Below are 72,089 nucleotides of genomic sequence, written 5' to 3' on the forward strand. Positions count from 1 at the left end.
GTGCTATGTGGAGAGGTGACATACCATGATGTTGATGATGCAGGAAAGTGTTACTGTAAACGTATGAAAGGAAAAGAAAAGAATGTAAGGGGTGAAGTATAACTATTGCTGTAGTTGCAGCGATAAAGGGGGCTGCTGGAGTTAGTGTGTGGAGAATCAATTCCTGTAACTGATGATATATTAACCTGCATTAAGTCAGAGGCATCAACATGAGATATTCTAAAATCAAGGAAACCCAACAGGATGGATTGATGGAGCAACAGCCGTGGTATTTGAGCCTTTTGTTTGTCTGGTTTTTGCCGCAGGAGCCGAGCAACATCCTCATATACTTGTCGTCATTCAACAGGCAAATTTATCTTCTATTCCAATATTGCCAAAGGGGACCAGTATGACAGAGTGACGATCCCACCGAGGGGCATGCCAAGTCCACCCAAACATGACGACCAATCATTGTGAAACTCCTCAAATAAGACTAAATCCATGATAAATTTATACAAAGTGACGACAAAGAATCATAACCACCACACTCTTAACCATACTGGAAACTCAAAAACTGCACACCAAGCCGTATTTTGCATCAGAAAAATCAATTGGGGTCATGATGGTCATTTATTTCCAAGCCAAACAATATATGAAAAGGATGGGTAGCCAACCATAACCATCCCAAACCCATATATATAACAACTGATTACTGCGTCTAAACAATTTAACAAAGTGTTCAATGCTTAAGTTAAAACATCAAGAGAATCATAACAAGAGACAAACACAACAACAACATTCTTACATGTGTTGATCAAGAAAATATCGAACATAATCAGAAACAACCTGTGAATCAGCAACCGATCCAGAGCGGCACAGATAGACGTTATCAATCAACTGCGTGATCTTGTTAGATGCCCCGTTTGCAATATACATACCTGTTATGGATCAGTCACGTAGCAGGCATTGCTATAGATCCGGATCCACATAGCAGACATGTAAAACACATGACAGAACAAAGGTCAAACTGTTATGAATAACACATGATAGATCAGAGTATATTTTGAAAAAAGAAACCATTGCAGAATTTACAAAGACCCTTTAGCTGAACTTTTGAACCCCCGTGGGTTGCATTATTGAGCTGGAAACAAATTAGAGATAATAAGTTGCGCTTATTGAAAAGGAATTACCTATGCTGAGGACGAAGGTGATATTATGGGGATATATGCAGGAAATGGAGCGATACTTATGTAAATGGGTCAATCTCAAATGGATTGATTGCCATAGCCAACTTCCACCAATTGGAGTTCCTGCAAAACAATTAGCTGTAACTTACCTTCGACTTGCAAGATTCCAGAATCATCATTTTGGAGATTGAGATGGATTGTTAGCAGTGTATTGCCATGAAGGATATCATGAGCCAAAATCTTATTGGCAGCTTTTACAGAGGCTTTCAATGATGAACCAAGAGACCTTTCAGAAGGTTTTGCAACCTACTTGTGCTTTCTCGTTTTGCTCGAAGGCTCCTCTTTACTGCTCGCAGTGGGTGACTTGCGGCCCAATATGAATTTCAGACCTCCTGCTTCTTCTAGAGGCTCTTTGTAAGCATATTCATTTCTTCCTGTTTCAATTAGACGATAATTTCAATGGTTGTCATACAATGCAAGTTCAATTTGAAATTCGCTCATCCTCCTTCAGCAAGCTATGAAAGGTTAATGCCTTCACGCTATTGATGGGAATTACCGTGTATCAGAAAATGAGTTGAGAACATGTATAGAAACACAGGATTAGCAGATTATCCCCACTTGTCAAATTTCTTTGAAACTCAAATAATGAACTGATTGGTCGATAAGTTTCAAACTGGAAGCTTTTAAGCAACATATTGAATGGTAAATCAAATTCTGACTTTAAACTCAAACATAGGACAGTGAGTGCATTTCGGTACTTTCCATGGTTATATATTTCCAAGCAAGTTTTGTTCCATTGATTGACCTCGGAGATCGATCTCTTTGTAGGATTCTTTAGCAGGTCAAGTTTGCTAAATCTTCCGACCTTATTCTTCAAAAAAGATGAATCTCATGTTCCTTAGAATTTGCCGCTGCTACTGAGTGTATAACCAGTAAAATAGCCACACAGCGAATGCTCTTCTATTCCCCTTTTTTTTATTCCCTTTTGAGCAATCTTCTGATAGAATAATCCTTGTATGCCCTTATCATAACATTTCTTGAAATACTAATCGATCATGATCGTGTGAATAGTGATTCAAAAGAAAAACCAAGAAGAACCAAGAGATATCGAAGGGACGATATGCTATGGATGCTACAATGAAAAATAACAGCAGGTTGACCAAAAGAATGCCTTAATCCGGAATGTAATCCAAATAATTCTTATGATAATAATTTATCTTCCAGGCAGAAGAAATACAACACTGATCATCATCAGGCGAGCAGATGTTAGTTTGATAAAGTGAATCAAGTGTTATGCTACTGATGAAATCAAATGAACACAAACTGAAAATGATGAAAATCTGTGAATCTGATGCAAATGGATCATAAATGATAACATGATGAAAGGGATGTAATCCCCAATCGGATCAATGACACAAAATGAAACATACGAACGAAATAGTCAGAAATCCTAATAAAACAAACAAAAAAACAAACAAACAAATGATAAAATGGAATGAACTACCAGTAATCCGATGCCATTAAAACAGGAGATCAAATACAAGAGAATCGATGGATTTCGTTAATGTTGCGATGGATGGATCGATTCAGCATTTATTGTCGGTCGATTCCATCATTTTGCTTTGTAATAACAGAAAGGATATGAAGAGGAATAAAATCAGAACAGGGAAATGCTAAAAACCAACGGAAAGAAAGGCTTAAAAAAGGACTAATGGAAGGGGGTCACTTATCTGTACCTCTGCTGCCGAAATGATCGGCTTTTAACTACTGCCGCTGGGGCCGAGCCTCTTTTGATCTTGATTACGTTATCGGTCTGAGGCCAAGAAGATGAGGGAGAAGGAGGCGACGTTCTGAAGGAGAGAGCAAGGATGAAGGGGTGGAAACGGATCGCTGAAGGTGAAGGAGAGGCGGAAGAAGCATGAGAGATGAAGAACGGGTCCTCGTGAGGGAGAAAAAGTATGAGGTAGTGAAGGGGTGAAGATGGATAGCTGGAAGGGTTTTCGTTTGCCTCTTTTAAAGGGGAAGAAGGAGGATGCGGTTGGGGGATGGACAGCTGGAGAGGAAAGGTGCCACGGTTTCTGCGATGAAGGGTTTCCCATGGAGAGAATCGGGAGAGAGTAGATTGCGGCTGATGGGAAGAAGCTTCTGGAAGAGGGGAGAAAGTGTTCGGCCCCCGACCCCTTGCGAGAAAACCCTAACAAAGTGTTCGGTCTTTCAGACTTTTCGTGTAATTTCCAAAAAGAAGGCCCCTTTACCGGATTTTTTTAAAAAAGTTTTTTTCCTTGAAAAGGGATATTTTCAAAAAGAGTTTTTCTCAAAAACCAATTTTTGTTAGATATATATATTTTTTTCTTTTCCTTTACATTTTTTCATTTTTTGGTATTTTCGGAATAAAACCTTGAAGTTTACGAGAAAACAAGGATTTAAACTATTTTTTTTTGTATTTTTGGGAAATATTTACAAAAGAAGGTTTTCAAGGCTATTTTGGGAAATTTTCTTCAGAAAATGGGTTTGGACCCAAGTTTTGAGAAATTATTGGGGTTTTAAACCTTGAATTGAGAAATACCATTTGACGGATCCAAACGGATACTGGACGAACCGTCTGAGCTTTTCAAACGGTTATTTTGAAAATTTCGAGAATTTGATTTTAAACATTGGACAATGAAGCTCAGATTTAGATCTTTTATCTGGATCCGGATCCGAAATTGAGTCAGATATATAAAATGAATTCAATTTCAACAAAACTTGAGAAATAAAATGGAATTTAGATTTAAGACTGACTCAATTACCCAGAAAATGGGGACGAAGGGTAAAAGGGAAATATTTACAATATTTTGAAAATTTTGGGGTGTTCACACTTGCGCTGGAACATAGTGGTGAGCCTGCATACCTGTAAAATGACAACAGATGAATCACCTAATCTCTTTGGCACTCCATTTCCCCATTATGAGTTAATTTGAAAAGAATCCACGATCCAGAAAGTTTATAATATGACTTCCCCTCTTTCAGACATCAGAGGTGATCATGGTACTGTACAACCCCTCATCTAAATGCATCTTTCCCTTTACAATTGTAATGACAGTCACTCATCGTTCCCATTGCAAGTAAGGGGCCTTTAGATGGAAAAGCCATATCACCCATGTTATTAAAGGCTTTCTTATCAGTCATCAATAAAACAAATTTTGTGCTGGACTTTAATTGACAGGATCATTATTTGAGATGGAAAAGAGTGAATTATTGACACCGATATGGAATTAGGGAATCTGCAGGTCTAGTGTTCAATCAACGATCCAGTAATGGGTGCAGGAGCTGGTGAATAACATCAGCTGGGAATACCAATCAACGTGCTAAAAGATGCCAGATACTGATTTATACACATCATGTAGAAGCCATTACAAAATATTAACTGAGATGAAGCGCACAGTAAGATCAAAGGGAGACAAAATCTGATAAAATAAGAGATAAAAATATAAACTCAAAGCTACAGATCGCAAATACAAGTCGGTCATCAACAGAGGAATGAAAATCAGATACAAACCAGAAAAGTAAATGAAAAAAGAAAAAAAAAAGCAAGATGAACAATAGGCTAAATCATGAGGTTAAACCAAATATAGAGATCACATGGAAAATGACATGAGGTCTTAATAAAGTGCAAGCTGATCCTCAACAAGGGAGCGGAAATCAGATAGTTAATGGTGGATCAACTCCTTACCTTTTACAAGAAGCCTAGATCACTCCGGTGAGCCTGCAACTCTGCTGGTGAGGGATCGACTTTCAGCTACTTGCTTTCTTCTGATTTTTTTTAGAAGGACCTCAGGTAAGCCAGAAGGATTTCAGCATATAGGATGTTCGTATGTCAGGTTGAATGCCTTAATGGAGAACTATTGCAAACCCTAAGGTGGAATTTGATGTTTGCATATTTCAAACAGTGATTGATGATTCTATGCTAGACCATCAAACAGATATATCTAATGACATAATACTAATGACTAAATTCATTAATCCACAAGAAATAAATGAGTGGAAATAAGGCAACACCCAAACCGATGATCCTATAGAGGAGAGGATCAACTGATATCCCTAAGGATGGGGATGTTGCAGAATTGCTGGACAAGTGAAAACTTGATATACAAAACCGGGCGTGAAAGCATTATGAGGAGGCGTAAAACTCCCCATGTAGGATTGTTTTCTATCTTTTTAATTACTGTTTAGCATAATTCAACTTCAGCCATCGGGGATACGATCAGACCTGATTTTCTCTATAGCTCGAACCAGGGGAACCAACCTTCCCTTTTTGGTTCAAGACAAAGCTGGGAAAGATCTAACATCCCAACATATCATCAACTGGTTAGGAGTCTTTGCATCCCCACTCAATCTTAGTTCCATGGCTTGCAGAATTAAGTCATTTGGCATTCTATCTTTTTGGGTTGTTCATCAGACGATAAATATGCTTTAGGGCCTTAAAACATAGTGCAACCACTAGCAGCACGTCTGTAACCAGTCGACAGCCCTGGATAGTTAACACATGATGCTAATAAACAAGTGGAGAAAAGCTTGCAGAGGCGACGCCCAAAACCAATGTGGCGGCTCGTGATGAAGAAGGGATTACTTCAAAACTGCTAACGGGTTTTTAGAAAAGAAAAAAAAAGGGTTAAGACTAGGTGGATATGAATAATATACTGGATACCATGAAACATAAATTCAAACAAAGACAAAATGAGCATGGTGAATCAATAATACAGGTAAAAGAAAATTACAGATGATGTTTATAAACAGAAACACAGTAGGAAATGATAGCAATGAACCTGATATTGGCAAAACAAGAGGTTAAACATGAACAAATAATTATGAATAATAATAAATAAAAAAAAAGAACAAAAGAAGAAGAAGAAAAGAACGGAATGCAGAAAGAAGACAACGAAGAAAATTATGTTATGATGAAACATCCCAATTGTTATAGCAGCAAGTAGATCAACACTACTATATGTAGATCGATCTCACTATCTATGCCTTACGATAAAATAAATGAAGAATAATGAGATTAAAAACAAGAAAAACATTGTAAATAAAGGAATATTTCACAGAAAGTCAAAAAATGAAGGAAGAAAAACTCACCTCGGTGGTTCTTCCTCTGAAATGTTGAAGGTTACAGGTACCTTTGGCCTTTTATCTGCTTAAAAGGAGAGGCTCCGAGAAGCAAGAAAATAGAAAGCGAAAGATTGATCCCCGCCATTGGTGCTGCAACTCATTGATGCTGCCGCTCTCTTGTTGCTTGAGGGGAATCCCTCTACTGTTGAAGAAATGGAGAAGGAAAATCGTCGAGAAGAAGGAGAGAATCGGTGGAGTGAAAGCGGTCGATGCGTGAAGAAAAGAGGGGTGCGGGGGTGAAGAGGCGTTGTCAACCCCTCTTCCCCTGTGTGTTTTTATAAAAGGGGAAAGGAGGGTTCGAGAGGGGAAGGTGGTTGAAGATGGGAGGTGGAGAATGAAAGTGGAGATGATCGACAATGGAGGAGAGAGAGAGAGAAAAAGAGGCGCCGGCCATCCACCTTCTTCCGAAGGGTTCTCAAAGAGAAACCCTAAAAAGGTTTGTAACGGTGTCCCTCCGGTTTTTTTTATGATTTTTTCAAAAAAGAAGGCCCTTTTAAGAAAATTTGCTAAAAAGGGGTTTTTATAAGAAATGATTTTTATAAAAAGGCTTACTCTATCAATTTTTTTTTTGTATTTTTCTCTTCCTTTTGATTTCTTTGCTCTTTTTCTTCATTTTCCTATTTTTTTGATATTTTTGCAAAATATTTACAAAGGAGGGTTTTCTTGAGAATTCAAAGTTATTTCTCTGAAAAATTCTTCAAAAAGCAATTTTGGACCTGGAATTTGAAGTGATATTCGAGGTTTGGACCTCGAATTGAGAAAATATAAAATAGTGGATCCAAATGGATGTCAGATGAGCTGTTTGAGCCATTCAGAAAATGTTTTTGACATTTTATAATTTCAATTTGTAAATTGAGTAACGAGGCTCAGATTTGGACTTTAAACACTGGGTTCGGATCCGAAATCCAGTTTGAATATATCAACATGGAATTCAATTCAGAAAATCTGAAGGATAACTGAAATTTGGTTTTGAAATTGCTTTGATTTTCTCAGAAGATGGAGCCAGGGGCAAAAGGGATATTTTTACAAAACTTTGAAAAATCTGGGGTGTTCACAAACTTCTTACCAGATTTAGTTGGAACCGATTGCAGGGGATCAAGTTATCAACCTTTGCAGCTAAATGGCGATTGGGTTCAGGAGATTGGATGGCAGAGAAGATCAGATGCAGGGTGGAGATGTGCAATGCCCCCCCCCCCCTCTATTTTTTACCAGAATTGGGTTCAAACCTCGTTGCAGAACTAGGTCAATGCAGGGGTAATGAATTCATTCGAAGCTCTGCAAGGGAAGCGTTGTAGTTTAGCTGGAGAGCCATTTTGGATCTTCTTACTTGCAGGGATTTCGATGAAAAGATCGATCGACTGATATGCGAATGTCCACACAGAGGGACCTTACAGCTCGCATTGGGTTTTCCTTCTTTCAGAAGATGGTTTCTGCAGGTATGGGAAGAAGGAATGTAGCAGGTAGATGTAAGTGACCCCATGGGTATACATACAGGCCCCATCCCTCTTTCGGTGCTTGCAAGCCAGCCCAGGCACTAAAACATTAGACAACCTTGTATCATCGGAACATATCCCTTGAAGCTACACTTTTCCAAAAAGAGTTTCAGAACTTCAGCAAATCTGTCATACTGGGAGGGTCCGGGGATCATTGAGGTCTGTGAGGCAACATCTCGCTCAAGAAGATGATCAAGGATCACTTACCGCAAGCTCTGATTCCAAATTCTAAAATGTGATTCAAAAGACACATCATAATATAAAATAGTCTGGGGTTGGGGTTTTGTCAAGTCTGCCATGATGTACCCATACAAAAAAGATTCTCCAACATTCTTCCCCCAATTTGTTGTTATATACATCATTCTTCGACCTATGGTTTCCCCCCTTTAATGAAGATTCGTGGCATATGGCATATTGAAAAACATGTAGATGGATTGACGATATGCATTAAAATCAAATATGAAAGGCGCCAAGACATATGAACAGATGCACACTGCGATGAATCCTCACCACCACTCAATGAAACTAGAGAATCAGGATCACAATCAGAAATATGAAACAAGGAATAATAGTGCAAGTTGGGAATCCATATACGAATAAATCAAAATCAAACGCTAAACACACAAAAACAAGAAATAAAAAATCAAAAGGAAATCAAAATGGAAAACAAAAATTGGCATAATACAGGGAGTAAATTGCAATGTAAATGGAACAACAAAGTGTAAGGGAAAGCAGAAGATATAAAATGTCAAAACGGGATCGTTCCTTTTGCTATTACACGAGAGAGATTGATATTTGCACCGACAACTCAGCACGCTCGATAGTGCGTCAATGGGGAACAATAAAAAATCAAGAAGAAGACCAAAAGATCAAAGGGGAAAAGGTAAAATAAATGCAGGGCTAAAGCTATAATTCAAAACACAAATGAATCGATGATGCCATTGCGAGGTATCGTCGATCATCAGAATATAAGGAGAGGTAACAAAAGAAAGAAGAAAAAAATCAAACCAAAAAGAAAATGCACATCAAAACAAATAAATAAGCAAAGTAAAATGAACAGAAAAAGAGAACATAATTTAGGAAATCATCCGTAAACAGATGACAGGAAAATAAGTATGAACAAGTATTCAATCGGAGAAACTCAATAAACACGAGAGATTGTTGGAATAAATATCCCGTTATTATTGCAAGGGGTGAGTCGATCCTGCTATATGTAGGTTGACCCTACCACTGATGCTTCAAGATTAAAGAAAAGGAGAAAAAAACTGAAATAAAGCACCGACACAATGAGGAGTGCAATAAAATGGGAAAGAGATTTTATAGAAAATCCAAGGAAAACAAAGGTGATCGCTTACCTCTAGTTGCAGGGGGAGATCAACTTCCTTTGAATCGCTTGAAGTTTTTGCAGAGTGGGGTTTCCCTTCAGGAAAAGTGAAGAAGAAGAAGGCTGGGGGTAAGGGGAGATCGATAGGGGGAAATGAGAGCCAGGAGAGGTGAAGACCGATCAAGCGTGATGGGGAGGTGAGAAAAACGAACCTGAGAGAGTGAAGAAGAGTGCGGGGGTGAAAAACGATCAAAGAAGAAGGAGAAGAAGCGAGAATATGCGAGGGTGAAGATGATGAAGATCGGGGACCCCTGCGCCTTCTGTTTTATAACAGGAAGCCGTTAGGCCCTTTTCAAACGAAGTCCACTATTTTTAAGCAAATTAAAAGATGGGATTTTCTAAAAAAATAATTCTTTTTCAAAACAGTGGTTTTCTTTATAAAGTTTTTCAGAAAAAAAGGGGCTAAGCTAATATTTTTGTATTTTCTTCTCCCATTTTGAATTTTTGTTCTTTTTGTTTATATTTTCTATTTTTTGGTGTTTTTGAAATAAAAACTCTGAAAACTAAAGAATTTTAAACTAATTTTGCATAAATTAAAAAATATTTACAAAAGAGGAGTTTTTTGAGAATTTGGGTTGTTCTTTGGAATTTTTTTAGAAAACGAGTTTGGATCCAGATTTTGTGGAAATATTTGAGTTTTGGATCTCGAATCGAAGAATATAGAACAATGGATCCAAACGGATACCAGATAGACTGTCCGAGCCATTCAAAAACCATTTTTGGTATTTTTGTAATTTTGATTTAAAAATTAGATAACGGGGCTCTGATTGGATTTTGATACTAGATCCGGATTCAAAATTGAGTCAGATATAGAAAATGGATTTGATTCCAGAAAAATCTGAGAAATAACTGAAATTTAGATTAAAACTGACTCGATTATTCAAAAAATGGTGGCTAGGGGCAAAAAGGGATTTATTTACAAAATTTTGAAAAATTTTGAGGGTTCATAATAAGTCAGAAAATGCAGTCAGGGTTAGAGTCCTAAATTAATTGAAACTCTAAAATAGAGTTCTGAATCGATTGAGACTCTGCAAATGGACTAGTTTTTGAAGAACAAATAAAAAGGTTTTGAAAACAAGTAGAATTGAAAGTGGAAATAAGTTTTAGAATAGAGTTCTAACCCGATTAGGACTCCGGGATAGTGTCCTGAAATTTTGAAACTCTTAAATTTGGGTTTGTTTTTGAAAAATAAGTAAGATAAAAGTAAAAGGAGGAAATCCGAGTAGAGTTCTAGGTCGATTGAGACTCTGGGGTAGAGTCCTAAAATTTTGAAACTCTATAATAAAGTCCTAAAATTTAGAAATTTGATTTTTTGAAGATAAATGAAGAAGTATTTGAAAGATTCTCTCAAAATTGAAGTTTAGGGTTAGAGTCCTAATCCAACTAGGACTCTGGGACAAAGTCCTGATTCGACTAAAACTCTAAAATTTTAAGTTCTTTCGAAAGATTTTGGAAGATTTTCTCAAAAATAGTTAAAAATAGAGGTCAAAGATAGATCCCTGATCTGACTAAAATTCTGAGACACAGTCCTAGTCTGACTGAAACTCTACGATTTTTGTCTTTTTAAAAGCCAGATGAGAAGGTTTTTGAAAACAAGTGAAAAACAAGGATAAAGAATGAAATCAGGGTAGAGTCCTAGTCCGACTAAAACTCTGAGACAGAATCCTAGTTCAACTAAAACTCTAAATATTTGGCCATAATGAAAGGTTTTGAAAGGTTTTCTCAAAAAAAGATAAAAATAGAAGTGAAAATTAGAGCCCTGAACCGACTGAAATTCTGAAAAAGAGTCCTAGTCTAATTGAGACTCTAAGATTTTGGCAAAAATAAAAGGAATGGACAAGGGGTAGGACTACTTTTAGCTTAAAACCAAATTTGAATTTTGAAAAGAATTTAAAAAGAATTTTAAAAGTAAAAAGATAGAGTCCTGATCCAACTAGGACTCTGAAATTTTGAGCAATCCAGATGAAAGAAGTAATCCAGAAGCGACACCACCCAGATGGGTCTCATTCGAGAATTAAGATCAGTTAAAATTGAGTTTAAAATGAATCCAGATCGCTTTCTAAAGAAAATGTTTTGAAATAAAGAAATATAAGATCCTAAGGATTGACAAATGACAAAATGTCAATTTAAAAACCCAGTTTTTTTTGGAATTTGATTTCGAAATAGGGTTTTAAAACTCAAATCTGGATTGAAAGATTTTGAAAAATAGGTGTGCTGGATCTCAAAAATGAGATGCAATGACATGCAATGCGATAAAATGTCATGCAATGATAGAAATGATACAAAATGATATGAAATGAGATGCATAATACAAAACTTGGGATAAGGGATTTGAAATCCTGGACCCCTGGCAGACAGAAAGGATTGGAAATTCTCATCTGAGAATGAGAACTGATAATTGAGATTGAGCCAAAATGAGGATTGAATTTTGATTGTGAGACAAAGTATTGAAATTTATTGTAAATTTTGGGCCATGAACAACTCTGGCTCAAATGTCGACCAGTTGGTTCCCTAAACGCTGCAGAGAGTGGGGCTCAGTGGCAAAAAAAAGGTCTTATGAATGAAGGTGAAAATTCTGGGGTGTTTATAGTCACCATTAAAGGATGAACCAATACTAGTGAATCTTGCCAACACTGAGAACACTAATAGCGGCGAGGTAGTTTATAACGATGAGGTTGTTTTAACGATGAGATACTCAACAACAATGAGATTCCTAACTCACTGTTATGGGCTACCTATTGGTTATAACATTCCTTCTCGCCGTTATAGACTATAATGGCTAGCATTAACTCACTGTTATAGGCTATAACAGGGAAAATTACTCACTATTATAGGTTGACCATAATGGCAAGATATAGATTTCCCTTATAACGGTGAGGTAGAAATGTCATCATTATAGGCTATAAACCTATAAATTTAAAGCCCAAAATTAGTTTTACATTAAAAAACTTGCAACTAAAACATACATTGAACAAAAACTTCATATACACTTCAAACATACATCCTCAAACATTCACTTCAAATATGCATTCAACAAAAGCTTCAAATACACTTCAAAAAATATACATACACTTTAAACATGCATCCTCAAATAATCACTTCAAGCATATATTCAACAAAAACTTCAAATGCACTTCAAAAATCTACATACAATTCAAAATTACAAACCCACTACATCCTCTCCAAGCGTGCAACAAACACATTTCAAATACAACCCCCCCGTATCTTCAAGTCTGCAACAAACACATTTCTAGTACAAATCCACTACATAATTTTCATGCCAGCAACAAACACACTTAAAATACAAATTCACTACATCCTCAGACATTCACTTCAAATATATATTCAACAAAAACTTTAAATACACTTCAAAAAATATACATACACTTCAAAAATACAAATATCCTCTGTATCCTCTCTAAGCCTTCAACAAACACACTTCAAATTCAAACTCCTTACACTCCCTATGTCCTTGCCAAGCTTGCAACAAACATATACACTTCTAATATTTACACAAATCGACCTACAAACAACAAATTAAAAATCTATTAGAACAAACATATTTAGCACTATACTAAATGAAAAACAAACAAACTTATAAAACAAGAAACTTACTCTCGTATAATACTTTTGAAGGTACGAAGATGATCCACTAGTTTATATAACACACTCATCGTCTATTTCTGTCGATCTATTTCAGTATGCAAGAAGCAAATTAAAAATATATTTGTTCAAACATATTTAACATTATACTATATAAAAATAAATAAACTTAGGGAATAAGAAACTTACTCTCGTATGATACCTCTTGACGTATGAAGATGTAACATGCTTAATAGTTATTGAAACCTTTCATTGCTTTATTTTCTTCTGATGCACGAAAGCCAGTTTGGTTATGGTGATGATATTTGGATTTCATTTCAACCTTTATCTTCCATGAAATTATGCATCAAAATATTTATCAATCATCATCTGAATCATTTCGGTGTAACGGCATGAGATCTTTGTCGATGGTGTGGGGAGGTAATGAATCAACCCCTCCCCAATCGTCCTTATAATATGCATCGATGTCATGTTCTTCATTCTGTTAAGATGAAGATGGTAGAATCTTGTACATATCTCTTGGTATTATCTTGTGCGCTATAAGCATTTCGCTCTTTATGAGATCTCTAATATAAAATACTTGCATAGCTTGAGAGGCTAAAATAAAGGGATCATTCGGGTATTGTTATCATCGCAAAATTTTACTTTTGCAAGTCAAACTGACCTTTGAAAAAGATTTTGAAAATAACTCGCCTCTGTTTTAAAATGCGGGATAATTCCGAAGAATGGGACTCGCCTGTCGGTACGAGGTTCAACCGTTCCTGGCGCCTTTACCAGGGATAATTGAACCAAGGATCAATTGTGTGCTTAGCTTTGCTCAACTTGTCTAAATCATATTCTATTTCCTAAATGCACAAAGAATCAGGCATGTGCTATAAATTTCTGAAAATGCATATTTGAAAATATGATGTTTGATTTGAATATTGGAAAAGATTTGGAGAATTTTTGGAAAATATGTCATTTGGAAAATCGTGGGCTTTGTGAGAGAATATTTCTGAGGAAAGTGAAAATCAATTTCTGAAGAATTCAAGTGTTTTAGGAAAATCGATTTCTGAGAAATTTCTAAATTTTAAAAAAAACTTGATTTCTTTGAATTCAAACTTTGACATTAAAGCTATAACTTGGAAAATCGAATTTTGAACTTTGAAAAATACTTGAAATATCATTTGAAAACTTAGAGTTTTGAGAAAATTGATTTCTGAATAAGACTTAGAAAAATTTGAGAAAACTGATTTTCTGATTTGGAATTTGAACTTACAAATGAATGAAATGAATGAATATGGACTTGAAAGACTTGATTTTGAGGAATTGAGGAAATCCTTTTTGTATTTTTGAGAAATGCAATGCATTTTTGAAGTTAGCCTAATAGTGTAGGCTGAATGTGGCTAATACGAAGATTACAAATCTAGGTATCATTCGTATTCTGACTATGACCATAAATACAAATTCCACCGAGTTTGTCAACTCCATAAGAGCTAGTGCATGTGCCATTCGTGTAGACCATACTGGATTTGTAAAGAATGTGCATGAATTGACATACACACCAGTTATATACCAAAGTTTAAAACTATATGCAATGCAAATCTTAATCTAAGCAGAAATTGAAATTCTTATTTCAAATTTAATTAAAATTTACATCACTAATTGAATTTAAAAACAGAAAAATAAAGTCTCCAATATCCCTGCAAAACTAGAAAACTTGTTAGTAAAGATATGTTGACTTTTCTAGGTTTATCTAACAATATCTGGAAATTGCTGGATTTTGCTAGATATAAGCCTTTTTCCATGATTTCCTGATATAAACTTAATGAAATATAAAATAAAACTAAATAAATAATAAAGATGAGATTTGAAAATTCAAAATTGGGGTCAAAATGACCAAAATACTCCTGATAGCAAGACTATGGCCTTGAAATCAAGGTTTTTAGGAAGATTTTGTAAAAATGCTTGTTTTAAAGTTCAAATGAGGATAAATTAAGCCAAATATGATATGACATGATTAAAAACATGAAAATTAGGGTTTAGAATTTCGAAATTTAGGTCAAATGACCAAATTGTCTCTGATAACAAGACTATGGCCTTGAAATCAGGGTTTTCTGAAATAGATTTTGGTAAAAACTTAGGATTTATGATGGAAATAAACATAAAATCAAACATGAAACATCCTAATATGATTATAAACATGAACAAACCCTAAAAACATGAACTTATACACAAAAATCAAGAAATATCATAAATATCATGATTTTGGCAGTGTTTTTGGATCTTTCAGGTACCATGTTTTGTAATTTGATCTATTCAAACATCCAATGAATTCCAAATTTCATAAAAATTGGCACATACACTTATTATAACCCTAAAATCAGATTAAAATAAAAAAAATAAATTTGTAACATTATTTTAATCCGAAAATTGCATTAAAACCTTAAAATTTGCTATTTTTAACCTAAGTCACAAACCGGTTTTAGAATTAGACCCGAATCAGGGGTCAATCCTCCATAAAAATTTCTGAATTTTTACAGAGGAAAACTAAATATCAAAACAAAGGTTTTCCTTTTTACAGATCGGAAAAAGCATCTCTGGTTAGGGAGAAACCCTTCCGGCAATCTGAACTAAAATATAACAAATCTAACAGGGGTTAAAACAACTACTTTGAATTGAAAATACAAAAATAAATACAAACTTAATAAAAAATTCCTGAATTTTTAGCAGTGAATAGTAGACAAAAAAATAATGAAACTCTTTTTTTATAGATTATGAATCGGATCTGTGGCTTGAGATCTATGGTCATTACAAGTCTGATTAGGGTTTTGGTAAACCCTAACAAGTTTTAAATTTAAAATCAGACTTTCTGTTAGAGGAAAAATACTAAATAGAGATAAAAAATTACCAAAATTTCACAGTAAATAGATCTTCTCAACATGAATCCACAACATTTTACAGATCTCAAATTGGATATCGGATGAGAAAAATAACATAACATCAAGTTACCTCTTGAATTTAAATAATGATTTTAAAGATTTAAAATCACGGTTTGATGTCTGATTTTTCTGACAGGGTTCTCGAATCCCAAAACACCTGAATTTTTTTACAGTAATTCACTGACATATCCATGTTTCACATATTAAAAAATCAGAGATTTACAGTGAGTTCTTCAATACGAAATAACATATTCTTTGCTGATCCATGCTTAAAAACACACAGAAATTTAATGAAATCTAATAAACCACGCATTAATTAATGAAAACAATAAGAAAAATAGTAAACAGCAAAACGAAATTGATTTCTATGTTAAAACACATGTAATAAACATAACTAAGTAAAAAAATAAATAAAAAACAGGGAATCCATGGCTGGAATTTGATTTTACCTTAAAAAGCATGGATTTGACCCATTTAACGGGTAAATCACATGTTTTAATGGTTAAGAACATGAAAAACCATGCTATAATCGATTCTAATGGATTAGAATCCCTGAAAAAATGTCAAAACAGAGTTAGATCATCTTCTTGATCCTCTTTTGAGGTTCTTGGACTTGAATCCATGGTTTAATCCATGGAATAGATGGAGCCAATGGTTAAAATTGATTTAAACCATTAAAAAACATTAAATAAAAAGCTAAAAATTAAAAAAAATAATTACCTTGAGGTTGCTGCAATGGAGGAAGGGTTGGAAAGGAGAGAGAAGCTCCAAGAATTGCTAAAGAGATGAATGGAAAAATCGTCCCCCCTATGGCATCTATTTATAGAATTTTTTTAGGTTTAAAAATTGAGAATTTTGAAAATTTTGGACTCTAAAGGGGGGGCGATTTTTGGGTGGAGTTACTATTATACCCCTAACCTAATTAATCTAATTAACACCTAATTGAAGTCCTAACTAAACCTAAAGACCCCCAAATGTGGCGCCACTTGGCATTTTCCACATTTGTTTTTTTTAAGTTTTAACTAAAACCTTTAAAAACAATGATTTAAAACTAGATTTTAAAATGCATTTTTGAAAGGGATTTGGACTCTTCTAATTTTCTAAAATCAACCAAGATACTGACTAACCCTAGTCTAACCCTCACTTTCTCAAATGTGGCGCCACCTCGAGTGGACCCCCACTTGAATTTTCAAAAATGATTTTAAAACTTGAAATTGAGAGAATTTTCAAAAGATTTCCAAAAGTAAGCTTGAAATTAAAAGTTTTGAAATGGCATAGGGTTCTAACTGGGTTAGAACTCCTCTGGATGTGGCGCCAACTAAGTGGGCCTACATCAGGTTTTTGAGAAGTCTGAAATAAATACTGAAAATAACTTTGAAAAGAGGTTAAAATCAATAATTGAAATTCAAAATCTTTGAAAATAGAGTCTCAGGCGAACTGGAACTCCGGGTTAGACTTTTGGATTTTCAGGACTCTGAGATTTTGGGTTTTAAAAGCCAAATGAAGGAGTTTCTCAAAAGATTTTATAAAAAATGGCGAAATAAATCAGAAAATACAGTCAGAGTTAGACTCCTAACTCAATCAGAACTCTGAAATAGAGTCCTAGATTAACTGGATTAACTAGACTAACTCTCAAAACTCATCCAACCAACTAACATTGCTGAGTGAGTATAATCTTTTTTATTTTTATGTATTACTATGAAATTATTCTTGAAATGTTTAATTTTTTTTTTGATTTGTGCAAATTCTGAACTTAGATGCCAAATAGGGACATCAGTAGAAAAACTTATTTATGCAAACTTAGAAAATTTCATATAGAATTAAATTTATTCTAGATGGCCTCACGACAGCCCACAATATGGACTGTACAGAGGAATTTCCTCTTGGAAGCCCTTGCTACATTGATTGCTAAGTGTCAGAACCTCATGAATAACGAGGCTAATAGGAATGAGAACGGCCATCACCCTGATGACAATGGGGCACCAAATTCTGTTAAGTATTGAGTGTCGTATAAGCGCTTCATGGAACTGAGTCCCCCAACCTTTACTGAGAAGGAGGACCCTGACACAGTTGAGGAGTAGATCCACGACATTGGCGAGATCTTCGACATCCTTGAGGTTCTCGTAGAAGGCAGGTTGCCTTCGCCACCTACCAACTTCAGAGCGACACCAAGAGTTGGTGGGAGATAGTTCGAGAGGTGCGCTACACACCAACGCATCGATAGGTGCTTACTTGGGTGCAATTTTTTGAGGTGTTCCTTGACACCTACTCTCCCAGTTTACGAATCTTATTTTGTTCTGACTGGTTCAGTTTTTGAGGCTGAAACATCCATTGCAATAGAGCACAGGTTTTCTACCCTGTCAACAAGATTGTTCTAAAACTCCAATCAAAACTAATCAAAATAAATTGTGAAAATCTGGTTAAAAGGTAACATGTATAAAAAGATTCTATAAAAAAGTTTTTGTCAAAAAAGATTTCTCTATAAGTCTTGAAAAAATTCCCAATCTGAGATAAATTTTTGCAGTGCATAGGATCAATCGTATATTTTTCCTGAACAGGGTTCAATCTTGAAATGTTCCTTATTTTATTACGACTGATTTTATAGTTCTATTTCTTGCACAGTGTTCCTAAGATGTTGGGGCAATCCAAGTAAAATTTTGAGAGTAAAATTTGGTTCTTGTGATTTTTGGTGGGTTTTCCAAAATCGGGTTAACAAGGATCCAAATTGCACAGTATGGCATGTGTTGATGCCTAGTTGTGTTTTACTTTGTGCAACATGTTTTTTGCTGCTTCAATGAGATATTGGACTGATATGCATGTTAACTGAATGCATTTCATTCTTGATTGAATTGTGCATGCATAAATATGAATGATTAGCCTACTATGATTATGTAAATGCATAATGAATGCATTATTATATCGATTTTATGGTAGAGACAAATCAAAAACATGCATAGAGTGCCATAAATATTATTGCATATGAACCCTAAATGTGGTTGTATGTTTGCATTGGCATAATTAACAAGAGCATTAATTCAGAAATCAAAATCAAGTTAATTCTTTTGTGGCTTAGTGAGAGAATAAGCATGGTACTGATGGTTCTGTGAGGATATTGTTTTAGCATGAAAGATTGCTTTGACCCTCATTTATAGAGCCTACAATCGGGGGAACTACCATGATTTGTCTGCGGTATGGTAGGTAAGACTCATGAGAAAAATATGATATATCAGGTTAAAGGAGGTTGTGAACTCTCTCTAAAAATGATATTTTCTTCTCCAAAGTAGTCATAGTTGGGGCATCACGTAGGTTAATAAGAGATGATTACTTGATAATACAAACTTGGGTCATACCTTCATACAGGGAGTGTCTGTATTATACCCACAGCTGGATATTGACAAGTGAAACAAGAATATGAATTGCATATAGATATAACATTGCATGCATCATTTAAGAGAAAATGATAATTGAAGATAAGAACTTACTTATGCATGAATGACTCACATTACGAAAATGGTAAGTTCATGCATCTTGTATATGTTCATGCATTCTATACATGTTTATGCATGTACAAAATTTATTGTGGTGACGCAAATTTTAGCATAAATGAATGTACATTAAATTGACCTACTATTTTGTTGTTAGCACAATTTTATGTTATTGTCTGCTAAGATGTGTATTACATGATTAATATATGAGATTGTGTTTGATTGTATTATGATATCGTGTATTATACAAGTATGTTATTGCCTAGTCATATTCGGGTCGTCTGATTCTATTACTTATAAAAGTTGTAGGTTCTGAGGTCGAGTGATGCTACATTGTTCAACTGTTCTTTGACTTTGCATACTGCCTATTGATGTGGCACTTTTGGTTTCTCATGTTTAGAGGGTTTGGGTGGCTTCGACATTGGGATTGAAAATGGTTCCTGTAACATCCCTAAAAAGTCCAATCTTTTTTAAACTTTTCCAAATCCAAATTTTTGAGAAAAATTTTAAATTTTTTTATTTATTATATAAAAATTCACATGATTCTCAAAAGTAATATGCCCACAAGTTTGTCTATGGCTACATTCCAACCATTTCAAATACTAGACGACCCACCTGAGCACAAGCGTAAGTATATATTAGCCTCTCGGTATCAGATTCTGTATGAAATCATCCATAAACACAACTCGATTGGGAAATTCATATGAGTCCTGAAAGTAATATGCTAACAAGTTTGCCTATGGTCACATTCCAACTGTTCCAAATACTAGACGACCCACTTAAGCACAAGCACGAGTGTATATTAGCCTTCCAGTATCAGATCCGGTGAAGAATCATCTATAAACACTACTCGATTGAGTTTATTACTCTAAGGATTCTCACATGTGAAAAAGAAAATAAAATGCGAAAGACAAAATTTATCTAAGGTTTAAGGCAATTGATGAGTTACATAAAAATTCAAAATTTTCAAAGCACAAGCATAATCAATGCAGAAATGAAAAGACAAAATTTAGAATTTTTCTTATTTCAAAATATTACAATTCTTAAAACTTAAAGATCCAGACATAAAAAAGTTAAATCTTGACAAGTTTATAACCATCCCAAATTGTCTAGGTCCTCTACAGATCGTAATAGGTAAAAGTGGAGCCTTCAGTGATGCAACAACCCGTGCTTCTCTTCAATCCTCTATGAGGTTATTTGTAATATTATATGGCATCAACCACTTACCCGTAGAAAACCAAAACTAAACTTGAAGAATACAAATCAAGTTATAATAGTATAATCAAGGTGTAATTCCCATCATTTTAAAATCAGAGTTAAGAGAATTCACATCAAAACATGCACACGATATTTAATCACATTTATCATCATTCATTTCATAGCATTCATATTTGCGTAAGTTGTATGCATGAAACTGAAACTCATGTTTTTTTTCACTCATGGCATTCAACATTACAATCATTTATAACTATGACAAGTGTTTGCATAAATGAATAAAAATTCACAATTCTTAGCATGCTTCAAAGTAGAGTAAAATACAATGGTTCATGATAACGTAAACATTTACTTTCTTTATCGTCAAAAGAAACATGCTCATGTCCAATTCATGACTAAGACATGCATTATCTAAATTATAAATTCACATGTCATTTCTCAAAACATTTATGCACTTTGCATTCAAATATATAAATGAAACAAGCCCTAATTCGACCTTTCCTGTGTGTCTCACACACACAAGAACCTCATGTGTAACAACCAAGCCCTTGGCTTTTATCAATATGTCAAATCACATGACCAACATAAACATATCTTTTTCATTAACATATAACAAATTATATGCAACAATCATGCAAACCTTAGTAGTCTCTATATGTTCACATCTATATGTTTATGCATATGATATAAGTGATTCTAAAAAAATTAATTAATTATTTCTCTTGTTTATTTAGACCCATCAAGTACAAAAGAGGGTATAGACATCCAGAAACAACCATAAGAATATTTATTATTCTATGTAGTTTAATTATCCTCCTATGACTTAGTTGGTTCTTTCTCGAGCGATTCAACCCTTCAATGCAACAGTTGAGAGAACAAACCTATGGTCCCAGGGCCTACGCCAAATAAAAATTACTAGCAAAAAATTGGTCATGCAACTCTAACTTTGCAGAGCTATGGTACTACCACCTAGAACTCATTGGTAGACATGTCTCCTAACCTCCGTGGGATGGGGATAAGAGATGCCTTCAGCCCTAAAAACCTCAATATATCCCACAAGGCTTATATCACTCTTTCCTCTCCCAGAAGGACAAGAGATTGGGATAAACCCAACCATCTCAGAGAGCCCAGCTTCACTAGCAGCTCAAATGGACCCATAGTCCAGTGTTAGTTTTATTATTAAGTCATAGGTCAAATCCAAGTATTATCATCTCACAGGATAATCCTCTCATGCCCTCGTGCATGATATCAACATTTTATACTCTCTTTCATGATTAAAATAGTCTATGTCACATGCGTGACTTAATCTTACATGTGTTTATGCATATACATAACATAATAATGTTCACTTTCATGCATGATCCTATCATGTCATGATTTAAACTATACATGTTCTCATGCATGATTTATTTCTAACATGCTTTCATGTATGATTCGAATTCAATACGCTTTATGCATGATTCTTTCACGTGAGTTACTATGCATGTACATGTCATAAATAATTTTATTTTCATGCATCATACATATCACAACATAATTCACATATAAACATGACAAACACTAACATTCATTTGCATTCTTGTGCATGATACATTCATTCTATGATATGCACTTATGGTACAAGCTTCATATACATTATATGCTTTATTTAGTTATTAATTAACACAAGCATTCAATACAATCATGTCAAACCACATAAGTTATGCACTCATATAATTTACACAATGCATGCTCAAACATGTACCTGCAACAAATGCATTCTATATCCCGTTAATTAAAATCATGATAAGCATGATCTCCAACTACAAAAATAAGATCACTTCTATTCCTATACATTCAAATCATGCTTTGCATGAACTCTGAACTATAGTCATAACAATCCTAGATATCCACAACTAAGTTAGTGTGTGAGTAGGAAGGTGTTACATACAATGAAATAAATATAGTGTATAATGCAATTGCACCACATACTTACCACGAGTATTTACCCAATTTGCATTCTTATGCATTGCATTCAATGCATATGACATTTCTACCCACAAGCGATACTTAGTAACAAGTATCACTTATTCTTCTTTTTCTTTGTTTTGTACTTGCAAAATCTCTAAGCAATTTCTACTATTACAACTAAACTACTAATTTAATCTAAGTACATTCCACATTCTAACATGAATTTAGTTACACAATAATTGATACTCGACATATTCCTGGAATACTTTAGATTGCTATAAAAAAAAAAACAAATTACATTCTACAAATTTAGTTTAGGAATCCTACCTTTGCGATGCAATATAATAGGTCACAAAACTCGAAAACCAAAAAGTCCTATGAAGAACAACAGCCAGTTTACCTCGTAGGCAAAACACTGAACACTTGGTGCGTGACACGTAACATGCAACACCCAATGAAAAAGCTCCAACACGAATTAGCTAGTCGTTCTCTCACAATGAAAGAGTGCTACAACACTGCACAAACAACAATAACTTTTATTTAAATACACTTTTGCACACGAGTGACAAAAATCAAAATGTACACTAGTAACCCGATTGGCAAAAACTACGAATCAACAAACTAACAAGAAAGCATTTGGTATCAAGACTAAAGGGTCCACATTCCTTTCAACTAGACCCTACCCATCAAATGCAAGAGCGTCAATCCAAATCACATTTCTTGATTTGTCGCTCTTAGCTTTTTATGAGTTACCAACTATGGTGGAAGTAACATTAGCAAGGCCATCCTGTCACACACAGAAAACACAACATGGACACAATTTTGGTGTCTCTAGATACTACACTAACAAGATCAGGACTCTTGCTTATTTAACAACAACAAAATTATCCCTCACATATGTTTTTTTCTCACTTGAATATCATCTTAAATGCAAACCCTTAGACAACTATTCAAAATCATCATGATGTAAACATCAATGGTAACTGCAAACTAAAAATTGATGTGTAATGTAATCAATAACAACTTCGATGGTTGCCTAGGACACCAAAATGTGTAACATCATAAGATTTATAACCAAGAGACATGGAATATGCCCACAACTATAGACCAGATTTAGCTAATGAATGTATGATGCTGAAACCAACAAACAACCCCACAAAAACCCATCAAATCTCCTTCGTTCTTAAAATGAAAATTAGAGTCTCCCAAAATGCAAAAACAAAACAAAAGTATGCAGTAACGATCTAACATGCCAACGATTAAGTTCATGGGATTAGGGATTGTAGAGATAAAATTATGGAAAGTTTTGGGTTTATTTGAGAACTCAATTTTGTTCAGTTTCTAACAGACCTTGGGAGAGTGAATAATTTCTCTCAGAATAAAAATTAAAAAATTCAGAGAAAATAGGGTTAGGATAGAGATAGTTAGAGAAGGTCTGGATAAAATTTGGTAGTCTGGGTAGGTTTGATTTGTGAATTAAAAATAGACAAAGTCGGGACATAGGTTTAGATCAAGTCTATTTTGGATTGGGTTTTAGGCAAAATGGGTTTTGGTGTCAGATTTATTTATCCTAAACAAAAAAGAATCAGGATTCAAGACTTGGTGGGTTGGTTAAGGTCACTTAGGGGTATCTGAGGTTACTAGATGGGGTTTGGGAGAAACATTAAGGAAAAGTTTGAATATTTTCTAGATATCACAGTAACACGATGTTGTATCTAGATTTTGGTTTATGAGAGGTTTAAACTTAGAGGCGGTTTAGGGAATTGGTTTGAAGGATTTACACGGCTTGGAAAAGGTGTCCTAATATTGAGAAGATGTCTGGTCAGTCCTGACAAGCTCAAAAATATGTTTGGTGTAGGGTTGGTCCACGTCTAATGAAGGGTTGATGCAGTCCACACGAACACTACGTAGAATTTGTTATATATAATACTTCGACAATTCCAAATCTTTAGAAGATTGAAAACACCTTAGTAATCAAGAGAAGAGCCTTAAGATAGGGTGAATGAGTCAATAGGGTAGGAGTTCAAAGAGATAAGAAAGAAGATAAGAGGGCTAGGGGCAAAGGGATAAAAGAGGAAGAAAGATAGAGAAATGTCCTAAAAAAGGGGTGGTTTCTTAAGAGAGAGAGAGAGACAACTTGATTCTATTTTTCATATCCAACTAAATCAAATTGAGCTTCTTTTATAAGCTAAAGTAGCTCCTATATATTTACAAGAATTAAAGCAAATAAAAGCAAAACAACCCACTACTTTAAGTACTAAACAAATTTACTAATGAGACCCATAGTTCTAAGAGGCTGAGGTCTAAGGCCAAAAATGAGTGAAACCCAAGGGTTACACATTTTTAGAGGGCATTGAAGGCCTCTTCAAGATGGAAGGTCAACCTCCCTAGTAGCCCCCACAAGGCCCGCCAGCCTTTGCGTGGATTCGGGCTTGGATAAATCTACATCATTGAATTTAGATCTGATTCGTTGAACACTTTCATTGGATCCGAGTCTCAATTGCAGAATGAAGTGACATCCCATACCAAATGATGTGCTTGGCTGAGGATGCTGCAAATGCTTATATGACACCTTAGGGGTGTGTCCCACTGCAAGATGAAACTTGGGTATGGATTTATAGAGAATGGGTCATCATCAATTGTTTGGATCAAGAAACTTGGATTTAGGTCTTCCACAAAAAAAAAACTGGGTCTCCAACAAGTTGCTCTGTAGTAATGCTTGGATCCACCCAAATCCCTTGGCAGGGCCTTCAACAATAGGATATATTTTGCTTGTCTGCTGAGGCAATTGATCTGGAGCAAGATCCTCTAAAATTTGGACTGCATCAGAAATAAACTTGGGTTGTAAAATAGAGATTTTTGATATGACAAATACCTTGGTACGAAACTAAATCTAGTTTTGAAGATTATAAATTAAACCAAATCCAATTGAAGATCTGATCAAGATCCAAATTTTTTACAAACATAATATTTTAAAAAGTAGAGATCTTGTCATTTGCTATCCAAACATGGACCTATATGGACTCATGTCGCCTATCCGACCTTCTCACCACCCATAAAGAGTATGGTTTGCAGGGTTTTTAAACCATATATGAGAACGACCCGATATTGGATCAAGGTTCAGAAATTTTATGTAAATCAGGGTGCATCTGACAACCTCAGATCTCAGATCGGTTCATCTCACCACAATATGTATATGAGATCCTAGGATTTTAGATTCCTGGGTCTCTGGCCCGACTCCCCCCTTTCCACGGCCAAACTAGAAATCTGTGTATTTTCATGGTTTTAAGGATCTCAGATATGAGGTTCTAAGGCCTTCCATTTGTTGGAAGCTGGAATGAACCTCATGCAAGATCCGACCTTGATAAGGATGTCAACCAGTCAGATATTATCTGACATGTAACCCAAATCTTCATCCGATTAGTTGGATCCGGTAGCCAGAGTAGGATCCCATTAATAATTGGATCTGAAATCGATATTGGAATTTGTATCTGAATCCGAGTCTGAGTCTAAGTAAGATCGGAATCTGAATTATGTAAATGTTGGATTTTAGGTTTTTCGGATTTGGATTTAGTTTTAACTGATTCCATGCAACTCCAAATCTGAATAGATCAGATCCGATTAGGTTGAACTCAGTATTACCTCGATCCGAGCAGAGTCCGAGACCTTGGTCACCGCGTCCATGGATCTCTGAGTGAGATCCGTGGCATTGAAATACACCCTTAAAGAAAACGAAGATTATTATTACTGGTTTTGATTCTTGTGATCTGAACCTGAACCTGGATCTGGTTCTCTCTGAGCCAGTTGGGTCGGACCCGTGCCTGGCTAGCTACCACCTCTTCAAAATCGAATCTGGGACCGGAGCCACCTGGATCTGGCCCAGGACTGAACCGTTGACAGAGTAGTCGCAGTCGCAGCACCAAAAGTTCGGATGCGTTTTCGCGTTCACCGGATCCGACACAGATCCGAACAGTTAGCAGCCATTATATAATGGAGAACCCCTCGTGGCCCAACCGGTGGGAAGACTTTCCGGGTTGTTGCTGTGCTCTCGCGGTTCGTTCGTTCGACCCAATCCGTCTCGTTGTCTTCCGCGAGCGCTCTGGTATGGCGTTCCTTCTCTGCCTCCGAAAAACTCTAACCCTAGAAACATCAGAATCCCCATTGCATCTGCTCTCCCCCCTCCTCGCTAAACCCTAACCCTAGAAATCAAAGAATCTGTGTCACTCCCTTCGTAAGCCCTAGAAGCCGTTAGTGGCTGCTGAACTCTTCTGTTAAACCCACAAATCGCCGTTGAATCTGCTGAGGGAGAATAATTGTGCCACGCGTTCGAAATTTTCTTTTCTTTTTTTATTGTTATTCGTAAGCCGTTTTTTCTGGAGTTTGAGTTGGATATCGGGGGTGGCATCCGATCGATCGTCAATCTTTGGTTCGTGATTTTCTTTGCTCCTCTTATCGTTCTAACTGAAGTTTCTCGGATTTGTTCGTGTGTGTGTGCGTGCGCGTGCGTTGTTTTCGTGTTTGTTTCTGCTTGTTGCCTAATTTGCAGCTGGTTTCATCTCTTTCGCTTTAAAAATTAGGGATCTTTCCTTTCTTGCTTCCTCCTACTATTGTATTCAGAATTGGGGGTTTCAGCTCTTCTCTCTCTCTCTCTGCTTCTCTATTGTTTCCCCCCAGATCTTCAATCTGTTTCATTTGAAACCCTCTGTGTGATTATTTTTTTCATGTAGAAATTTTGGGTTTTCCCTGCTTTATTTCTCCTTTGTTTGATACCAGAAATGGAAAACTAAATATTAATTTGGGGTTTTCCCTGCTTTAACGAAGGAAATGTCATATTCTTGCCTGTTTCTGTTTGTTCTGAGTTTTCTTTTTTCCTCAAAATTTTCGGCCAATAAAGGGGGTTGTTTATGTGGATCTTCTGATTCACAATGCAATATCTACTCCACAGTAGGTTGTTGCATCTGAAATCACATCACTGGTATGCTTGAAAGTCATATTTTCTGCTATTTTTCTTAACCAAATGCCAAAATCAGGGTTTCCTATGCGTGTTTTCTTTAGGCCTCTAAATTGTGTCTTTTTTAAAGCTTATTTTGCTCTCCTTTTTTGCTGATTCTTGCTTGAATGTTACTACAGAAAAGCGAATCCTGATTTATGGTAGCAAAGCTTACAGAGAAATAGTAAAAGGAAACCAAAAATGTTGGGTGGTTTATATGGGGATCTCCCCCCTCCTTCAGTACTTCCCTCTTCGACGGGGGATGAAGAGAGAAACAATGGTTCATCCACACATTCCCAATCGTCTACCACACCATGGTCAAGCAGTGCGAAGATGGCACCACCGGCCTTGCGTAAGCCATCTTACCTTTTCACACCTCCTCAATCAGTCTTGAAGAATCAGCAGTCTCAAGGAAGACCCAAACCAACACAGGGCTCATCAGTAACCAAAACAGTATCCTCTGTTGGCTCTGGATCCACATTGGTCAATGATGGAATGAAATCAGCTAATATTCAACCGGAGCTTGTTGGTGTTACTGCTACTATAGTTGAAGAGTATGACCCTACTAGGCCTAATGATTATGAAGAGTACAGGAGGGAGAGAAGGAGGCGGTTAATGGAGGCAGAGATGAAGCGGGAACTTGAAAGAAGGCGGCAAGAGGAGGAAGAGAGGGAGAGGGAGAGGGAGAGGGAGAGGGAGAGGGAGAGGGAGAGGGAGAGGGAGAAAGAACTGGAAAGGGAAAGAGAGGCAGCAGAAAGAGAGAAGGAAAGAGATTATGAATCAAGGTCAGCAGCACTAAATATTTCTGGAGAAGAAGCATGGAAACGGCGGGCAGCAATGGGTGGAGGCTTGTCAGCAGCACCAAGGTCGCCTTCTCCTCCTTCTAATGGAGATGGGTTTACTATTGGGAAGTCAGGCACAGCTGGGCTTGGTGTTGGGGCTGGTGGACAGATGACAGCAGCTCAGAAAATGATGGCAAAGATGGGTTGGAAGGAAGGCCAAGGGCTTGGGAAGCAGGAACAAGGAATCACTACTCCCTTGATGGCAAAGAAGACAGACAGGAGAGCGGGGGTTATTGTGAATGCCAGTGAATCTAGGGCAGAGAAAAAGCTCAAGAGTGTAAATCTGAATGGTCCTCCAACTCGTGTTCTTTTACTCCGAAACATGGTACGGTTCATCTTTTCTCATACATATAGCTGTAACCTTGTTAGAGACCGTCAATTATTTCGGTCGCTAGCTGCAACCAGTGCTGGACTCTCTCTCTTTCTCTTTATTTTTCAGTGTTGCTGTTTAACAGCTTTGTATAGTTTTTTTTTCTTTGGAGGTATAGGGCTAGGATTAGGTTTGATTCAAAACATTAATGGATTTGTCCTGATTTTCACAATGGGTTTGGCTCTAGGAGTCTAACCTGGGTACACTCTGACTTCGATCCAGAGTAGGTTGAGTTAAACCTGATTGGATTCATGTGATATCTAATTAGGTTAGATGTTGTGCATAGACATACATAAATACATGCATAATATACACATATCTTTTTTTTTATGTGTGTGAGTGTGTGTGGTCTTATGCAAATGCATGCATCTTCATGGGCCAGCGCACCAAATGAACAACAACAACAACAACAACAACAACAACAACAACAACAACAACAACAACAACTACGCCTTCATCCCAAAACAATTGGGGTCGGCGATATGAACCAACAAAGAAAATCATTATGGGTCTTCCACATGAATCCTTCTCCTCCATTCATTTCTATCCAATGCCATGTCCTCGGTGAGGTTCAAAGCATTCATATCCTTTCTTATCACCTCCATCCATGTCTTCCTAGGCCTACCCCGACCTCTTTTAACTAATATATTTTCCCATTTCTCCATCCTTCTAACTGGAGCATCATTAGGCCTTCGTCGAATATGTCCAAACCACCGTAAACGATTCTCTCTCATCTTATTTTCAATGGGTGCAACGCCTACCTTCTTACGTATCTCCTCGTTCCGAATCTTATCTTTTATTGTACACAAACAAGCAAATTTGATATCTGCAATATTCTTTCTCTAAATGTAAATTCCAAGTGGTTGTAACTACTACTGTGGAATGAACATTCTTATGAAAATATAAGTGAAATTCTAAAATGCAGGATAACATGATTGAATCCACTTACATAGCATCACATGGAAAAGAGGATTTACTCAAAATGGAAGAGATATTCTGCATTGTTTTAAGATTATCTTTTGCACATGGCCAATGATAATATAAAGATGCTCTAAATGTCAAAAGAGTAAATGTAATATCTAAATTAAACAAAACTCTGTAGTTGATTTATCCATGTTAAAAGAATCTGGTAATTATCAACAAGACAATTATTTTATTGAAGCTTTTTTAGAGATGCCAACAGAAATTGTCACAGTGATCTTTCCCTTAATTATGGCCACAGACACATAGAACCACTAAATAGCAACACAAGGAGAAGGGCACCAATATGCTGAAATGAAGTAAATACAATCAAGTTAATATATTTAAAGTGAACAAAATGTTGAATTGTTTGGAAAAGCTTGATCCTCACTTGGTCAATGTCAATATTATATCAACAACAGTTGAATCACGAATAATTCATAATTTTCATGGGGCACAATGACCAATTTCACCTTGGGGTTCGATTGCAACTACTTCTAGCAAACAAAGGATGTTAAACACATGAAACACCGTACATTGCCAACTAATATTAGCCATTTTTAACGTGTAAAGAAACAAATAATCAGATCATGTGATGCGGACCAAGTACTTGGTGAGCTTGATCAAACTCCAAAGGTCCAAATTATGCAAACGGGTCCAACCCAAGCCGACTGGATCCCACCTGGTTGGCGCCATCCAAGAGGCCTTCAAGGCCCCTCAAAAAACATGTAGACCCTTGGGCTTCCCACCTTTATGGCCTTAGAGCCCAAGAGCCTCATGTATTAGTGGGCTTCATTAGTGATTTGTGTAGTTTCTTATCTTAGTGGGTTATTTGCTTTGAATTTTGTAATTAAGAGAGAGTTCTCTTGGCCTATAAAAGGGACTCCATTTATGAAAATGAGGAATATAGAAATTGAAGGTTTTCTCTCTCAAATTCACCTCACACTCTCCTTCTTCTCTCACTAGTTAACGTCTCTCTCTCTCTCTCTCTCTTTCCCTTACCCATGCGAGTCCCTACCCTCGACTCGTTCACCCTTTCTGTAAGGGATGTTCTCTTGGTCAGTATAAGGTGGTACCAACCCTTCATAGGATTGAAATTGCCTAAGTACTAAGTAGACTCAATTCTACCTAGTGTTCGTGGACAACATCAACAAACATGGAAAACTCGACTCAACCAAGCCGTTTACGGACCAAACCTCTCTCTACCGTAGGACACTCTCCCTAAACCGTGTAAGTCATCAGAAACCTTTTCCTAAAGCTTCTCACAAGCCTAGCCTCTCATAAACCCGTTGAACCTAAACCTGAAAACAACATTCTGTTGTTGTGATTTCTAGATTTTAGCCCAACTTTAACTCAACGTTTCTTCCGTACCTAGTTCAATTATGCAAATTTAACCTTAGTTTAGCCCATCTATCCTTAACCTACCCACCAAAAATCGAATCCAAACTCATTCCCACTGAGGAATAATAAATCTGACACTGTAACATGTTTTTACCAAATCTCAGTCCAGACTCAAACCTGTTTTCTGTGTTTCCTTATTTTTATCTCCCTGACCATAAAGACTTTGAACCTCAAATTTTAACCGAACGTTCCCTAGCCTATCCCAAGTCTTCCCTAATTTTTTATATTTTTTGATTGGTATTCTGAGAGAAATAAATTAATCTCTCAATATCTGTCAGAATCCAAACCATAACCCTGCCACCAAAAACTCTCAGAACTTCCTGGAATTTTATCTCCTAAACGACAGATTCCAAAATCCTGAAAATTTTACCCAAGCTTGCCTCACGTGTCCCAAAGTCCCTCCTAAATTTTCATCATTTTATCTGCTGTAAATCGGGAGAACCAAATTTTCTATCGAACCCTGTTAGTACCACCTCCCTGTTACCGATTTGTCTTTTTGGACTTGACCCAAAACTTGACCTAGCCTACCTAAACCTCAAAACTTAACACAGGCCCACCAGAACGCATCATCATGTATCCTATGTCACATGGATATGGATGCGGGGAGTAGGACAAGATGCAGATATGGTTGGTACAATACTATAATTTTCAGAAATTAGTATATAGGGACACAACCATGCACATACATAGATGTATGTATGTGTGTGTGTAAAACAGCAATTGTAAATCACTATAATTAAGAACATCAAATAATGAAACTAAGTTGAAATTGAAATGTAATGTGATTGATAACAATTTTTAAAAAGAAATAAAAAGCCTAAAGTGAATACAAAATAAAAAAAGATAAAGTTAATGACACAATGTTGACTGTGTATGAAACTGGTTTGACTATGTTCATGGAGTGTCATGTACGTTCTGGTGTTGTGTTGTATTCACATGGGATACATATGCTAAGTGAAGTGTCCGTGTGACATTGATGTTGCTAGGAGCACAAAACGAACCATCAACTAGGATTCTTGGAAACAGGGAGGACATGGGAATATGTTCCATATTTTTCACTTACTCGAGATCCTAACATCTCATAGTACTGTCTCATATCCTTGCAAAACAAGTAAAAAGACTGGCTTTTCTATGAATGATATATGTTCCTAAAAAGAAGCATCTAATGAAGCATCAGCTAGAATTCTAGGAAACAAGCAGATTCAGGAAAATGTGCTCAATAGTTTTCACTTGCTCAAAGGTCCTTGACAGCTCATGCTGTTCTTATGCTCAATATAGAATTCACAGAACAAGTGAAGACTGACATTTCTGCTACATCAACAAAGCTAGGTTAGTTTGATGCAGCTCAAACTGCTTTTGACTGGCTGAAACTGAAATTAGCTTCAGCTTGTTAAAGAGATGAAGAAAAACGAAGACAACTCCATATTTACTATTTCAAACTTGAGTAAAAAGGTCAGGTGAAACTCTCCTAAGGTCATAAATGATGGTCACATTGGTTCAAAATTGTGGTTTGCCAAGTGCTAAAGAACTTGGTACATTGGGGTAAGATTATTTGAAGTTTTCAACTAAAAAAGATTCTTAGGCTGGGGATGCTGGATTATGCCTCATCGGTCGCAGACCCAAGATAGAGAACCTGGTATGTATGCTGTCAACAACTGGATAAAGGACAAACTAAGGTTGCCAAACTAGGAAGCGGAAGCGGGAAACGGGAAGCAGAAGTGAGAACCGATGCATTTTAAAATGTATAGGAAGCAGGAAGTGAGTGATAAAAAAAAGCAATATAAGAATTGAATTGGAATCGAAATGAAACCCAAATAAAAACTAAAATAAAAGTGACTTGTTAAATTTCATGATTTTTTAGTGTAAGACTTAAATTTTTAACAAAATCTAAAAATGATAACTGCTAATTTAGAGAAAGCACATGGAAGTGAGAAGCGTGAGAAGAAACACATAAAAAACATGAAAAGTAAAGTGAGAGAACATATAAGAAGAATAGATGAAGTGTGTGGAATGCATAGGAGAAGCATGGGAGAATCGAGATTCTCATCAAGTTTCAGAAGTGAGTTTCTGGGAAGCGGGCTTTCCACCTATCTAAGAAGCTTTCGGTAACTCTTCGACAAACCTGATTTCTACCAAAATGATGGTTTGAGTCAATGCCAAACAGATAGGATACACCCATTTTCCTGGGTTCATAGTTCAATAAGTCAGTGCACAGCCCTTTCAAGGTGAAAGCTGCGGGTTCAGACACCATCAGTCGACCTAGGATCCTATGACTAGATTGATTCATCTCTATGCTAAGAAGGGGAGACAGAGAGCATGATCTGGTTCCTGGCAGATGGATTCTTATCGTATGTATCCAGATCCAAATCAAGCTATTGATAGCCTCATTGTTTCCTTATCCATTTTGGGGTTGTTTCATGAGGAATACATAAAGGATCTATGATAGTTATCTTACGTTTATTATGTTTATGGTAGCTGATGACACTTCCTCTTTATCATGTCTCATATCGTGGCTTCCAACACCATTCATCTCTCTCTCTCTCTCATTGTTCATTTATAGTATGTTAATGCCCAAGTATGATTAGTTTGTCATCATTAACAATGAACCTGCACTATGGAATTGAGCCTTGTTCCATTCATTGTTTTGTTAGCTTGGAACCTGTGATATTTTGGAGATTGGGCAGTTTTAAGTGGAGAGGTGGTGATCTCAGATTGGAACCTTGTTGAGATGGCTTGTTCTCACATTTTCAGACAATCTTTTGTCTTTTGATATGCTCGTATTCCTTTTCTATTTCTATATGATTTTCTCGTTCCACCCTTCCTACTCTATTAAAAGTTTTTTCTTGCTCTCAAGAAAAGTGTAAAAAGGTACACATTTTTGTTAGCATGCTGATCATTATGTATTCAATTACGTACTTTGCATTTAACATGAAATTGTTTGTCAATGGTCAATCAGCATTCCTTCCTCCCAAAATGTATGTTCAAGTTCCATTGTCTGTCACCTACCATTTTCAATGTACTGCCTATCCATCACCGTGTTGCACCAAGCAGAATTTATGTCTTTCTAATAAAGTTTGATCTTGGAAACAGTTACCGCCTAGAGCCTTCTCTTCTTCATGTGATCTTGTACAGATGGAGGGCATTTTTTCTGATAAGCTGTGCTAAAATGGAATGATAGCTTCATCGTAGCACTTTACAGTGATTTGTCCATCTGGTTTCAAGGCAATTGGTTGAACTATTCAGTGCAGTTTTCTAATCTTTTCACATTGATGCATGTTCCACTAGTTTTTCTATATAGCATTCACTGCATAATGGGTTTAATGTAGTAAGATGTTTTCCTGAGCTTCTTGTGCTTTTGTAAGTTTCATTTCTGTTTCTAACATTGGTTCTCTTGCATTTGATGTCAACAGATTGCAGGATGCCTTTTTAACTTAATCCTTTTCAAATCAACAATGAATCCAATAAATGCATAACAGGGTGACCAAGCACATTTCTAATTTTGAGTCAGATCTTGTCCAGTCATGGAAAAAATCTTTTTGTTCCCAACATCAGGTTTTTATAGCATTTGATCTTAACGGGGTTCAGTATGACCCTTTAAACTTAATCCAATGAAAATGAAAGATGAACCCCTGAATAAAATTAAGAAAATCAATGTATTAGCAATTAAATTTAGTGTTTTGTAAACATTTTCTTTCCAACCCCTGCTTGTTCTTGAACTGGAGTTGTGGCTTCAGGTCATCGAGAAAAAACTAAATTTGTAGAAAAATGTCCAACATAATTTTATAAACACAATCCTTTTTTAACTTCTAGTTATCATTATAGATTTTTGGTGGAACTTAAATACCTAAACTTAAAACATAGTTTTAACAAGTAAGCCAGCGTTTCTTTTTGAAGTTTTAGTGTGAAATTCCTACCAAGTTCTACCTTAAATGCTTGAGGTGAATCTGAGGCTTAAAATGGTGCATAAATGGAAAATTAGTAGTATAAATGATGAAAAGTTCAAAAAACTATAGAGAAGCTGAAAATTAAAATACATTACCCCCACAATGGTAAAACATGAAGATTTCTCATTTAGGCACATTGATTTTTATCTGTCCATCATGTCCTTTTGATGCGTCATGGTTTCCTTCTGTAGGAAGTCATAAGTTCGTCCCCAATTCGATAGTCCTCTAATTGACCTGGGTTGGTTATTAACTGCATGACCACTTGTCTTTGACGCATGCAAATTAAGAGGTTCATTCTCCAAGCACCAAGGGAAAAGTGCTTTGAAGTACTCCTATTGCTTCCATAATGATGACCTTATTCAGGGATCCAATCAGGCATGCTTGGCTTCAGTATATGAGAATTTATTGATTATCAATACTCTAATAATATTGAGAAATGTGGGTTTAGGTTTCATAGCTGGAATTCTACAGTAGCAGTATCTGACAGAGCCCTGTGGTTCAAGTACACTGGGGGGTTAGTCCCCAGCTTTCCTAGCAAATAGCCTGTGCAAAGATGGATTTGTGACCTGGGCTACCTAATGCTAAAATACCGTGTATATATTTATACGTAATTGATATACATATATTTATGCAATATACATATATCAGGGGTATTTTGGTCATTTAATAATACGTATTTTAGTACAGTCCATTAGGGACTGTAAGGTCTTTTTTATTTTCTTTCTTTTTCTGTTTTTTATTGTAAATTCAAAAGAGCTGTTGGGGTGACAGTCCAACTAGTTGTTGGACTGCCTCCCTTAAAGGCATGCACCTCACTATCTATTTTATGCTTTTCTAAAGCATTTCATGTGCTAATACAAAATCTATTTTTTCTGTTGTGCTCTTGTGGGTTTTGTGCTTTTGTGCCTATCTTTTATGAGATCGTCATCCGCCCATTAGAGACAATAGTATATTTGTGCACTTGTGTAGCCCATCGTTAGCGTTGTAATTATGTACTCTTGCTTCATTATATAATTTCATAGCTAAGCTCTTGAAGTAGTGAAAGCTATTTTGAGATTGCTCTCTTTGTGGTGGTGCTCTTCAACCTTTTTGTCCTCAAACACAAGTCTTCTTCATTATGGGAGAAAGAGATTTTGCCTCCGTTATCTCCTACAAACTCAAAGAAAACAACTGTTTGATGTGGGTGACCAACAACAACAACGCCTTCATCTCAAACAATTGGGGTCGGCGATATGAACCAAAAAGAAAATCATTCTGGGTCCTCCACATGAATCCTTCTCCTCCAATCATTTCTATCCAATGTCATGTCCTCGGTGAGGTTCAAAGCATTCATATCCTTTCTTATCATCTCCATCCAAGTCTTCTTAGGCCTACCCCGACCTCTTTTAGCTAATGTATTTTCCCATTTCTCCATCCTTCTAACCGGAGCATCATTAGGCCTTCGCCGAATATGCCCAAACCATCGTAAACGATTCTCACTCATCTTATTTTCAATGGATGCAACGCCTACCTTCTTACGTATTTCCTCGTTCTGAATCTTATCTTTTAGTGTATTTCCACACATCCATCGAAGCATACACATCTCAGTTACACTCATTTTTTTAAAATGATGTCTCTTGGCAGCCCAACATTCCGTACCATATAGTAAAGCGGGTCTAATTGTCGCCCTATAAAACTTTCCCTTCAACCGCAATGGCATTCTATGATCGCACAACACTCCAGTTGCACTTTTCCATTTCATCCACCCAACCTTAATCCTATGATTTACATCTCCATCAATTTCTCCATTCTTTTGAATGATAGATCCCAAATATTTGAAACAATCATCCACCGCTATTTCTTGCTCACCAAGCTTCACTACACTCTCATCACTAATTTGTTGCTTACTAAACTGACATTCCATATATTCTGTCTTACTCTTACTCAACGTAAAACCTCTTGCTTCCAAAGTCTGTCTCCATAATTCTAACTTAGCATTAACCCCAACTCTAGACTCATCAATCAAAACAATATCATCAGCAAACAACATACACCACGACACATTCTCTTGAATTGATCTCGTAAGTTCGTCTATCACTATAGCAAAAAGGAAAGGGCTTAATGCAGATCCTTGATGTAACCCAACCGTTATAGGAAAATTGTTTGTCACCCCTCCACAAGTGCGGACATTGGTTACTACTCCTTCGTACATATCTTTAATTATACTAATGTACTTGGGAGAAATACCTTTCTTCATCATTGTCCACCAGAGAACATCCCTAGGTACTCTCTCGTATGCCTTCTCTAAATCAATAAAAATCATATGCAAATCTTTGTTCGCCTCTCTATATCTCTCAATAAGTTGTCTAAGAAGATGTATAGCTTCCATAGTTGATCTTTCAGGCATAAAACCAAATTGATTCTCCGATATCATGGCAACCTTCCTCAACCTATATTCAATCACCCTCTCCTAAAGTTTCATATTATGACTCATGAGTTTTATACTACGATAGTTTGTGCAATCTTGTATATCACCCTTATTCTTATAGAGAGGCATCAAAGTACTCTTCCTCCACTCATTAGGCATCTTATTTGTCCGCCAAATCTTGTTAAAAAGATTTGCCAACCATACTAAACCTTTCTCACCCAAGTATTTTCAAGCCTCAATAGGTATACCATCCGGGCCAACTGCCTTTCTGGATTTCATATTCTTTAAAGCCTCTGCAATTTCTTTCTTTTGAATCTTGCGCATGAAGTCACGATTCATCTCATGAAAAGGAAAAGGAATGGAGAAGTCTCCAAGATCTTGGGCATGATTTCCATTAAATAGCTTATCAAAATAATCTTTCCATCTCTCCTTAATCTCCTCATCTTTAACTAAAACCCTTTGCGCTTCATTTTTGATACATCTAACCATACCCAGATCCCTCGATTTCATATCTCTCATCTTTGCAAGCCTATAAATATCCTTTTCGCCCTCCTTGGTATCCAACTTGTCGTAGACTTCCTTATATACCTTATCCCTCGCGTGTCGAACTACTTTTTTAGCTTCCTTCTTTGCTACCATATACTTCTCCAAATTCTCATTATCCCGACTCTTACTTAGATTTCTATAACACTCTCTTTTAACCTTAATAGCTAATTTGACATCTTCGTTCCACCATGATGTATCCTTACCTAGCGGTGCACCGCCTTTAGACTCACCCAAAACCTCCTTCGCCACCTTTCGCATGCAACCCGCTATCTTATTCCACATTGATTCTGCATCCTCCTCGAGACACCAATTATCTTCCTTAGCTACCTGTTCTACAAACATTCCTTGTTTGGCTCCTTTCAGTGCCCACCACTTAATTCTAGGATCTATCCTATGTCTATCCCTTTTGTGGCATTTTCTAATTTTAAGATCTAAAATTAAGACTTTATGCTGTGTAGCTACACTTTCTCCCGGTATAACCTTACAATCGATGCAACAAACCCTATCTTTCTTTCTGAGTAGGAAAAAATCTATCTGACTCTTATTAACCCCACTTTTAAATGTTACTAGGTGAGACTCCCTTTTCCTAAACCACGTGTTGGCTAAGATCAAATCATAGGACAAACCAAAATCTAAAATCCTTTCTCCACTTTCGTTTCTTTCTCCCGTACCATAGCCTCCATGGATACTCTCAAATTCATCCCTACTAATGCCTTCATGTCCATTAAGGTCTCCGCCGATGAAAATCTTTTCTCCATGAGATATCCCTTGTACTACTCCGCCTAAATCTTCCCAAAATTGCCGCTTAATGGAATCGTCTAAACCGACTTGGGGTGCATAAACACTAATAAAATTAATAATATCTGTACCTACTACTAATCTAATAAGTATAATCCTATCCCCCTTTCTACGGACCTCAACTACATTATCTATAAACTCACGCCTAATAACAATCCCAACTCCATTCCTATTCCTATGTATTCCTGTATACCAAATCTTATATCCCCAAGGTTGTATCACTTTTGCTTTCTCACCTACCCATTTGGTCTCTTGTAAACATAAAATATCAATCTTTCTCCTATGCATAACATCTACTAACTCTACCAACTTACCAGTTAAAGACCCTATGTTCCAAGTGGCTAACCTAATTGTATGGTCTTGAACTACCTTTTTACCCTCACCCGTCCAACAAAGTGCGGGAACCCTTGCCTATTTGACCCCACCCCCGGGCGCCGGTTTGACGAGTCGCTTCTGGGCAATGTCCTAGCTACCCTTGCCCACTTATCACTGCCTCCGGGCCTATAGAGTACAGAGCATCGCTTAGTAGGGAACACCCCAACGAAATTCGCATATTGGTTCATATTCCAACGCCCCAATGGTCTTGAACTATTTGATGTGGGCGACCGCTATGAAAAATCACATTAAAGGTAAAAAGTTTTGGACTTTTGTTAGTGGAACCGCTCATGAACCTAAATTAACAAAAGGAGATCAAGTCAAAGTCCTATCTAAAGAAAAAAAGAGAAAGCTTTGCAAGAATATCAAAACAAGTTGGAGGATTGGGAAGCTAGCAATGCTCTAATTCTCTCATGGTTCATGAAGTCCAAAATCGCCACTAACATATGTCACATGGGTGCGGATGCAGAGCAATTTCAAAATTTTTGGACACGGGGACACGACTATATATATATATATAACAATAATAAGACTCGGTCAAAGTTGTGCCCATTAGAGGACACAACTATATATATAACAATAATAAGACTCGGCTATATATATATATTTAAAAAAATATATAAAAAGATCATTTTTTTAGTTTTTATAAGTCTTTTGCCCGAAAAAATAGACAAAAATAGACTCGATCAAAGTTGACCAAATCCAAAATGTGGACGGACTCGGCCCCGGTGCATTGACCGAGTTCGACACTTGGTTGACCGTGTCCAAAGCCGCACCCGTGTCCGCACCTATGTTGGGTACGAGCGATGCGGGTGCGTTAACCTTTTAGCCGAGTCCGTGTGACTTAGCCAACAACATCATCAAATTAAAAAGGGCATGTGATGCATGAATTTTCCTAAAGAGCACCTTCATTTAAAAGGATATGGCTATGCTATATTATCTCCAAGACAAGGTACGTAATACCAAACAAGGAGATAAAAGTGTAAAAGATTTTTATGGTATTTTATCTCCTATTTGGGATGAACTAGCTATGTTCGAACCAAAATGGGAAGGTTCGACTATTGAAACGAGGAAATTACAAGTTGAAAGAGAAAACCTTTTCTCTTTTCTTTATGGTCTTCGACCAGAATTTGAGCAAATTAGGTCCTCCTTGCTTAATAGAACTTCGACTCTTTCTATAAGTGAGGATCTTGCTCAAATTTGCCAAGAATATACAAGACTTGGAATGCACAAGTCTAACGATGAGATCTTTGCCGTATCAAAACCCAAATTTTTTGTAAAAACTTATAAACCACCTCACTTTGGAAGAAAATTCAATGGAGAAGGACATAATGGGGGAGGATACAAGGGTAAAATTATTTATCATCATTATAAGGAACCGGGGCATATAAGACCGAATTGCCCCAAGTTGAAAAAAGTGGTCGCCGTAAGTGAAGAACTTCAAAAATCAAAGAAACAGGGCAATTGTAATGATTTGACAATTGCCCAAATAGCAGAGGCCATTTCACAAATTCTTAAAGCCACTCCTTCTACATTCGGCGCCACCATCTCTTCTTCTCCTCCGGGTAAGTCTTTTTTGGATTCTGGATTCGGGAGCCTCTTTTCATATGACCGATAATGAGTTTCTATTATCCGATTGCACTAATTCATATTTTTCATGTGTATCAACCGCCGATGGTACTTCTTTAAAAGTTAAAAGTAAAAGAAACCTCAACAATATTTCGAAAAACCTTTTTGTTTCAAATGTGACAGTTATTCCAAAATTAAATTTAAACTTTTTTTTGGTATTTCAAATTTTTGATTATGAGTGTAAAATATTCTTTTCATCTGAGGCTTGTTGGGTGCAGGATCTCCCAGGGAAGCTGATTGGGACAAGGCCATAGAGGAGGAGATCTTTACTATATGAATTTCTTATGTTTACAAAAAAAATCTTTTTGTAATCATGTCAAAAACATTAATTTAGATCTTTGGCATAAAAGATTAGGACACCCAAGTATATCCAAATTATCTCATTTTCCATTTTTAGAAAAATTTTGTAAGGATAAAGAATTTGTATGTGAAGATTGTATATTTGGAAAAACGCAAATGATGCCTTTTGGATCTAGAACTTTCTTAACTAATGAAATCTTTGAATTAGTGCATTAGGATGTATGGGGTCCCGCTCCCGTGATGTCAAAATGTGGTTATTCATATTATGTTACATTCATAGATGATTTTAGTATACATACTTGGATATACTTCCTTAAACTCAAATCTGAAGTTTTTTCGTGATTTAAAAATTTTCATAATCTAGTTAAAAATCAATTTAAAACAAATATTAAAGTCTTTCGCTCTAACTCAATGAGAGAGTTTCTTTCAAATGAATTTTAATTCTATTTAAAAACTCATGGTATTTTACACCAAATATCTTGTCCCACGACCCGCCAACAAAGTGGTATTTTCGAAAGAAAACATCGTCACATTATTGAAACTACTAGGACCCTACTCATTTCAAATTTTTTTGGGCCGAAGCCGCTCTCATCGCGGTATATCTAATAAATAGAATGCCTTCTCAAACTATGAAAAACAAATCCCCTATTGAAAAGCTTTTTGAAATTTTTCTCGATTTGAAAAGACTAAGGGTATTTGGATGTAAATGTTTTGTGCTTCTTGAAAAATATAACAAACTCTCCTAAAGCTATAAAATATGTTTTTCTTGGATATGCCGAAAATAAAAAAGGCTATTGGTGTTATGATTTAACAAATGATAAACTTTATGTATCTAGAAATGTAACATTTCTTGAAAATGAAAATAGATTTGATTTTGAGAAACCTAAGGAAGAATCTGAGTATCCATGTGCTTTTGAAAGATATAATCAATCAACAAATGTTGAAGAATCTAGTGTTAGAAGATTTGAAGGGATACATAGGCTTCCAAATAGGTTTGCCTCCTATGAATCCTTTTCTTCAAGTTATAGGGCTTGCTTTCTATCTATTCTTTCATATCATGAACCACCTAACTACAAAGAAGCTAAAAACATAAAAGAATGAATAGATTCTATCAAAATAGAATTAGATGCATTATACAAGGCTCATACTTGGGCACTTCAACCTCTTCCCAAGGAAAAGAAGACAATATGATATAGATGGGTATTTAAACTCAAAACAAAGAGTGACGGGTCCTTAGAAAGATATAAAGCACGATTAGTTGCAAAATGATACTTCCAGGAATATGAAATAGATTATGAGGAAACATTTGCTCCATTAGCTCGCATGACCACAGTTAGGGCTCTAGTTGCAGTAGCATCCATTAGAAAATGACCTATATATCAGTTAGACGTTAAAAATGCTTTCTTAAATGAAAATTTAAATGAAGAAGTGTATAAGGATCATCCCCCTGGTCAAACTATTGAAAATAAAGTGGTTCCTCGTCTTCAAAAAACTTTATATGGGCTTAAACAAGCTCGTAAAGCATGATATGATCGTTTTAATAGAACTGTGTTGAATTATGAATTGAAATCTTGTTATACTCACTATGGTTTTTTTGTAAGATCTACAACCTCACTTATCATTCTGCTTTTGGATGTTGATGATATAATCATCATTGAGAATGATCAGAAGAAAATTGAAGAAATTAAAAATATGCTTAAAAAATCTTTTGATATGACTGACCTTGGTTTTTTGAGATATTTTTTAGGAATTGAAATATTATACTCGTCAAGAAGGTACATTTTGTCTCAAATCAAGTTTGCAACTTATATTGTTGCGCGTTCGAAAATCACAGATACAAAATATGCCGATACTCCTGAAGTGATAAAATGAGAGCTAAAGACGAAGTTCTATTAGATGATCCAACTCCTTATAGACAACTTATCAGATCATTAATATACCTATCTATTACCAGGAGAGACATTGCATATTCAATAGATATTGAAGTCAGTTTCAATATGCACCCACATCGGTTCATATGAGTGCCATATTAAGAATAGTTCGATACATCAAGAAAACTATATTTAGGGGTTATTCTTATCCTCTTCACCATCTTTAAATCTTATTGCTTATACTGATTCTGACTGGGAAAAAGATCCTAATAACCGCCACTCAATTATAGGTTTTTGTGTGTTTGTAGGTGATTCTCTCATTTCTTGGTGACGCAAAAAACAACCGAAAGTGTCTTTATCTTTTACGGGAGCTGAGTGATGGTTAAAACAATAACCAAGGTCGTGTGGATGAGATCATTACTTTTAGATATGGGTGTTGATGTTTTAGAACCTTCAAATTATGCTGTGATAACAAGTGTCATATATATATATATATATATATATATATATATATATATATATATATAGTTAGCAATCATGCGTTTCATGAGTGAACAAAACATATTGAAATGGATTTTCACTATGTTCAAGAAAAATACTTGAAGGAGACGATTAATTTACCATATTTTCGGTCCGAGTTTTAGATTGTGGACTTATTCACCAAAGATTTTCCTCTACCAAGATTCTTGTATTTTCTTAACCAACTTTCGGTGATTTCACCATAAGTTTGAGGGGGAATATTAAAATACTGTGTATATATATTTATACCTAACTAATATACGTATATTTATACAATATACATATATTGGGGGTATTTTTGTCATTTAACAATATGTATTTTAGCTAATGGACTCTAAGGTCTTTTTTATTTTCTTTATTTTTCTATTTTTTTATTGTAAATTCAAAAGAGCTGTTGGGGTGACAGTCCAACTAGTCGTTGGACTGCAGGCTCTATCCTCACTATGTATTTTATGTGCTGATACGAGATCTATTTTTCTATTGTGGTCTTGTGGGTTTTATGCCTTTGTGCTCTTGTGGAATTTGTGTTTTTGTGTATCTCTTTTATGAGATTGTCATCGGTCCATTAGAGACCATAGTATATTTGTGCACTTGTATTGCCCTTTGGTGGTGTTGTAATTGTGCACTCTTGTTTCATATATTGAGAAATGTGGGTTTAAGTTTCATAGCTGGAATTCTACAGTAGCAATATCTGACCGAGCCCTGTGGTTCAAGTACACTGGGGGTTAGTCCCCAGCTTTCCTAGCAAACAGCCTGTGCAAAGATGGATTTGTGACCTGGGCTACCTAACTCATGTTTGCCTTGCTCAAGAGTCACATGGATCAGCAGTTGCACAGTAAATAGTACTTTGGGCAGGATCCACTCAAACAAGCAGGCACTTGATCCATGAAGTTGTTCTACCTGAGGTTCAAGTTGATCTGTGATTTGAAACAGTGGTTGTTTGTATAGGCCTGTTTGCAGGCCTTAGAACATAGATTTCGCCCAGCTACTTATATCTATGCTAAATTACATATTTTACAATAGAAACTGAATTACTCGTGGAAGAATGTGTGATTGTTTACACTAGCTTTGAAACAATCTTAGTAATGGTGAGGGAGAGAATAAGGTCTATTTTCTTCTTCAGGTTGTGTTGAGTTTAGGCCTGTTGGTTCTTTCTCTGCCGTCTTCTTGCTTGGATCTGTCCTGCATATATGAATGTCCTACGGGTCATACCCATCCCAGCCTAACTAATTCTGTTCTCCCATGTTAAAACCCATATTTAAATGTTTTATCTCTATATTCAGCTGAAGAGGAAACAGCTGACCTGCATGATCTGGCCCAATTTGGCCATATTCAATAATGAGTTTGTTGCAGATGCAAGGATAGATTTTCCTTTTTGGTTCCCGAAAGATGAAAATCTGTAGATGGATAGAAATTGGATGCTAATGCAGTAGTTATTTTCCTTTTCCAGATTTGGCAAATACTATCTGTACATTCTCTTATTTTTTTGGTCCATTCTTGATTGTGAATTTTACTTGTCGTAGGTTGGTCCAGGGCAAGTTGATGACGATCTTGAAGGCGAAGTTGCAGAGGAGTGTGCGAAACACGGCATGGTTACACGTGTTCTGATATTTGAAATCACAGAACCAGGCTTCCCAGATGATGAAGCTGTTAGAATATTTGTTCAGTTTGAGCGATCTGAGGAGGCAACGCGAGCATTTGTTGATCTTGAGGGTCGTTATTTTGGTGGTAGGCTGGTTCGAGCTACCTTCTATGATGAAGATCGATTCAGCCACAATGAGTTGGCTCCCACACCTGAGGAGATTGCTGGATGTCGTTGAGACTTCCTTCGTGGGCGGGTGTGGTGGTTGGGGCTGACAAGCTTTTAGAGTGATGCATTATTGCTGTTAGTGGTGAAATTCAGTATATGGAAAATTTTCATGACCCTCACCCAAAAAGATTTAAGAGAATGTATGTATATTATATTTTTCTTAATTTCTTTTTGGACTAAATTTTATTTTGCCCCAAGGGGGTTGGCGTAGTGGGGTGGGGCCTTGGCTGCTAGACTGTTCTTATGGCAGTCAAGATTCGATTCTCATGGGCGTCTGCTCAAGCCAATGTGTAGCATAAGGCCCCAGGGGCAGGGGTCCTAGGCTCCCAGTTTTACATAGCCGGTACGATGACCTTCAACCAGGGCTTCATGCCGTGTGTGTGGTTTCTTTGGGTTATAAATTCAGAAAAACTACATTTAATGTTCATTTCACCTCAAACAATGACAGTTTTGTTTAATATTTTGTTCCTTAGATTTAGCTATTTTTGTTTTTTGGGGCTTGCAATGATGACACCTCCCTGAACTTGTAAACGTGTTCCTCGCAACAATTAAGATGTGTTCACTTGATTGTTTCCTGTCTCTTGTTCTTATGGTAGATTGACTAGCATGGACCCATTCTTATTCTTTTCTGTTTTTTTCTTTTTTTCACAAGAGCATCATAGCTGCACCTTTTGCGTAGAGATGCACAATGAGCCGAGCTGGGTCGAGCTCGGCTTGAACTCATTCTGGGTAGATAAACAAGCTGAGCTTAAGTACACAAACTAGTCAAGCTTGATTGAGTTTGATTAGCCTGATTAAGCTCGGTTTGTATATAATACTTAGTGTTGTACATGGACAATCTATGTTTGCAAATTTAACACATAAAGTGGCCTTCCTCTTGTAAGGTGTTAGCCTTTCACGGGGGAGGTGGAACCCACTGTTTTCACTGCAGTTCAATTATTTTTTAAGATAAAAAATGTTAGACTCAAACCGAACCAAGCAGACCTCGAGTTCCACTTGAGCTGAGTTTGGACAAAAACTGTTAAACTAGGCTCGATCTCAAGCCGAACTTGAACAATTAGTTTTTTTATTTGAGCCGAGCTGAGCCAGCATAAGCTCGGCTCGTGTGCATCCCTACTTTTGAGCGTTGGTTATATCTTACACAGTTACACTCACTATTGGCGCACAATTCTAGATAGGTGCTATGCAAAAATTATTGATGCCCTTTTGACACTTAATTTTTTCATCTATGATCATGTTTCACACGTTGCACATGCTTATCATCATACTCTCAATCCACTGTCATTATCAGCATCAGTGTTAGTGTGTTTAATTATCATTACGATAAAAATAAAACTTGATATTGCTATCCCGCATTGCCATAGTCACCAGCATCATCATCATCGTGGCATGCCTTTTTTGACAACGTTGATTCTGATGACGAGATTGCTCTCCTATTTCCCATGCAAAATAGGAGACTAACACCTGTACCTACGCTTTATATGCTTATAGCATGCTGCTAGATTAACACATTACTGTGTTTCAAATGTTCAAGTTAAAAGTGCACCCCCAAGGGGGGTTGGCGTAGTGGGTGGGTGCCTTCTAGACGGGCATTAAAGGTTTGATTCCTACGAGTCCTAGCTTTGGAGTTTTACGCTGCCAACATGACGACTGTAAGTATGGCAGGCTGAGCCAGCACTATCAGGCCTTCATGCTGGGTGTGGTTTCTTCGGGCTATAAAAATAAATAAATAAATTAAAAGTGCAGCGTTGTGGTTGCTGACTCTAGTTGAATATAGTAACCAAACTTGTCCTCGGGGATTGCCTTTCTTGCCAAATCGTATTTAATCGGGACAAAAATCTATCCACCTCAGCGCAATGTCCTCGTCAAATTGTGATTAATCGACAAAATCGTAGATTGCGATTAATCGGTAAAATCATGAAATTTGCATCAATAACTGTAAACAGTTGAATTTTTAATACATATAGATAAATAACAACTTATCTATGGTCTTGAAATTGATATCATGCTAATAACTTAATTATGTGCCAAACAATTGCTACCATTAAATATATATCAATTAAAAATTGTAAATTCAATATGTTGAAACCACGACAGCAAAATTGGTGACCATATTTAAATTTAAAGAGAATATATGGTCTACCTTATTCAAATCATGGTTAGTTTTGTTACTAATTAAATCAATATTACCTTAAAGAGGTGATTATATATAAATGTTTTTTGTAAATTTATTCACATTCTTAAATTTTGTATCCATATTAATACTTTTTTATTAATAAATTGTGAAGACTTTTGACCATTTTATTGGCATTTGATTTTATTGTTGTCATATGGTAATAAAATAGCAATAAAAAGTCAAGTGCCGGTTAATTTTTTACCTTATCACATTAATATATACTTGTCAAATTTTGTAAATGGTAAAAACATCTCTCTCTCGGGAGGGTGTTGTGTGTTCTCCCCCGAAGATGCACGGTTTACTACAGTGCGTGTTCGGAGGTCCGAATTGAGCACCACATATATAAGCACGTGGGGCTTGTATCCCTGTGTGTGTCGGCATCACTTAGCATTAGATCTGGTGCGGTTGCAAAGACTTAAGTACCTTTTCCCGCCATTCTCGCCATGAAACGATGGTTTGAGAAAAGGATAAAAATATCATGCATCCAGAAAAGGGAGGATGATCTTAACTCTTCAAAAAGTCCAAACGTTCCATTTTTGCCCTAAGCAGTAAACTTGTATGCTGCCAGCGGATCATCCTTTGACGATGCACCATCTGCTGTAATAGAAGCTCCCTTTGACGACACACCCTTTACAGTCATCTGCTGCCGCCAGAGCACCATTTGCCATCGTCTCAAGTCTAGGTTCACGCCTTGGTTTTTAGCTTGTGTTACAACACATTGCTGCCTTCTCGTTCTTGTCTTGTGTTACAAAACATTCCCGGGTTCGTTCCTATATCGTAGAGATAGCTATAAATCGATTGAATGGTTTGATCATTAGTAGGCATCATAGGGGCATTTGTTGGCAATCTCTTTTTACAATTTTTTCTTCTTTTTTATTTTCTTTAGGCAGTATGGATAAAAGCAATGAGACACAAACATTCCAACAGGTGCCATTAAGGCATCGTGAGTACCTTTCCATGTCATCATGCTATTGTTGAAGAATATATATCATCGTGAGTGCCATTAAAGTGTTGTTTTGTTATTGTAAGTGGATCTTGTCTTTTCGATGGTTTAAAAATTAAAGATATTTGTAAGATGCTGGGACCTGTTGACAAGAATGCTTGTTTACAAATGCGAGGAAGGGCCTCTACCCCATCCGGTATCATCCATTCACTCAGTATATGCAATGTATCGCAATTTGCAGTTTTAGTAACATACTACAAATTTGTGAGATATTGTTTTGTTTGTTAATATCGATTTGTAAGCTATTATGCTGAATTTCTGTATCGATTTATAATATATTATGCAATATGTATATCGATTTGTAAGATATTATGTATTTTGTAGTATCAATTTATAAGCTATTATGCTGAATTTCTGTATCAATTTGTAATATATTATGCGATACATATATATATATATATATATATCGATTTGTAAGATATTATGTACTTTCTAGTATTGATTTGTAAGATATTTGTAGAAAGAATTTTAAAATGTGTGCATGCAAAAATACATTATTGTGCACTTGTAGTGACGATTTTCGTATTCAAATCGCTGCTCATTTAGTGATTTCTATTGAAATTGCTTTATATCGTCGTAGATATAATTAAATCGCTGTTATGTGAATTGCTATAGTCAACACACATATACGAAAAATTGTTTCTTTTATTGGCATGGTAAATAACAACTCGATGCATAATATAAGCACACAACAAATCATTGTTGATTTCATACTATGATTCATTCAATCATTTTTTTGACTTGCTTAACCTTATCGGTATCCGTTGTTATATGCATCTTAAATAAATCATAGTAAACATATGTGTTGCTAACACAAATTGATATCTTGCTTATGACAATGATGGGCTTATCATTTGGTTGCAGTGAATATGATCTATCTCAATCATTGGAAAGTTATAGAGAAGTGAACATCTGTACTAATGACGCACTTGAAGAAGTGAACATGTGCACTAATGATGCACATGATAAGAAGGGTACATGCATTGGATTTACTCTTGACTTGAATGTTTCAGCAGAAAAAATGCAATTCGATAATGAGGTAGACGATCATGATAGTACACTTGATAAAGGTGCAAGCACTGGGAATGTACATGATAGTACACTTGACTCTGTTCTCGTAGAAGGAATGCCGTTTAATAATGAGAAAGCTGTATATAAATTTTACAATGATTATGCCTTAAAACTTGGCTTTAGTGTTAGAAGGTATTCGTGGTCAAAAAATGCATAGGGTGTCGTGGTGAGAAAGACATGTTTGTTCTAAGGAAGGTTGGAAGAAGTCAAGTGGAAATCCAACAAGGAGCAAGCCAGATTCAAGATGCGAATGTCCAACAAGAATTATGTTAAGAAGACTTCCAAATAGGAAATATGTAGTTTGTACTTTAATCACTGATCATAACCATGAATTAGCAGCTTCATGTATGACTCCTATGTTAAGGTCACATCGTAAAGTAACTGAAGCGCATGCTGCAATTGCTGAAATAGCTGATAGCGCCGACATTGCACCAAGTAAGACATACAATTTGTACGAGTACATAGATGGTGGTCGCGAAACTACTTGAGAAGAAAGATGACAGATAACATGAAGAATAAAAAAATATGTTCTTTGGTTGATTACTTACAGAAGAAATCAAGCATTGACTCTGGTTTCTTTAGTGCAATGCAACTGGATGAAGATGGATATGCTGTGAATATGTTTTGGGCAGATTCATAGTCAAGAGTAGATTATGAATGCTTCAATGATGTGCTAGTTTTTGATACGACAGTGAAGATTAATACTGACCAGTGTCCATTTGCGCAGTTTGTCAGAGTGAACCATCACTCATAGAGTTGTATATTAGGCAACACTTTTTTGTATGACTTGACCAAGGAAAGCTTTGAGTGATTATTCAGAGTATTTACATAGACAATGAATGGGAAACAACCTGAAGCTGTACTTACAAATGGTGATCACGCAATTGCGGCTGCAGTGTCTCATGTATGGCCAGATATACATCATTGCCTATGTTTTTAGCATATCTTTCAAAATATATCAAAGAACATAGGACACATATTTAATCAGAAGACATGGTTTGACAAAAAGTTTACAAGGTGTGTACTTGAGAGCGTAGACGAGGTCACCCTTATGTCTGATTGGGAGGAAATGATTCAGATGTATGGCCTTGAAAACTATGTGTGGTTATAAAATTTATATGCAGAAAAAGAGAAGTGAACATTGGCATATGGAAGACAATACTTTTGTGTAGGTATGATAAACACACAAAGAGCTGAATCTATGCATGCCACACTAAAGAAAACCCTGTATTCATGTTTAACAATGTTTCACTTCATGGAACAATATGAATTATTTATAGACGATTTTAGACAGAATGAGCTTGAACAAGATGCGAAATGATTTAATACACGCCCTATAACTTTGGGCATAAAAATATTGATGCAACCTGTAGATCTGTATACCCTAACTGTATTTGAATGGATTAAGAAGGAGGTTATAAATGTCATGAATTACAACATAGAAGGATGCATGCAAACTGAGAATATGCACAAATACCATATTATATAGGATGGTGAAGAGCATCCAAAAAGGCAAGAAGCACATATTATGTATAATGTTGACAACAGAATAGTTGAATATACGTGCAAAATGTATGAATTCAAAGGTATTTTATGTCGTCATGCATTAAAAGTACTTAATCAACAGAAGATACAAGAAATACCTGAAACAAGCAAAGATTGAACTGCTAGATACAGATAATGTCAGTTAATCTCGTATTGATGAGAAGTGCCATATAGCCTTCCGTTACCAACAATTATGTAGATCACTTATGCATGTTGCAGATTTGACATCAAAAAGTGAAGAAGCCTATGTATGTATGAGAAAAATGTCAAGGGAGTTACTTAAAAACGTACAGTTAATTCACCATCAGTCCGTTGCAACTCATGAAGACCAGTCGAATAAAATGCGAGCAAACAACAGAGGTGAAAATCATGCTTTCCTTAACTCGCATGAGAAGTTGCACCGAAGCGTAAACATCATCTTCAACAACTCAGGAGTCAATGTTATAGATTATGATGGAAAAATTTACCTAGTGAAGGGTATCAAAAGGAAACCTGCCTCTGATTGCAGTCGTCAGAGGATAAAGGGTGCACTAAAATTGGTTGGCAAGAAAAGGTCTAAGAAACAACCAACCTCTAAGCAAAAGCAACCAAGCCCTTTGTATGAACATGTATGTAATATATTATATTGCTTCCCATGTAAATTGCATTACTGTTAACATTGCAAAATTTTACTTTTGCAAGTCAAACTAACCTTTGAAAAAGATTTTGAAAATAACTCGCCTCTGTTTTAAAATATAGGATAATTTCGAAGAATGGGACTCGCCTGTCGGTATGAGGTTTAACCATTCCTGGCACCTTTACCAAGGGTAATTAAACCAATGATCAATCTAGTGCTTTGCTTTACTTAACTTGTCTAAATCGACGTTCTATTTCCTAAATGCACAAAGAATTAGGCATGTGCTATGAATTTTGAAAAATGCAGATTTGCAAACATGATGTATGCTTTAAAGATTTGAAATACTTGGAAAACTCTTAGAAAAGGAACACTTAGAAATTTGTGAACCATGTTGTGAGAACATTTCTGAGAAAAAGGAAAATCGATTTCTAAAGAAATCTTGAAGTTTTGAAGAAATCGATTTCTGCTAAAACTCAAAATGACCTAGAGAAAGTTGATTTCTTTGAATTTGAACTTTGAAATTGAAAATTCTAGAGCTTGGAAAATCGTGATTTTGATCTTGGGAAATACTTTGAAAAATCTTTGAAAAACCAAAGGTTTTTGAGAAAATCGTTTTTTGAGGAAAATCAGGGCAAAATTGAGAAAATCGATTTTATGAGATAGAATTTGGAAAATACATCAAAAGGATGAACGTATGACCCTGTGAAATATTTTAATGATGAAGTCTAAACCTAAATGATGCATGAATATGATTTTGAGAAAATATTTTCTGAAGGATTTGAGAAAAATCATTTGAAAAAGGAATTTATGTGCCTTATAGAACTTCAATAAAATAAATTTGCCTCATATCCTTGACTATGGCCATAAATATGGATTAAATATATCTCATTTGATTCTAAAAGGACAAAACATCTATAAAACTTTGAAGTATGCAATGGTTTTTGAAAATAGCCTAAGAGTGTAGGCTGATTGTGACTTAAAAGAAGATGGTAAATCTGGACTTCGTTCGTATTCTAACTATGACCATAAATACAAACTTGATCGAGTTTACAAACTCCCTAAAAGCTAGTGCACATGCCATTTGTGTAGATCATGGTGGATTTGAAACATGTGCATGAATGACAGACATAACAATTATATATCAAAGTTTAAACTATATGCAATGCAAACCCTAATTCTAAGCAGGAATTGAAATTCTTATTCCAAATTTATTTACAATTTACATCACTAATTGAATTTAAATAAAAAAAAATATAGCCTTGAATGTCCCTGAAAAACTAGAAAACTTGTTAGTGAAGATATATTGGCTTTTCTAGATTTATCCAGTAATATGTAGAAATTACTAGATTTATCTAGATATAAGACTTTTTTCATATTTTTTTGAGATAAACATAATAAAATATGAAATAAAATTAAAGAAATAATAAAGATAAATAATTTTGAAATTCGAAATTTGAGGAAAAATGATAAAAATACCCCTGAAAACAAGACTATGGCCTTGAAATCAGGGTTTTTCAGAAAATATTTTGGTAAAACTTTGGATTTAGGATTTTAAAAGACTTAAATCAAAGCCAAATCGAATATGCAATGTCCTAGCATGATTTTAAACATGGAAAAACCCTAAAAACATGAACTTTTATGAAGAAAATAAAAAATATCATGAAAAATATGATTTTGCCAGTGTTTCAGGATCCTACGGGCACCCTATTTTGCAATATAATCAATTCGAGCATCAAATGAATTCCAAAATTAATAAAAATCAATATCTAAACTTCTAATAACTCTAAAATTAAACTGGAATCATAAAAATTTATTTTTGACATTATTCCAATTTGAAATTTGCACAAAACGCTAAAATATGCTATTTTTACCCATGGGCACGTACCTCTCACTGTGTCAAACCCGAATCAGGGGCCAAATCACTATGAAAATTTATAAAATTTTACAGAGGAATAATAGACAAAAAAACAAAGATTATCTTTTTTACATATCAGAAAAATCATCTTTGGTTAGGGAGATATCATTCCAGAAATCCATACTTGAATTTAACGAATATAAAATATGTTAAAACAGGTGCTTTCTGTTTCAAGTACATAGAAAAACAACAAACTTCATTAAAAAATCCTGGAATTTTAGTAGTGAATAGCAGAAATATAAAAAAAAAAGTTTATCTTTTACAGATTGTCAATCGGACCTTCAATTAGGGAGATACGATTGACACAAATTGACTTAGGGTTTGAATAAAGCATAACGAGTTTTGAGAAGTAGGTCTTACTTTCTGATAGAGTAAAAATAAAAGACAAAAACAGAAAAATATAATAAAATTACAACAAATAATATACATTAATGTGGCGCCACCAAGAGTGGGCCTCACTTGGTTTTTCAAAAACGATTTTAAAACTTGAAAATGAGGGTTTTTTCAAAAGAGGTTTAAAAGTAGAATTGAAATTGAAAGTTTTGAAATGACACAGAGTACTGACTGGGTCAGAACTCCTCTAGATATGGCGCCAACTGAGTGGGCCTCACATCAGGGTTTTGAAAAATTTGAAATAAAGACTGAAAATGGCTTTGAAAAGGGGTTAAAATCAAGAGATGAAATTCAAGGGTTTTGAAAACAGAGTTCTAAACGAACCGAAACTTTGGACCAGAGTCTTGAACCCATTAGGACTTTGAGATTTAGATTTTTATAAGCCAAATAAAAAAGTTTTTGAAAGATTTTATCAGAACTGGTAAAAATAAGTTAGAAAATGCAGTCAGGGTTAGAGTCCTAACTCAACCGAAACTCTGAAATAGAGTCCTGAATCAACTGGAACTCTGTAAAATAGACTAATTTTTGAAAAACAAATGAAGAAAATGGAAATGGGGGTAGAAACAAGATTCAGAATAGAGTTCTGATCAGATTAGAACTTTGAGATAGAGTCCTGATCAGACTGAAACTCTAGATTTTTTGAGAAAACAAATGAGAGGATTTTGAAAAACAAATAAGAATAAAGCAGAAATTGAAGTTCGGTTGAGAGTTCTGATCTGATTAGGACTCTGAGGAGGAGTCCTAATTTGATTAGAACTTCTGAGATTTTTTTTTGTTTTCTAGAAGGCAAATGATGAGATTTTAAAAAGAACTTTTGAAAACTAGTGAAATGAAGTGAGAAAATGAACTCAGGATAGAGTCCTGATTCGATCAGGACTCTGGGACATAATCTCAGAATTTTAAAACTCTATGATGAAGGTGTAACAATTTTGGTTTCTAAAGAGATAAATGTAGAGATTTTTGAAAGATTCTCTCAAAATTGAAATCACGGTCAAATGTCTGATCCATCTGGGACTCTTTGGATAGAGCTAGTTCAACTAAAACTTTGAATTTTTTGACTCCTTTTGAAAGATTTTTGAAAGATTTGGTTGAAAACAAGTAAAATAACAACAAAAGATAGAGTCCTAATCTGACTGAAACTCTGAGGAAGAGTCCTAATCCAACTGAAACTCTAGAATTTTGGCTCTTTTGAAAATCAGATGAGAAGGTTTTCGAAAACACGTGAAGAACATGAGTAAAAGATGAAATCGAGATAGAGTCCTGATTCAATTAGGACTTTGAGAAAGAGTCCTAATTTGACTGGGACTCTAGAATTTTGGCCAAAACTAAGAGTTTTGAAAGATTTTCTCAAAAACAGGTAAAATGGTAGAAAATTTTTCTCAAAAACATGTAAAATGGTAATAAAAGGTAGAGTTCTGATTCGACCGAAACTCTAAAAAAAGAGTCCTGATTTGATTGGGACTCTAGGATTTTGGCTAAAATAAAAGAAATGGGCAAGAGATAAGACTATGTCTGGTTAAAATCAAAATAGAGTTTTGAAAAGGTTTAAAAAGATGAAAAGATAGTCCTGATACAACTAGGACTCTAAAATTTTTGAAAAATTTAATAAATGAAGGAGTCCAGAATCGACACCACCTGAATGGGTCTCATCTGAGAATTAAAATAAATTAAAATTGAGTTTAAAACGAATCCAGATCGTTTTCTAAGAGAAGCTTTCTGAAATATAAGATCCTGAGGGTTGGCAAATGGCAAAATGTCGATTCAAAACCCAGGTTTTGAAATTGATTTCGAAAGGAAAGTTTTAAAACTCGAATCTAGATTCAATATTTTGAAAACAAGAGTACTGGATCTCGATAATGAGATGCAATAACATGCGATACAGTGAAATAATATGCCAAATGTATGCAGTGATATGTAATGACATATAAAATGTAAACACTGGATGAGGGTAAAAATTTGGGGTGTTTATAATTACGTGCAACTTATTAATATCTAACTTGTGTAATTTCCAACATGTATCAATACCCTACAGACGTGTACTACAACATTGTAACCTTAAATCCTCCCGACCAGTTTTTCCAGAATGATAGCTTCAGTTTTACCAGTCTTTTGACATGTAATCAATGTTGGGAGGATGTTTGCATTTCTTATGAAACTTAATGTAGTATCTTATATTGTTCTGTTTCATGACAGACTCAGATCAATTCAAAAGTAAGTTATGAAACACATAAATCACGTATGAATTCTGTTTAATAATGTATCCTTCACATGTATAAATCGTTGTAATATGTATCCTTCACATATATAAATCGTTGTCTCATCAAGCCTACAAAGCTACAATTTTGATACCATACGTAAATCACCATTCAATGCTTATACCATTAGTGAAAATCGTGGTCTCATCTAGCCTTCACATATACAAATCGCCTTACATATACTGTAGTTGAATCATTGTGCAAAAAGTTTTTCTGTAAATACCGTCTTAAAAGTAAAAAATTGTTACATTTACTACCTGTGCATGATCATTGTTAAATTTCTGTAGCTTAATTTTTAAATCATTAGTAAATCACCTCTATGGTGATTTATTTGGTATGTAAATCTTTATATCATGTAGTGTCCTATCGTGATTTACACAATAACGTCTATGTTGGCCAAAACTGAATGAAAATCGCACTATGCATTAGTACAAATCACGGTAAAAGTGCAGGGTCAAATCGTTGTCTCATCTGACCTTCATATATACACATCATTGTACATATACTATAGTTGAATCATTGTGCAAAAAGTTGTTTTTATAAATAAATACTATTAAAAGTACCAAATAAATTTAATTAAATTATATATATGTCTCATAACCAATATCTAACTTGTGTAATTTCTAACATGCAATTACACAAGTTGGAACAATACCCTACAGACATGGACTACAATGTTGGAACCTTCAATCCTCCCGACCAGTTGTTCTGGAATGATAACTTCAGTTTTACAAGTCTTTTGGTATGTAATCAATGTTGGGAGGAAGTTTGCATTTGTTGTGAAACTTAATACGATGTCTTATATTATTCTGTTTCATGACAAGCTGTGATCAATTCGAACACAGAAATCACGTGTGAATTCTGTTTAATAATGTATCCTTCACATATATAAATCATTGTAATATGTATCCTTCACATGTATAAATCGTTGTTTCATTTAGCGTACAACGCTACAATTTTGATACCATAGGTAAATCGCCGTTGTTCAGTACTTATACCATTAGTGAAAATTGTTGTCTCATCTAGCCTTCACATATACACATCGTTGTACATATACTGTAGTTGAATCGTTGTACAAAAAGTTATTTTGTAAATAAACACTATTAAAAGTATTAAATAAATTTAATTAAATTATATATATGTCTCACAACAAACCCAATCCAATCCAATCACTCCCCCACCTAAACCCATATCGACGTAGAATTCAACGATAAAAATCGAGGTAAATTCAATGATACATATCGATTTACAACATAATATCGATTTACATTTTATACAAAAAAAATATTTTAGTAACTGCGACAACGATATGTTTGTCTCTGTGAACGATATCGACATGTATTATCGGGATTTACTCATATCGGTTTGCAACTGTTACTTAAATCATTTTGTAAATCGCAAAAGAATATATCGTTGACATAGACAAAGCCCATAAAAGCAAATCACGATAGGACAAATTGCTTTCGCTTTATATCTGTGGCTGTACATATCATCTCGATTTGTGTATTGTTTTACTTTTATGCCTTTAATGAATCAGTCATTGTATAAATCGTGATGGTACATGTCATTTACTTAGACAAAGCTCGTAAAGGCAAATCACAATAGGATATTCAAACAAATTTGTTTCGATTGTAGGATGATGTTATCATCGCAAAATTTTTTCCCTCCCTCTGCAAGAGAGAGAAACGATTCTGCGAGTCAAACTCGACCAAAGTTTTGAAAATTGGTTTTAAAAATTACTCGCCTCCGTTTTTGAAAATTTGCGGGAAAATTCTGTGGAATGGGAACCGCCTGTCGGTACGAGGTTCAACCATTCCTGGCGCCTTTACCAGGGGTAATCGAACCAAGGATCAATTGTGTGCTTTAACTTGACTCAAATATCTAAATCATGTTCTATTTTCCTAGAATGCACAGAGAATCAGGCATGTGCTATGGAATTTTGAAAAGATGCAAGTTTGAGAAATATGATGTTTGCTTGAAAAATACTTGAAAAAATCATGAATTTCATTGGAAATCATGAATTGCATTGGGAAATAGCTTTTAAAGGGAAAATGAATTCTCATGAAAACTTGGACTTTGAGAAAATCGATTTTGAGATTTGGATTGCTTTTCTCAGGAAATTGATTTCTAAAATGGATTTGAGAATTTTCGGAAAACCTTTCTCAGAAGTAATTCAAAGACTTTGAGAAAATCATTTTTGGGATTTGAAAATGAAATTGAGAATGTAGAAATCTTGGGAAATCATGAGTTGAACTTAGAAAATACTTGGAATCTCATTTAAAAATTCAGAGTTATGAGAAAATCAAATCCTGAGAAAGACTTATAAGATTTTGAGAAAATCGATTTTTCTGAAATGGAGTTGGAAAATGAGTTTGAAAATGACGCAAATTGAATGAATGAATATGAATTTGAAAGAAAATTCTTTGAGGAATTGGTAAAATCCTTTTGAGTTTTTGAGAAATACAGTAAATTTTTAAAGTTAGCCTAAGAGTTTAGGTTGAATGTGGCTAATACGAAGATCACGAATCTGGGTTTCCTTCGTATTCTGACTATGGCCAAAAATATGAATTCCACCAAGTTTGTAAACTCCCTAAGAGCTTGTGCACGTGTCATTCATGTCAACTATAGTGTATTTGAAAAAATGCATGAATTATACATTCATCAGATATTGCAAAATTAAACTATATGCAATGCATCCTATTCTATGCAGGAAACGTAACTCTTATTCCAAATTACTACAACTTAATATTACATTGAATTGAATGAAATAAGCAAATAAAAGTCTTCTTGTTGAATACTCCTGCAAAACTAGAAAACATGTTAGCGCAGAAATGTAGGTTTATCTGGATTTATCCAAAATATTGGAAATTGTCGAATATTATCCAAATGTAAACCCTGATTCATACCCCCTTTGATATAAACATGAGAAATAAGTAATAACATTAAAAAACAAACTTGAAAATTCGAAATTAGAGTAAAAATGACCAAAATACCCCTGATGACCTTGAAATCAGGGTTTTTTGAGAGAATTTTTGTAAATTTTGTAAATCTGAAAATCAAATGAAATAAAATTAAACACAATATGATGCAATATGATGATATGCATGAAAAATTAGAAAATTAAAGATTGAAATTTTGAAATTGAGGCCAAAATGACAAAAATGCCCCTGATAACAAGACTATGGCCTTGAAACCAGGGTTTTCTGAAATAAATTTTGCAAAAATGAGAAATGTGAAATGCAAACGATATGGAAATTAACTCTAATATGACATGATATGCTTATTCACATGATAAAAATCCTAAAATGGCAAAAATATCATAAATTACTGAATTTGACTTGATTTTCAACTCTGAGTTTAAGGATCAACTAACACATAAGGTAAATAAACTTGGAATTGACTCAAATTTGATATGGACACCTAGAATAACCCTAAAAACAGAATGAAGCTTGAAAATCTATATTTTTGATATTTTTTTAATATGGAAATTAACTAGAAAACCTAAAATTCAAGATTTTGCCTAAAATTCTAACTCTAAACTGAATTTCGTGTACTAAACTACCATAAAAATTTTGCAAATTTTATGGGGTGATAGAGGACAGTTAGGCAAAGATTTTTGCCTTTTATAGATTCTGATTTTGACCTATGGTCGGAGCTTGACAGCTCTGACAATTCGGATCGAAATCCGGTGACTCTAGGACTTAGTGCAGACTGACAGGTTTCGAGAAAAATTATGAGAAAAATAAAAAACTGTGAAAAAAATGACTGAAATTTTAAGAGAATGTTCCTAACAAACAGAGGAAAAAATCCTCTATTTACAGTTTTGGAATTAGATGAACGATTTGGAAAAGAGAAGAGGATTATCTAAGATCTAGATCTTTGTAATTCTCGGACACTGGAATTTGACAGACAAGGAATTTAATTCGGGGAAATATACCTAGAATACTTCTAAAATTCTTAAATTTTGGGGAATGACAGAAAGAATGGTGAGGAATAACTTCACTATTGAAAGTTTTGACATCCAACCTACAGATTTAAGCATCACAGTGGATTAGAGTCGGTCTAGACCCTGACAAGGAAAAATTGAGATTTTTACAGGTTTCAGAAAAATTAGATTTTTAACAGAGAATAAACCTCATTGTAAAAATCTGATAAGATATTGAAAAATAATAGATTCTAACATGGATCCACTGTATTTTTTTGAGGAGGATTTGGATCATCCATGTAGGAGATCTCCGGCCGACAAGTCTGCTAAAAGGAATTCTGAAATTTCCAGATGGTTCAAGACCCGATTTGGGATCCGATTTATTAGAGAGGGTTGAACAACCCAAATCAGTCCGGATTTTTGCAGAAAAATGAAGATTAAGCCCATACATTTATCATAAATTTTTTTGGAATTTATAGACGAACAATTAAACATGAAACAAAGGCTGGACTGATGCTTAAAATCAAAACCTATAAACTAATAAGCAAACATTAAAAAAACTAACCAAAATACCAAAAAAGCATTAAAATTATCTAAATATAAGGCCTATATTACAAAATTTAATGATAAAATAAAAATAATCAAGAGGGTACAATCTAGACTTAATTTTGGCTATGGTGATAGGGGATCCGATCCATCCATCGGAGGGATCCCCTACTCTATGTAGCCTTAAGCATGAAAATAAAGGAAATAAAAGAGCAAAAAAAAAAATAAAGATCATACCTTGGGTTTGCTGGGATCGGCTGAAGGAGGGCGGATGTGGTGGAGATGATCCAAGGTTGAGGAAGTTGAGGCTGTAGGTGGTCTGCACCTTGCTGTTACCAAGGAGTTGGAATGGTGGTTGGGGAAAGTGGTAGGATCCGGTGGCTGAAAATGCTGGGCAATGGCGTTGAAGTGGCTGTAGTGAAGGTGCTTGCTGAAGGTAGTGGTTGAAGCAGTGGCTGATGGGGCTGGAGCAATAGAGATGTGGCTGAGAAGAAGAGAGAGAGAGAGAGAGAGAGAGAGAGAGAGAGAGAGAGAGAGAGAGAGAGAGAGAGAGAGCTAATGTGAGAGAGAGCTTGAGAGAGGAAGTAGGGTGCAACCGTATATTCTTTTTCTTGTTGAACTTAGGGGAAATAGAAATAACTTAGAGTTTAATGAGAGGGGGGTAATGAATGAATGGGGAAGGCCTCAACCATGAGATGCAGTTTTTAGAAAGAAGAGGAAGGAAGAAAGGGGAAAGAAAGGGAAGAAGAAAAAGAAAGAAGAAAAGAAGAGGGGAAAGAAGAAAGGAAAGAAGGAAAAGGGGAAAAGGGGAAAAGGGGAAAAGAAAAGGAAAAAAATGAGGGAAAAGGAAGAAGGAAAGGAAAAATCTGGATATATATATTTACATGTGGCGCCACCTTGGGGTGGGCCCACATGGTTTTTTTAAAAATGATTTCAAAGTGAGCGCCACTTTGGAGTGGGCCCACACGATTTCTAAAAAAAAAGAAATTTTAAAACCCAAAAAGGTTTTTGTGTGACGCCACTTAGAGCGGGTCCCACTTATTTTTTTGAAAGACAATTTTGGAAACCAAAGGGGTGAAATGGGCTATTTTTGGTAGTTTTTGAAACGAGCTCCGAATTTGAAATTTCATACCCTGTTGCGAAGCAAATCTAATTTAGAATTTGAAAATTTGAGTTTAAAAAGAATCCAAATTGTTTTCTCAAGAAAATAGTTCCAAATTTAGAATCCTAGGGGTAAAAATGTTAATTTTGGAAACCCAGGATTTGAAATTGATTTCTGAAAACTTTTAAAACTCAATCTGGATTGGAATTTATAAAACTGGAGTTCTGGATCTCGAAAATGAAATGAAATATGTTGAAATGTTATGAAATTATGAGAAATGACATGAAATGCTATGCGAAATGCAGACCCTTGATGAAGAATTTTGGATATTGGACCTTGATTGACACTTGCACCAATTCAAAACGTGATAATTTTGATAAAAATCATAAAATATTTCAAGAAATGGTTTTCGGGCTCTACCGGGCTAGAGTGACACTAAAAATTAGGGTTTGAGCTGGATTGAACTGAACTGAACTCGATTGACCTAGGTTTTAGGGTTTCAGAACGCAAATAGATTGACAAGACACTGACTCGACTGAACTCCTAGACAAAATTATCAAGAAAAGCTACCATTTTTAGAGAAATGGTCACTGGAAGAAAGTGAATCACAGACCAGAGCTGGGTTTGAGCTGAAACAAAGATCAATAATACTGAAATGAACTAAAACTAAAGCTCAAAGACTAGCTTAACTGACTGGACTCAGCTCAATTTCAGCTTAAAGAGCTAAAATGGGCTCCTGGACACTTGAAAGTGGTTCTGAACTGAAACTGGAGCACTTGAACTGCTTGTGAGCTCAAGCTAGACTCAAAGGAGTAGGATTAACTGGGAATGACTGACTCAGAGACAATGGGTTAGATTTGAGTGAGAAATGAGCGCATTTATGAAGAAATGATCCCATTTTGGTAGGAATGGTCAGAAATGAACATGGTCTGTTCATTGTGAGCTAAGATGAGCTTAAAATGACTGATATTCTAACAATTCTGAACTGAGTAATGAAATTGGTTGACTCTGACTGACTGAGGTCTGGGATGACCTAGGGGTAAAATGGTCTGAGAATGGATGAGAAAAATTTGGGGTGTTTACAGATGCCCCTCTTTGCTACTAAGCTGGTTTAGGGTCGAGCTTAGTGGCAAAGAAAAACACACCAAATTTGAGCTATAAAAATGCCCCAGTTAGAAGGATCTGACTGGGTATGAAGAAATTAGCTTTGATGAAAATGGTAGATATGAAAAGGAGAATGAAGAAGAAAGATTTACTTCAAAGAAGTGAGATTCAGGTTTTGCCCTTAACCTGGATGGGGCGAGAAATACATCGTGTAGAAACGAGGCTCAGGTTTGACCCTTAACCTGATCGGGAGGTGGAAATTGTAAGTTGGATGGTGAATAAGACAATTTTCTTGAAGTAGAATAAGGTGACTCTTTTGACAACGCGAAAGACGAACAAGATGATCCAAAGGAGCAGGGAAATTCTTTTGACAATGCAAAAGATGAATTCTTTCGACAACACGAAAGATGAATTGTTTCGACAATGCGAAAGATGACAAAGGCTATCCAAAGGAGCAGGGCGATTCTTTCGAAAACGCGAAAAATAAATTCTTTCGACAACGCGAAAGATGACAAAGGCAATCCAAAGGAGCAGGGCGATTCTTTCGACAACGCGAAAGATGAATTCTTTCAACAATGCGAAAGATGACAAAGGCGATTCAAAGGAACATCGCGATTCTTTCGACAACGTGAAAGATGAACAAGGCGATCCAAAGGAACAAGGTGATTCTTTCGACAACGCGAAAGATGAACAAGGTGATCCAAAGGAACAAGGTGATTCTTTTGACAACGCGAAAGATGAATAAGGCGATCCAAAGAAACAAGGCGATTCTTTCGACAATGTGAAAGATGAATTCTTTCGACAACGCGAAAGATGACAAAGGCGATCTAAAGAAACAAGGTGATTCTTTCGACAACACGAAAGATGAATTCTTTCAACAATGCGAAAGATGACAAAGGCGATCCAAAGAAGCAAGGCGATTCTTTCAACAACGCGAAAGATGAATAAGGCGATCCAAAGGAGCAGGGCGATTCTTTCGACACCGCGAAAGATGAATTCTTTCAACAATGCGAAAGATGACAAAGGCGATCCAAAAGAGCAGGGCAATTCTTTCGACAACGCGAAAGATGAACAAGGCGATCTAAAGGAACAAGGCGATTCTTTCAACAACGCGAAAGATGAATTCTTTCGACAATGCGAAAGATGACAAAGGCGATCCAAAGGAGCAAGGTGATTCTTTCGACAATGCGAAAGATGAATAAGGTGATCCAAAGGAGCAGAGAGATTCTTTCGACAACGCGAAAGATGAATTCTTTCGACAACGTGAAAGATGACAAAGGCGATCCAAAAGAGCAGGGCGATTCTTTCGACTGCGAAAGATGAACAAGGCGATCCAAAGGAACAAGGCGATTCTTTCGACAATGCGAAAGATGACAAAGGCGATCCAAAGCAGAAAGACAATTCTTTCGACAATGCGAAAGATGAACAATGCGATCCAAAGGAACAAGGCGATTCTTTCGACAACGCGAAAGATGAATTCTTTCGACAATGCGAAAGATGACAAAGGCAATCCAAAGGAGCAGGGCGATTCTTCCGACAATGCGAAAGATGAATTCTTTCGACAATGCGAAAGATGACAAAGGCGATCCAAAGGAACAAGGCGATTCTTTCGACAACGTGAAAGATGAATAAAGCGATCCAAAGGAACATGGTGATTTTTTCGACAACGCGAAAGATGAACAAGGCAATCCAAAGGAACAAGGTGATTCTTTCGACAATGCGAATGATGAATAAGGCGATCCAAAGAAACAAGGCGATTCTTTCGACAACGCGAAAGATGAATTCTTTCGACAATGCGAAAGATGACAAAGGCGATCTAAAGAAACATGGCGAGTCTTTCGAAAACACAAAAGATGAATTCTTTGAACAATGCGAAAGATGACAAAGGCGATCCAAAGGAGCAAGGCGATTCTTTCGACAACGCAAAAGATGAAGAAGGCGATCCAAAGGAGCATGACGATTCTTTTGACAATGCGAATGATGAATTCTTTCAACAATGCAAAAGATGACAAAGGTGATTCAAAAGAGCAGGGCGATTTTTTCGACAACGCGATCCAAAGGAACAAGGCAATTCTTTCGACAACGCGAAAGATAAATTCTTTCGACAATGCGAAAGATGACAAAGGCGATGTAAAGGAGCAAGGCGATTCTTTCAACAACGCGAAAGATGAATAAGGTAATCCAAAGGAGCAGGGAGATTCTTTCGACAATGCGAAAGATGAATTCGTTCAACAACGTGAAAGATGACAAAGGCGATCCAAAGGAGCAGGGCGATTCTTTCGACAATGCGAAAGATAAATAAGGCGATCCAAAGGAACAAGGCGATTCTTTCGACAATGTGAAAGATGACAAAGGCGATCCAAAGGAGCAAGGCAATTCTTTCAACAACACGAAAGATGAACAAGGCGATCCAAAGGAACAAGGCAATTCTTTCGACAACGCGAAAGATGAATTCTTTCGACAATGCGAAAGATGACAAAGGCGATCCAAAGGAGAAGGCGATTCTTTCGACAACGCGAAAGATAAATAAGGTGATCCAAAGGAGCAGGGTGATTCTTTCGACAACGAGAAAGATGACAAAGGCGATCCAAAGGAGTAGGGCGATTCTTTCGACAATGCGAAAGATGAACAAGGCGATCCAAAGGAATAAGGCGATTCTTTCGATAATGCAAAAGATGAATTCTTTCGACAACGTGAAAGATGACAAAGGCGATCTAAAGGAGCAAGGCAATTCTTTCAACAATGCGAAAGATGAACAAGGCGATCCAAAGGAACAAGGCGATCCAAAGGAACAAGGCGATTCTTTCGACAATGCGAAAGACGACAAAGGATATCCTTTCAGAGAGAAGGCTAATCTTTCAACAATGCGAAAGACGACATGGCTATCCTTTTGGAGAGAAGACTAATCTTACAACAACGTGAAAGATGACAAAGGCTATCCTTTCGGAGAGAAGGCTAATCTTTCAACAACGCAAAAGATGACAAAGACTATCCTTTCGGAGAGAAGGCTAATCTTGTAACAACGCGAAAGATGACAAAGGCTATCCTTTTAGAGAAAAGGCTAATCTTTCAACAACGCGAAAGATGACAAAGGCTATCCTTTTAGAGAAAAGGCTAATCTTTCAACAACGCGAAAGATGACAAAGGCTATCATTTCGGAGAGAAGGCTAATCTTTCAACAATGCGAAAGACGACGAAGGCTATCCTTTCAGAGAGGAGGCTAATCTTTCAATAACGCGAAATACAACAAAGGCTATCCTCTCAAGAAGGCAAAAGGTGATGCCAGAATGTGTCAAGATAGACAACGAGCTCTTCGCTTTATGTCAAGATACTAAGAAAATATTGCTAAAATATTAAAAATTGTTGTTGATTCAAAATAATTGAAAGTGATGCACCTTGTTTTGAAAATATTCCCTCTTTTCTACTTGAAGTGTTACCTTCGATTGGGCTTAACTCTGTAGAATCAAGATTCAAATTCAAATTGCTTGCAATTGACTTTTTTTTCAAGGAGGCTATAAATTTCCTTGATATGAGCAAAAAAGAAGGAATTCTTATTGTGAAAGAAATTAGTGAAAAGAAAATTGATAATAGAATTTCACAAAATTTAAAGAGGATTCTTGGCATATTTGGCAGTCTGATATCCTCAGATTCTTTTCTCATGATGATCTTTCTGCACTCTTTTTTTTTGGCAGAATTGGAGTTCTCTTGGGTTTTTGGGGATTACATCATCCTTTATTTTGGAGATGTCCTGTTATCATCGCAAAATTTTCTCCCTTCCTCTGCGAGAGTGAGAGAAACGATTTTGCGAGTCAAACTCGACCAAAGTTTTGAAAATGGTTTTGAAAATTACTCACCTCCATTTTGAAAATTTGTGGCAAAATTCTGTGGAATGGGATCCGCCTGTCGGTACGAGGTTCAACCGTTCCTGACACCTTTACCAGGGGTAATCGAACCAAGGATCAATTGTGCGCTTTAACTTGACTCAAATATCTAAATCATGCTCTATTTTCCTAGAATGCACAGAGAATCAGGCATGTGCTATGGAATTTTGAAAAGATGCAAGTTTGAGAAATATGATGCTTGTTTTGGAAAATTGAGATGTACTTGAAAATTGATTGGAAAAGTGCTTGAAAATGGAATTCCTAGAAAAAATCATTGAATTTCATTGGAAATCAGAAACTGTATTGGAAATGACTCTTGAATGGAAAATAGATTCTCAGGAAAACTTGGACTTTGAGAAAATCGATTTTGGGATTTGAAAATGAAATTGAGAATGTGAAAATCTTAGGAAATCATGTTTTGGACTTGGGAAATACCTTGAATCTCATTTGAAAACCCAGAGTTTTGAGAAAATCAATTCTTGAGAAAATCAATTCTTGAGAAAATCTTGGAAAATCTTGAGAAAATCATTTTTTCTGAAATTGAAATTGGAAAGTGATTTGGAAATAATGTAAATTGAATGAATGAATATGAATTTGAAAGAGAATTCTTTGAGGAATTGGGAAAACCTTTTGAAACTTTGAGAAATGCAATGCATTTTTAAAATTAGCCTAAGAGTGTAGGCTGAATGTAGCTAATACAAAGATCACAAATCTTGGTTTTCTTCATATTCTGACTATGGCCATAAATATGAATCCCACCAAATTTGTGAACTCCTTAAGAGCTTGTGCATGTGCCATTCGTGTCAACCATAGTGATTTTGGAAAATGTGCATGAATGATATATCAGATATTGAAAATTTCAGAAATTAAGCTATATGCAATGCAGTCCTATTCTAAGTTGAAAAGTAACTCTTATTCCAAATTATTACATTTGATATTACATTGAATTGAAATAAAAGAAAATAAAAGTCTTCTTCCTGTATATTCCTACAAAACTAGAAAACAATGTTAGCATCGAAATGTAGGTTTTTCTAAATTTATCCAAAAATATTGAAAATTATCAGATATTATTCAGGTATAAACCCAAATTCATACCCCTTTTGATATAAACATGAGAAATAAGGAATAAATTTCAAAAATGAACTTGGAAATTCGAAATTGGGGTCAAAATAACCAAAATGCTCCTGATGACCTTAAAATCAGGGTTTTCTGAAAGAATTTTTGTAAGATTTAGAAATTTGAAAATCAAATAAAAAAAAATCAAACATAATATGATAAAATATGATGATATGCATGAAAATTTGGAAAATTCAAGTTTGGAATTTTGAAATTGAGGTTAAAATGACCAAAATGCCCCTAATAACAAGACTATGGCCTTGAAACTAGGGTTTTCTGAAAGAATTTTTGTAAAAATGGAAAATTGAAATGCAAATGACATTGAAATTAACCCTAATATGATACGACATGTTTATTTATATGATAAAAACCTTAAAATGGCAAAAATATCATAAAATATCACAAAATATCAAATTTGACTCTATTTTTGCCTCTAAATTTAAAATTAAACTAACACACAAAGCAAATGAAGTTGAAATTGAGCCAAATTTGGCATGGACACCTAGACTAACCCTAAAAACATAATGAAGCTTGAAAATATATTTTTTATTCTTTTTTAATGTGGAAAATAACTAAAACTACTAAAAAATCAAGATTTTGCCTAAAATGCTGATTCTAAATTGGATTTTGGATACTAAATATCTATAAAAATTCCCCAAATTTTATTGGGTGACAGAGGACAGTTAGGCAAAAAATTTCTTTTTACAGATTCTAGTTTTGATCTATGGTTGGAGCTGGACAGCTCCGGCAAGTCGGATCGGAATCCGGCGACTCTAGGATCTAAGACAGACAGACAGACAGGTTTCGAGAGAAATTAAGGACAAAATAGCAGACGGATGGAAAAATGGCTAAAATTATGGGAAAATGTCCCTGACAAACAAAGAAAAATTTCCTCTTTTAACATTATTGAGATTCAGATTACAGTTTGAGAGAGAGCACACAATTATCAGAGACCTGAATCTCTGAAATTCTCAGACATGGGAATCTGATAGACAGAAAATTAATTTCGAGGAAAATACCTAGGTTATTATAAAATTCTAAAGTTTTAGGAAATGATAGAGAGAAAGGTTAGAAACAACTTCTATGTTGGAAGTTTTGACAGATGGTCTACGGGTTGGACGAACATAACAGGTTAGGGTCGGTCTAGACCCTGACAAGGAAAAAGTGAGATTTTCTCAGAGGTCTGGAAAAATTGATTTTTAGCAGAGCCTAAATCTCATTGGAAATTTCTAAAAATTTACTGGGAAACAATAGATTTCTACAAGGACTCATGGTATTTTTTGAGGGAAATTTGGATCTTCTATTTAGGAGATCTTGAATGCTCTTATATGCTAAAATTGAATTTGAGCTTCCTGGAAATGTGAAATCCCAGTTCGGTATATGATTTGTTTAATGGGGTTTTGAGAATCAAATGGTTTTGGATTTTTGGAAAGATATCATAGACAAACAGGGCATTCATAACAAATTTTTTATAGGATTTTTTGATGGACTGTTAAACAAGAAATGATGACTGGACTGAAAGCTTAAGATTCAAACCTAAACTCTAATCAAAACACTAACAAAATATACTATATGAATGAAACAATAATTCAAATAACAAAATGAACTTAAATGAAATGTAAAAACTATATGGAAAATGATAAAATGAAAATGCATAGAGGCATAAAGTTTTTCATTGATTTTGGTTATTGAGAGGAGGGATTTGATCCATTCGTCGGATGAATCCCTTCCTCTATGCAGCCCATAATCATGAGAATCCCATGGAATTCTAATAAAAATCAATAGGGCATATGCAAGCTTACCTTAGATTGGTTTGGATCAACTGCAATGGAGAAGATTTGCCAGTGGTGATGCTTCTTGGTAGAGGAGATAGTGGCTGCTATGTTGAAGGATCGACTAGAGGAAGTTAGAAGGAACGACTACAATGAAGGTTGGTGAAGCTTGTTGGGGCTGTAGCTGCTGAAGGAGGTTAGAACAATGGAGGTAACTGGAGGTGATGACTGATGCTGCTGTAGTGATTGAAGCCAAGGATGAGGGTGGAGGTAGCTGCTATCAAGGGGTGCCTGGGGCTGCAATGAAGGCGTTGGAGGGGCAGCATCAGGTAGCTGCTTGGAGTCGGTTGCTGGAGATGGTTGTTGAAGGCAAAGATGGTGGCTGTAGTGTTGTGGTGGATGACTGCAACCAAGGTGAACAAGGAGAGGGCTGAAAGATGGCTGCCAAGGAGAGAGAGAGAGAGAGAGAGAGAGAGAGAGAGAGAGAGAGAGAGAGAGAGAGAGAGAGAGAGAGAGACGTGTAGTGTTGGTTTCTTTCTCAAACAAAAAAAAAACTCAGGTTTTTAATTGGCCTCCACTTAGGGTTGAGAGAGGCTAATAAAAAGGAATTGAGGTTTTTGTGAATGGACTGGACAATGGGGAAAATGAAAGGAAGGAAAGGGAGGATAAAGAAGGAAAGAAAAGGAGAAGGGAAGAAGGAAAGAAAGAAGGAAGAAAGAAAAGGAAAGAAGAAGGAGAAGGGAAAGAGAAGGGAAAGAGAAGGAGGAAAGTGGCTGTATGTGAGTGGAAGGAGAAGGGAAAAAAGAAAAGAAAGAAAGAAGAAGAAAGAGGAAGAAAAAAAGGAAGAAGAAGAAAAGGAAGAAAAAGAAAAAGAAAAAGGAAAAAAAAGGAAGAAGAAAGGGAAAGAGAAAAGGAAGAAAGAAAAAGGAAAGAAAAGAAGGGAGAGGGGGCTAGAGGTTTGGTCGACCACCTTGCGGGTCCCACCTCTCTAAAAACGCAAAATAAAATGAAAAAACAAAAAACAAACAAATAAAAAGAAAATTGAAAGGGAATAAAAGAAACAATTTTTTTTAATAAAAAGGAAATGCAAATGAATAAGCCATCTCAGAGTGGGCCCATTTTTCAAATTTGAAATTCGATTTGAGAATCACAAAGGTAGAATAGTCTTTTTAGAAAATTTCTAGATGGAACGAGCTATTTTTGGCAGTTTTTGAAATGAGCTTGGAATTTGAAATTCAATACCCCGTTGCGAAGCAAATCCAATGTAGAATTTGAAAATTTGAGTTTGAAAGAAATCCAGATTGTTTTTGTCGGGAAAATATTTTCAAATTTAGACTCTCGGGGGTAAAAAATGTCAATTTTGAAAACCCAGGGTTTGAAATTGATTTCTGAAAACTTTTAAAACTCGATCTGGATTGAAATTTATAAAACTGGAGTTCTGGATTTCGAAGATGAAATGAAATGTGATGAAATGTTTTGAAATGCTGAGAAATGATATGAAATGGTGAGAAATGACATGCAATGCCATGCAAAATGCTAACCCAGAAGGAAGAAATTTGGATATTAAATCCCGATTAGTACTTGTACCAGTTCAAAAAGTGTTAAAATTGATAAAAATCACAAAATGATTCAAGAAATGGTTTTCAGGCTCTACCGGGCCAGAGTGACACTAAAAAATGAAAAGTTGAGCTGGATTAAACTAGATTGAGCTGGGTTTTAGAGTTTAAGAACTCAACTGAATCGACAATGCACTAACTCAATTGACCTTTTTGACTAATTTTTCAAGAAAAACTGCCATTTTTAGAGAAATGGTACGGAATGGTCACTGGAGTGAAGTGAATTACGAATCTGAGCTGGGTTTGAGCTGAAACAAAGATCAATAATACTGACATGAACTAAAATCGAAGCTGGAACACTAGCTCAACTGGCTGGACTTAGCTCAATTTCAGCTGAAAGAGCTGAAACGAGCTAAAATGGGCTCTTGGACACTTGGAAATGGTTTTGAACTGAAACTGGAACACTTGAACTCCTGGTGAGCTTAAGCTAAACTCTGGGAAATAGGATTGACTGAGAATGAATAACTCAGAGACAATTGGCTTGGATTTGAGTGAGAAATGAGCTCATTTATGAAGAAATTATCCCATTTTGGCAGGAATGGTAAAAAATGAGAATAGTTTGCTCATTGTGAGCTCAGATGAGCTTGAAATGACTGATATTCTAATTATTCTGAACTGACCAATGAGTTCGGTTGACTCCGACTGACCAGGTGTCTTGGATGACCTAGGGGTAAAATGGTAATTTTCCTAATAAAAGTGGGCAAAATGGTAGTTTTCTGACACAGACTCGAGGTTTAACTCCTACACTGACCTATCAGGGTTAGCACTGCACGGGGGGGGGGGGGGGGGGGGGTTAAAAATGAATGAGGAAAATTTGGGGTGTTTACATGTCCTGACTTTTGTCTCTCTCTTTTTGGGAAGGGTACGTCACAAACTCCTTCATCTCAGAGATGTTATGATCCTTCTTTACCTCAGGGATTATCTTG

General features: G+C 35.8%; 1 protein-coding gene across 3 annotated transcripts; it reads left to right on the forward strand.

Annotated features, from left to right (window-relative positions):
• The first annotated feature begins 26,377 nt into the window (after window positions 1–26,377).
• Window positions 26,378–45,581, forward strand: LOC149845044 (DNA-damage-repair/toleration protein 111-like). Of its 3 annotated transcripts, none has more exons than XM_089995466.1 (3): window positions 26,378–26,467; window positions 27,496–28,522; window positions 44,841–45,581. In XM_089995466.1, the coding sequence occupies exons 2-3, from the start codon at window positions 27,557–27,559 to the stop codon at window positions 45,135–45,137; spliced, it is 1,263 nt and encodes a 420-aa protein (XP_089851592.1). In that variant the 5' UTR covers window positions 26,378–26,467; window positions 27,496–27,556; the 3' UTR covers window positions 45,138–45,581. The 3 variants fall into 3 exon arrangements, with proteins under 3 accessions (XP_089851592.1, XP_089851593.1, XP_089851594.1); XM_089995467.1 differs by having other exon boundaries at window positions 26,381–26,791; XM_089995468.1 differs by lacking the exon at window positions 26,378–26,467 and adding an exon at window positions 26,906–27,340.
• The last annotated feature ends 26,508 nt before the right edge of the window (window positions 45,582–72,089 follow it).

The sequence above is a fragment of the Nuphar pumila genome, chromosome 2, assembly GCF_984573655.1.
Source record: "Nuphar pumila chromosome 2, dmNupPumi1.hap1.1, whole genome shotgun sequence".
Classification (NCBI taxonomy): Eukaryota; Viridiplantae; Streptophyta; class Magnoliopsida; order Nymphaeales; family Nymphaeaceae; genus Nuphar; species Nuphar pumila.

What these genes read in the sequence shown, in the direction of transcription:
- LOC149845044 (XM_089995466.1), top strand. Translation starts at nt 27,557, where the DNA reads ATGTTGGGTGGTTTATATGGGGATCTCCCCCCTCCTTCAGTACTTCCC. An exon ending in TTCTTTTACTCCGAAACATG is followed by an intron (nt 28,523 to 44,840) that starts GTACGGTTCATC and finishes TACTTGTCGTAG; the next exon opens with GTTGGTCCAGGGCAAGTTGA.